Source organism: Lygodium microphyllum, chromosome 16, assembly GCF_053477565.2.
Source record: "Lygodium microphyllum isolate KBCC chromosome 16, Lygodium_microphyllum_v1.1.10, whole genome shotgun sequence".
Lineage (NCBI taxonomy): Eukaryota > Viridiplantae > Streptophyta > Polypodiopsida > Schizaeales > Lygodiaceae > Lygodium > Lygodium microphyllum.
This window is the reverse complement of record NC_141150.1, coordinates 77,708,053-77,780,141: the sequence shown is the minus strand read 5'-3', so window position 1 is coordinate 77,780,141 and position 72,089 is coordinate 77,708,053. Positions and strand designations below refer to the sequence as shown.

Below are 72,089 nucleotides of genomic sequence, written 5' to 3'. Positions count from 1 at the left end.
ATAAAGTACTTTCTTATATTCATAGATGATTATTCACATAAGGTTTGGGCTTATTCTATTAAGTAGAAATCAGATGTTTTGTCTATGTTCCAATACCTTCTTGCTACGATTGAGAACCAGTCTATATATAGACTAAAATGTGTATAGCTTGACAATGGGAGTGAGCATGTCTTTAAGACTTTTGAGGGGAGGGGTATCGAGTGTCATTTTATTGTCCCATACACTCCATCCCATAATGGTATTGCAGAGCACACGAACATGACTATTTAAGAAAGAGTTTGTAGTATACTTAGTCATGCATGCTTACCATAACTCTTTTAGGCTGAGATAGGGGGTATTAAGCATCATTTGATTGCCCCATACACCCCATCCTAGAATGGTATTGCAAAGTACATGAACATGAATTTAGGTAAGAGTCAGTAGTATGCTTAGTCAAACGGGCTTAAGGTAGTTACTACTACCGTGCATCTCATTAATAGATCCCCATGCACTACTCTTCGTGGTAGAGTTATAGAGGAGGTATGGCTTGGTAAACCTCCCTCATATGCACACTTGCAACTCTTTCAATGTGAGACTTTTTGTCATATTCCCAAAGCTAAGCACAATAAGTTGTATTCAAAGTTTTGTTAAATACATATTTCTTGGGTATGGGGATGTAGGTGAGATGGGCTATCTCTTTGGGATACGCAAGCTCAAAAGGTTATTTATAGCCATGATGTTAATTTCCACAAGGAAAAGATGCATATGAGACTAGAATATATAATTGAGGTATATAGAATCATTTTTCAAGAGGAGCCTCTTGTTACAATACAGCTAGCCCCATTGAGACAACTTGCTGCAATTGTTGATAAAATAGTGGTCTAGGATCTGTCTATTGTGCAAGATCATAATGTTGGATAGAGAGCATAGGCCATATAGGCCCCATAACTAGTTTTGAGATGCTCTACTAGAGCTTGACTTCCTCTTGATCACTATGAGCTATCTATGGATTGTGCCATGGTGATAGACTCTATTGTGCCACTTATTTATGAGGAGACTATGTGTAGAGGTGATTATCATTCTTAGGAGAGGGCTATATAGTTTGAGTTTGATTTGCTACACAAGAATTGCACATGGGACTTAGTTTCCTTTCCTGATGGAAATTATGCATTGCCATGCAAGTGGGTGTACGAGGTAAAGAGTACCCTTGGTCACCCTAAGCTAGTATATAAGCCTAGATTGGTTGCTAAGGGCTTCAAGTAGGAAAGGGAGTTGATTTTGATGAGATCTTCTCTACTATGGTTAAGATGAATATCCTACACTTGGCCTTGTCCTTAGTTACTCAGTTGCATTTGGATCTTCATCTGATGGATGTCAAGATGGATTTTCTACATAGAGATCTACACGAGGACATTTATATGTAGCAGTCTAAGGGCTTTGTGAAAAGAGGTAGGAAACACCTCTAGTGTGAAAATTGAAGAAGTGACCTAGGTGGTGCAAGTGGATAGTACAAGTGAAATGTGACCTAGGTAGTGCAAGTACAAAGTGATTTGGGTGGTGTAAGTCATGAGGTGGTGCAACTAGGTTGTGCAAGCTAAGTGATGTAAGGTAGGTAGTGCAATCTTAGTACAAGCCCTAGGTGGTGCAAGTGCAAAGTGATCTAGGTGAGTAGTGCAAGACATGGGGGTGAAGTAGTGTGAGAATGAGTGGTAGTGCGAGTGAGTGGATTAATGTGATGTATATGTGGGTAGTGAATTTTGAATGTGAGTGAATTTGGATGTGAGTGAACTTTGGATGTGAGTAACCTTTTAGTGTGTGTGAACTATGATGATGATGATCTTACAATCCAAAGGAGCTCTAAATTTAGGTGCAAAGGATCCTAATTATCAAATGGCAACAAGCAACAACCAACCAAGCAATGAAACAATGGTCATGTATTTCTTGCATTGTGTATTTTGAGTTTTAATCACTTCTCTTCCTTCAATGCACATACAACTAAGGAACTATAATAAGCGTGATGCACATTCAATCCACAATAGTATGATACAAATTGTTCATGTAAGAGAAGTTTGAGTTTTGATTTTTTTGCCTTGCCTTTTGTGTCTTGTGTTTTTTGAGTTTTGAGTTCTTGAGTTTTGCCCACTCTTCTTCCTTTAATGCTCACATTGTCAATTATCCATAATACGAAAGTTGCATCTACAATATTGATCCATAGAGGTCAAGTAAAAAGAGTCAAGTTTTGAGTTTTGTATTTTTATGTCGCTTTCGTTTTAATACACACACAACCCAACGAGCATGACAAGTATGATGTATCTTCAATCCACAAGAATTTCACATAGTTTGTTTAAGCAAGAAAATTTTGAGCTTTGAGTTTTGCATTTTGCATTTTTGTAGTGCTTTCACTTAAATACACACACAACCCAATAAGCATGATATATATTCGATCCACAAAAAATATCACATGGTTTGTTTAAGCAAGAAAAAATTGAGTTTGAGTTTTGTATTTTTGTGTTTTTACATTTTTTAAAGTTTTGTTGCATTTTTGAGTTTGAGTTTTATATTTTTTCCTATCCCAATAGTTCCTATCGCTTCAATCTTAATCCAACGAATTGGTTCCTTCCAATTTGGCCTTCCTAACCTACTCGAATAGGTTTCAGAATGCTAGTCCTAACTGTGGACCTCGTCGATCCCATCTGCACCCATGCACAAGCTCGTATTCCACCACATGATAGGAGTGTGAGAACCTCGTCGATTGCACTATCCTTAATCTTAGAAACAAAACCAAAATATTAGGCCAAACACACTAATAGTCGAGACTTTGGATGGACTTCCATTCTTTCAGAAGAGCTACAACTCACTTCAATGACAATCTCTCACATTGTCTCTCAATACTCTGCTCTAACTAACCCAATACCCTTCTCTCCAAACCAAGAAAGCAAGAACACAAGACTAGCTTTGAGGTGTAGGGAACTTACCAACTTACCTCTTCGCGTTGTGGTCCAAAAGCTTGAAGGCTCGAAGTTGGTTCCACAACCATGATCAACATGCTCCAATGTTGTTGCTTCTTCGTATCCACCACCAAGCACACCAATAAGTCGAGAGCTAGTAGAGAAGAAGAAGAATAAGAGAAAAAAGACAATGAAGAGCTTCATCTTCCCTTCGTGCCTCACTCAATACACCTCTCACTCACTCTCTCTCATTCACTCAACAATGGAGGCAAGATGATAGAATAGAAAGTTTCAATAGTTGCACTGATAGAGCTTCCACAGCATGGATGCACCAAAAGGGTCAATACAACTCAGACCTCCCACCCTTATATAGACATAAATTAGTGTTAGGGTTAGGACATATCTTTTTAAGGTTAGGGCTTGCATTCCACTTTGCATTTTAGGGTTTGTGTCCCTTTTGTGTTTTAGGGTTTCCACCACTGTGAATTAGGGTTTGCGCCCTCTTTTGGGCATCCCACCTACTTTGTGGGATCTAGGCCGATCAATCCTCATAGCATGCTTGAACCTTAGCCTAATTAGACCAAGCTACTTGTGGGTGCGACAAACATAACTATAGGTGATAAATATAATGTGCACATGAGTGAGCTTGGCTCTCCCAAAATAATATATTCATGATAATCTGGTGTCCATGAGTACAACAATAAAATATAAGTGTCCAAACTAATACAATGAAGCTCCATAAAATTATTATCCACCATCAAATAAATCCAGCACTTGTGCTTTGACCTTCTTTGACTTTAGCCTTCACAAAAAACTATTAACAATGCATAAAATGCATCAAACTTATTATATCATTCTTATGGGGCCCAATCCATATAGACTCTTCTTTAGCTTGTGGACAAGTTGTTGTTTTTCATTTTCACAAAGCCCTCTAGCTGCTAAATATACATCTCATCATAAAGGTCAACAAGTAAAAATTTTATCTTTACATCCAATTGCATAAGGTCCATACATTCTTTAGCTAGTAAGGAAAGCACAGTGCAAAGAGTAGCCCTTTTCACCAAAGATGAAAATATCTCATTAAAATCCATGCCTTTCTCTTGCTTGAAGTTTTTGGTGGATACTAAATGTGCCTTATGTTTTAGCTTAGCATCATCAGTTTGTAACCTTCAATTTGAAAACCCACTTCCATGGCGAAGCATTTTTGCCCTTTGGCAAAGGGACTAACTTCCAAGTGTGGTTTTTCATGATGGAGTCCATTTTTTATTGCATAGCTAGCTCCCACTTAAGCCTGCTGCCTCATCATGAGTCATTGGCTCTTTATAGTAAGATAGCTCTCCACGATCTGCTAACATCACATAGTGTACCTCAAGTTGAAATCTCTCGTGGGATGAGAGAAACAAGTATATCTCTGTAACACAATGTGTTGACTTTGAGTGGGAATTTCAACCTCCACTCTTCCTTCATGAAGCATTGTAGGGCTCTTAGCTTGCTACTCAATAAACATGCCTACTTCTTGCTCACTAGCAAAAGCATTAATTGAGTCCCCTCTATACACTTAGTATACTAGCATTTTCCCTTTGTGGCAATTCAATAGGTGGAAATGGATGTTGGAAACTAACCTTCTTGTTTCCACTTTCTTGAGGGCTATTTATGCATATTTTTCTCATTAAAGATCACATCATTATCTTCATAGTTTCTAGAGGTGGCAATCTATTTCAATACTCCGTCCATAGCATATAAAGATGCATTTTCTTAAGTTTGGCTCTAGCTCACTACACTTCTCTTTTGGCACATGCACGTAAGCTTTATATCTAGACACTCTTAAATGATCATCGGAAGGCTTCTTGCCTATCTAAGCCTTCTCATGAATGCCACCATCTAATGTAGTATTTGTTGACCTATTTATCAAATGTACAACTATCGGCCAGAGTGTCAACCCAAAAACCTTGAGCAAGTCTAATATTTAAAACCATAATTGGCACCCTTTCATTAATGATCCTATTCGTGTTTTGACATCCCATTTTGTGCAAGATTACTAGGTGCAATGAGCTCCATCTAATGCCATGCATTTCATAGAAAATTTTGAATTCATGAGAGATATTCTACCATTATCAGTTCTGAGACACTTTAGTCTCTTCCCAAATTGTTTTTTTGCAAGTGCCAAAATTTCTAAAAGCAAGATAATGCATCATCTTTCCTAGCCATAAGAAAAGCCTATACTTTCCTAGTCACATCATCAATGAATGTAATAAAATAAGGCATCCCTTCTAAAGACCTTTAAGCATAGGCTCACATATATCATTATGTACTAAGTTAAGTGGCTCACTCTGTTTCTATATAAGTTCCTCTTGTGGGCTAAATAAGAAAATTTATAATATATACAATGCTCACATATAAAAAATAAAAAAAATTGACAAATAAGCCAAATGAGAAAGCATTTCCATTCCTTTCTTAAACACATGACATAATCGACAATGCCATAGAGATACACTTGGCTCCTCAAATTTACTACAATTACATAATCTCTTACAATTGATACATGGAGAGGATACAAGGTTTCACATTTGGCTCCTCGAATTACAATAAGTGAGCCCTTGTGGACTTTCCATGATGATTGACTGCAAAGGTAGTGAAATACCCCAAGTCATCAAGTTGATTAGTAGAGATCAAGCTCTTTATGTTTGCCTCCCCCCTTGTCCTTTTTCTTATCTTTCTACTCTCATTTCCATTTATAATAGTGCTTCTTGGACTTGGATTTGCTACTTGACCATCGATGGTCTTGGTTTTTGCATTTATACTATGTTCTACCTCTTTCTTCCTAAGTTATCAATGTTGAACCGTTTCTGTCTTGGTTCATGGATTTCTTGCATATTCTTTAGCTAATAAAATACCCACAATATCATTGAACTTGAACTCAACATTTTGAGCTGATATAATTGATGGTGGCTATCATCCTAACGGTATTCCATGATGTAGGCAATGAACATAGTAGAAAGATCACCTTAAAGTCATATTCAAACTTTAATTTTTGTACTTATATTTGGCTCAATATTGTGTTGAACTCATTGATGTGGAAGATAATATTGGTATCCTCCTTATTTGCAACTCAAATAGTTGCTTCATTAGGTAAACTTTATTTTAGGCAATCTCCTTCTCATATGTATCACATAGGTTTTTCCAAGTAGATGTAACTAACTGAATGCAATAAATGGTGAGATCAATGAGACAATGTGAAGGTCATGATGAGCACTAAGATGCTAAGTCTAGATGTGTAGACACATTTAACCAAGAGATCCATCATCAATGTCCATACTTGTTGAGCTTGCCATCTCAAATTCATCCTCATGATTCAGACCTATGATTTACTTATAAATCTATAAGTATTCTTTCAATTTACATATTAAACAACTTTATATTGACAATAAATTAACTTCAATACAATATTAAGCTTGTAAAAACTTTCCATGTATAACAAGTCAATCTTTGTGAGTTACATATTTAAGAGATATTAATGACTTTATCAAACGGTACCGCTATTACAAAAACTTAAATTCCACGAGAGAATAACTATTAGCTTAACCCTGCATAATGCTAAATCTAAGAATACTACGATGCTTATGATCCATTCATGATCCCTTGAGGTTCGATCTAGGTGACTAAACCCACTTGCATTAGATTTGAGGTGTGTTGTAGTCCCTATGATAGCATCATCTAGGGCTTTGTGCTAGTATTTTGTTGATGATAACTTAAGTATCTATCTCTTTAGTTTGTTTACTTTTTTCTTTTCCTCAACCCATTTTACATCCCATAACCTATTCACAAGTGCCTAGTAACATTGAAAATATCGTTTTACTTTGTTTGGATTACATTCAACTTATTTTCTCTAATTTGTAAGTGTCCAATAGCAGTAACAAGCTCTATGTGAACCACTTGTGTTGGCCTCTTTACTTTTCTATTTATCATAATTGATAGCAATTATATGCAAACAATAAAGAATTTGTGAGTTTTCCAACCTTTTATGACCAATACCAATTCCATATTCTAAAGAGAATGCCAACAATCTTGGTAAGCAATAAAATATACTTTATAGTCATAAAGCCACCTACTATTGAGAACTTGCGCATAGAGAATGTATGTAGACTATGCAAATTGCATACACAAATTATGAAGTGGCAAGAGTGTGCCTATAGTGAGAATCTATAGAGAGAGAGTGTGTAGGTAAGTAGAATAGATCTAGAGAGAGTGCACATAGGAAACCTTAAAGAAATCATAGAGAGAGAGTGGAGAAACTATAGACATAACATATAGAGAGGGTACATATAAACAGAGAGGTCCACTAGAAGAGATAACATGGGGGGAGAGAGAGAGAGAGAGAGAGAGAGAGAGAGAGAGAGAGAGAGAGAGAGAGAGAGAGAGAGAGAGAGAGAGAGAGAGAGAGAGAGAGAGAGAGAGAGAGAGAGAGAGAGAGAGAGAGAGAGAGAGAGAGAGAGTGTGTGTGTGTGTGTGTGTGTGTGTAAAAAGAGTCCCTAAATTCCATTGAGAATGCATTAGAAGAGAGAAAGCATATAGAGAGAGTACATGTAAGAAAAGTGGCTGTGAAGGTGTAAGCGGTAGTGAGACAACACACAACCAAATTAAAGAAAAAGTGTCAAGCTCTTGTGTAAAAGTTATGTAGTCTAAGGATGACACTTGTGGCCAAATAAAGGACCTACTATTGAGCCCCTATAGAGTATGATAATATGCTTATCTCTAACTAAAAACTACACACATGGTCAACTCAAAAGTATGAAAACCCTATAGAGTATGATAATATGTGCATCTTTAAGAACAACACACAATCATTCACTTTAGTACTAAAAGCCTACATGCATCTTTAAGAATAGCACGCACAATTAAGTGAACAACTAAGTACTAAAGTATCCCTATAGGAGGAAAAAGGGAATGTGACACATCTCAATGATACACACAATTGAAGGTACGACCAAGTCACAAGGAGACTCACATTCCCATAAAAACTACGGCCCATCTTACAAAACTAACAATAAAAAGTCGAGACACAAGCGATATACCTATATGTTGTTATTTAATTACTTTAATATTTTAGGGGGAGGGCAAAAATAAAGCTTTTTGAGTGAGCATTTGAGTGAGCTTTTCTGAGCAACCTCCATTTTTTATTCCACATAATCTACTTATTCCACCCCTAGATATTTCCACCTCCACCACCATAGCTACCACCACCGCCATCGTTGCCACCGCCACCACGGCTACCTCCACCACCACTACCACCATCGCTCCCACCTCCACCTCCACCACCACTACCTCTACTACCACCACTACCACTACCCTCACCACCTCCACTACTGCCACCACTACCTTCACTATGTCTACCTCTCTCTCTCATCTCTCATTCTCAGTTTCTTAGTTTCTCTCTCTACTTGTATATTCTCTTTTTCTCTTTCTACCGCACCTACTCAAATAGCACTTTATCTCGTGTAAACGATTATCTCTCTCTAGTATGTAATGTGGGTACATTCAAGTGATCACCCCAGAATAGTACACCACATCCCACACCTCTCTCTCTCTCTCTCTCTCTCTAAAATTACTCAATCTCTTTACTCTCTCTCAGTTTCTCTTTGTACATGCAATTTCTCCCTCTCACTCTATATTCTCTCTCTCTTTGTGTTGTGAACACACACACACACACACACACACACACACACACATCAATCACTCTCTGTGTCTGTCTCCCTCTCTCTCACTCTCATGCATGCTATTAGTCCACATTGCATAATAATACCTCACATTGGATTACAACATGTGTTATAACAAACACTTTCCTTAAATCATAAATCTCTCTCACACACGCGCACACACGCACACACACACACACAATGTAAACAATCATGTGGCCACTCTGTATTTTTAGAACTTTAATTGCAATGGATTGATAGCTCCCTCCTCTCCTCCCTCCCTCTCTCTTCCCCCCCTCCCCCCAACCAATTCAATACAAGACAATTCATAAAAGCAATCCAAATATACATTTATATTGTATAACTTTGGCAATAATGCTTTTGCTTGACAAAGTAAAAGAGACAAGGCCACCAAAAGCTTGTGAAAATTTTGATATAAGCTAACCAAGTGAATTGTATGACAATATTTTCTTGAGAAAATAAAATGCAGTTGTGATAAGAGATAGTGTTGGCATTGCATTGTTGGTCATAATATAGGTGGTACTAGAAAAGTTATTCTACTTCCAAATATAATGTGCAAGTTTTCTTCAGTGAGTATGGATTTGTGTATAAACATGTTTACATTTGCAACCATTCCAAATGCACTTGGAGGTACACATAGTATAGGTGCTTGCATGCTAAATATGCTTTTCCTCCAGTGACACAGTCCATGAAATCTTGACAAGTACATGTTGGATCCTTTGTAATGTGCACATCATAACACTCCTGCAAGACACTTGACTTAGTTGTCTCTAGTTTGAAAAGCTCATGCTTCAAGGGCTTCACCATTGTGTGGCCCTTCATAATTGCATCTAGAGCTAATGTCGAGTCTATCCTTTTCCCTACAGCTTGTGAAATACCTCTCTAATATCTACTTGAGCCCTTGTTAGCATCCACCTCTTATGTTGCCTCTTTTGTAAAAACCCACCACTCTCCAACCTGTGGATTTCTTTTGTTGTCAAAATTTTGCCTCATGCCATTGGCCATACTTGTGGAACTTTGGGCGGTGCATGATGAATGGAAGAACAAATGTTTCATGTATGGTCCATACTATCATTACAGAATCACATGAATTGGCACCACATTCCATGTTGATTGCTAGCTTCTCCTCTTGAGTGGACCACTCCATGATGCCCCAAAATGAAGGTGTAGGCATCCCATGTATCGTTTTTTTAATTGTTTTTTTTGCATTTTCCTTGTCTACTCCCAACCATCCTTGATATTGCACATGATTGCGAGCTAGAATCCTCCTTATAGCCCAAACAGTGTCATGAAGGATTGTCTCCACCACCATTTTCTCTGAAGAATTTGGTGATACTGCGCTTGATTGGTTGGAAGGCAAAGGGCCCTCAAAGTTTAGTTTTCTTGTGCCCTTTCTTCTAGGTATGCTTTTGGTCACATACTCAGGCTTGTGCGAGGTGTTTGCTTCCTATTGGGGGTAAAGGTGCCTCTGCCTAGCTACCCATGTATTACTATACTTACAGTACCCACCACTGCACACTACATGTGGCAGGTGCTCATCACCTCACTTTATTCTTTATCCTTTTGGTTATAGTTTGAATAAAGGAAGGCTCGGTCACACATTCTGACTGTTGGAGTTCCCATTTGGTATCTCTCTCTTTCTTGCTCTTACTTTCCCACCATAGCTCTTCCAAGCAAGCTTCGATCCTTCTCACCTTTCAATTGGTATCAGAGCATGGATTCATGACTACTTGAGCTTGATTCGTGGTGTCTTCAGCTTCCTATTTATTACGTACACTCATTGGGTCTCCTTCCCCACAGCCATAGCAAACTCTCTCAAGCTCCCGTCACTCCCTGACTTCCCAAGTTGGCCCATTTGGGCACCCTCAGGGCATTCTTTCAGAGGTATTGGAGCTCTCTTTTTTGTTATTTTACTTTAGTCCATAGGTTTTGTGAAGCAGGGTAGCCATGTCCTCTTGCTTCTTGTGATGCCTACTCTCTACTGGTGACTTTGCCCTTCAAGAGGGAGCTCTTGGGGGTCCTTGATTACTCCCCCAACCTTGCCTTGATCTTATCCAGCCCTTCCACAAGCCCTAGATTGATTTGGGCTAGCTTGAAGACTTGCAAAAAAATCATTTTTTTACTTCAACCCTCCCTTGGCACTCATTAGCAGCTTGAAAGCACTTCATTTGGCACTTGGGAACACCCCCTTGATGCTTGACATTGGTGGTTATCATTGGCATTGATTTGTACATTGATTTACCTCAGTCCAGGATTGTTTTCCACAGTCCACAGGCAGCCACAAATAGTGTTACATAAGCACTTTATGTTTATGATTGGTTAGCACTGACATTGGTTGCTCGATTCGGTCCCGAATGCGCCTTGAATGCTAGGGGAATGTATGCCTATGATGTGAGATGCTTTTGGGGCTGCATTTACTCAGTCATTGATTGTTTTACATAGTCCAGAGGCAACCCAAAATAGGGCAACCTTCTCCACTTTATGCTCATGCTACATAGTCATTTGATGCGCGATTATGCTCGGTTGGTGCTTATACGTATGGGAAAGTATGCCTATGGTTTGTCTATGGTTTTGAGCTTGGATTGAGCTACTATTTTCTCGGTTTTGGACATTTATTTGCTACTGGAATATTTAGGGCTGAAGCTTATTTGCTTATGTTTGGATATGCATGTTGGATTCGGGCTATGTCTTGGATGTATACATTGATCTAGTGACTCTCGGGGATTAACATAGAGCTTGGATTTGCTCTCGAATCATTGGTTGAGCTCGAGCTCACTTCGCGCAGTATTTGGATCTTCATCTTTAATGTACTTATGGCACGTACTTTGCTTATGTCTGAATAGTCTTGACATGCTTGGCCTATGCCACTGCTACATGCCTGTTACATTGTTTGGAGTTGGATGCTACTAAGCCTTGCTTGGCGTGACATTTGACTGGCCAGAGCTTACTTTGGTTGTTTCTCAGCTTGCTAGAGTTACAGTTTGGATGTATTTGAGGTCTATGGATGCTATTAACGAATGCTACACGACCTATATGCTCATGAGGTCTTATTGATGCTTGATCTTGGATCTTCTGGCATTGGTGCTATCATATGCCCTTGTTGAGCTTCTTTACTTGATGTTTACAGCTTTTGTGCCAGTGGGAGCGTCTTGATACGCTTGACAGACATTGAGCAAATGGTTTATGCTACTTGAGTATTCGGATACTTGAGATTGGGATCTTCACTTGGATGTTGTATGGTTGATATGTGGTGGCCCTTATAGATGTACTTGGACTGATTTGGGCTTTGCACTCCTTGAGCATACACCTCTTTGTGTCAGATCTTGCCAATGTTGTATACACTTTGCCCTATTACACAAGGGTATGCCAGCTTACTGACGGATTCATTTGACATGCTTGGGTGTTTTCTCAATGTCTGTATGACTGTCACATGCTAATTTATGCCCGCTTGATGATGGTTATGCTTTGATAGTCAGTGGTTGAATTGGTGCATTCATTTTGCCTACAGTTTGCTCTCATTATACCTGGCTGTAATTTATTACAGCAAGCAGCTATGCATGGACTGATGTGGAATTTTCATGTTGAATCATTCTGATTTTATGTTCTTTTGATGGTAGTTGGTGGGCAGCATCATTAGCTATCAATTCGTGGTCATTTTGCCTTGGTTTTGGTGTATTTTGGTTGTTTACAACAAAAAACAGTAAGCAGTTTTGAACTGTTTGCACCATTTTGGACTGCAGTTTGGCATCTTCTTCTACTGATAATGCTATCTTCAACGTTACTAAGCTTGATGGTATGAATTATGCCTACTGGAAGAGCCCAGTTTGGCAGGTATCGATGCAGAAATCGCAGATAAAGCCACTAAGGATGCATGGCGAGCAGACTGAAACTATGGTCGATGACGAATGGGATGAGCTTAATGAGTTATGCAAGTCCACCCTCATCTTTTCTCTCACTGAACAGGTGCATTACAATGTGGTTGAGGAAGCACATAGTGCTTGGCAGCTTTGGGATAAGATTAAGAACCTCTATGACAAGAAAAGTCAAGCAATTCAGATGTATTGGGTGGCTGAAGCAACTTATGGACCTGCGCATGAAGGATAATATGACAATGTCTGCTTATTTGAGCCAGTTCCATGCTATTCTCAAGAACTTGAATTCGCAGGGCATTACCTTCAATGATAAAGTTACTCCGTTTTTTTTGTATGCAACTTTGTCTTGCAAGTTAAGATCACATTGTATCAACCTTGAAGGGCACGAGGAGGGGTCTGTTGTCCAACACCATCTTTAATTTCAAAGAATAGATCCACCCACCATCAGCGTCACGGAGGGACCCACCCCAACATCATCTCAAATTTCAAGGGCAGATCCATCCAACACCATCCTCAGCAAGGGCTTGTATACAAGCTCAAAAAGCCATCTGGCTACACCCACCCCACCTTCCAGCTACCACCCATCATTGCCATGGGATTGGCACTCAGCTAGGAGGGGGTAATGTTAACCTTAGCACAAGAAAAAGTGGAAAAAGTGGAAAAGTGCAAGTTGGGAGCTGAAAGAGGTGGCACAGAAGGAAATCAGGCCTGGAAGAGTCCAAAACTGTAGGCATGGCCATAAGAAGTCCAAGGTATAGCCAATTGACGTCCAAAAAGTGCTAAAAAGGAGAAGGTGCATCTTTGAATGTATAGGTGTAGCCAAAATCCTTGTAAAAGAGTGCCAAGCTCCCTCCTGTGCAAATTGTAAGTGCAGACGGGTGGTAGAAAGGAAGCTAAGAAGATAGGAGGATAATAGGAAAGAGGGCCTAGGCCACGATCATGTAAAAAAGACCGGCCATGTAAAAAAGGGGATGACTGCCCAAAAGGGATAAGGGTTTTGTATATAAACTTAAAAAGTGAATGAGAAGCTCATTCTTTGGTTTGTGGCAAAATCTCTTCTTCTTCTTCTTCTTGCCTTCTTGCTTGTGCTTGAGTGAGGGAGTGTGAGTGAGTGAGTGAGGGAGTGTGAGTGTGAGGGTGAAGGATCGGGGTAAACAAGCTCCCACCATCTCCTCTCTTCTTCTTCTTCTACTCTCCTCTCTTCTCTTGTCTCGCGCACCTATGGAGGATGGAGCTTGAAGGAGAGGGATTGAGGTTGCTCGAGCTCAGATCGCGAATCATGGAGTTACCGGTGTGCTCAATTGGGCATGGAGGTAATATCACTACACTCGTAGAGAGGGATAGTACATTGGCTATGTGAGAGGTAGCCATTAGTACTCGGCTTGAAACGCTTGAAAGAATAAGCAATTAGTGGGTAGCGTGAGCTCCCATCACACTTCTTTCACTGGCTCTGGGGCCTTATTATTGGACTTAGTGGTAGTTGTGGGAGCAATCCTTAGGCCACGTCTTCTTGTCGGTATGCTTTTAAATTTCTTTTAATAGCTAGCAGGGACAACATCAACAATTGGAATGTTAGCTTTGATTTGAAGGTATCTAAGTCTTTGACCAAGTCATACTCTTTGATAGGATCCACCGAATTCTCCAATTAGCTAGGGAATGGTACAACATCTACTTTCATATTTCCTCTTTCTTCTAGTAGCGGGAAATTTGGAACTTCTTCTATTATTGGGGGTACTTCTACATCCTCTATTTCTTGGGCATCTAGTTCTATCTCTATAAATATCTCTGTATCAATGTGTGAAACCAAATTGCTATGTACTGCACTGTTCTCTTCTATATTGTTTGGTTTCTCTTTTGGACAATTGAACTTCATCGTTTTGGTAGAGGGAATGTTCTCTTTTCTTGGCACATGTTATTGCAGCAACTTCCAATTCCACCAAGTTGGCGGTAGGTTCTTAGGTGTTCTGTTGATTATCAGTGGTGTTGGCTTTTATAGGAGCTAGACCGAGACAACCTTTTGTAGTGTGCTCTTCTCTTTTGCATCGACTGTATAAGGGCTTGTAGTCTATGGGCCTTCTAGGATTTTGACAATTTAATACCATATTATAGAGAATTTGGGAATCTCCTAAGTTCCACTTTCAAATGAGGAGTAAAGATTTGACTAAGTGACTAAATCTTAAACCTATAGTGGGACTTGGGGGGGATTACTTATATAGTATCTAGGAAAAATATCACCTGCAAGTAAGGGAATAAGATTTGACCATGTGTCCAAATATATATCACATTAGGAATTTTTAAACTTTATGAAAATTTTCAAATTCTTGAATATGTGGTTATTTGGTGAAATATGCCCCTTTTCTCCACATCTGTAACACTCCACTTCTAATCTCTGGTCATCACTAAACTGTTTTCCTTTGTAACTTTGGATAGAGAACCTCCTTGGGCCAAATTTAGGACCAAACCCTCTAGGATTTGGTTTGATATCCCGGGTTGTTATATTGGATTTCAATAAGTTGAATCTTATTTTCTCATTTTTCTTCATTCATTCATGCATCTCTTTAGAGAGCATATATTCTATGTATGGTTCTTTCTTAAAAAGCACAAACAAAAGACTCCATGAATAAGTGATTTTCGGGTACATTCAGTGGCCAAATGTCTCACCTATTGATGATAATTTTTGCACCATGTATTTGATCACATTATATCTCTTCCATCTCTCGTAGTAGTGGGTATATTGATAGTATTCACCTTCAATGTCTATAGCTATTCTATAATCACATCCATCAGCTCTTTCTTGATGCTTGCAATTCAATTGGACAAATAATCCTTCAAATTTTCTCCTCTTGGAGTACTCATCATACGGTTCTAGAAATTTTCTATAATCAAAGTATAGAATGGTTGGGTTGATCTAGAGGGTCCTCTATTTTGATTTTGATTTAGAGCTCTACTTAACACTAGTGGTTGTTAGTTTCGGTTGGTAGGGTTCCACTATTGTTATTGAGTTGCCATTTGGGGAATTGTTTGAAGCCACTGTTGTTGTGGTTGAACCATCATTTGAGGTACTACTATTTGTAACCACTTTGGATTCAATGCACTATACTATGGCACTATTTGCATCTAAGGATAGGGATAGGAAATAGTCCCTAGGATTGCCTTTGGTGGGTATACCATTCTTGGCATGAGAGAAGGTAAGACTCCTCTTCCTAAGGTCATCAATAGCCTTGCTTCAACTTCATCATATAGTCACACATTTCATTGCATCTTACAGGTTGATTGGTCTTCTCAGCACTACAAACTTACAAACTTCTTGTTGTAGGCCTCTAAGAAAAACTCTTTTTTTTATTCCTTCATCCAAGTGATGGTTGGTTCATCTCTTCAGTATGGATTCCACTCTAGAGACATATTCTTCCACCCGTTCACTTGACTTAGGTTCATGAACTCCTCTCACATCTGCTCTTTAAAACCTTCAAGATTGAATTTGGTAAGAAAGGCCACCTTTAAGTCATCCCATGTGCCAAAAAATTCTTGTTGCTTGTCTCTCATACCACGTCGTCCCATTGTGCAAAAAATGCTTGCTGCTTGTCTCTCATACCACAAGTCATCCCATGTGCCAAAGATTATTGCTTCTTGTCTCTCATACCACTAAAATGCCGCACCTTTGAAAGTGGCAAAAATATTGCCAACCAATGCTCGAGGGTTCTTGCATTGTTGGCTACACATGTTACCAATGGCATGAACTCAGCTATATGAAGATCAGGGTCTTCATTGTACTCTCCCTTAACGATTGGCAATGGGACTACATTTACTAGCCTATTCATCAATATTTCCAAGATGGATCTTGCTAGGAAGGGGACCTTCATTCACCATTGGGACTTCTTTAAAGAGTGTTACAAGGGCATCAAAGGAGGCTTCTACTACTAGCTTGTTCTCAACTTTGATTTTTTCATTCTCTCTTCTCATGTACCTTTGGATTCATTCTAATGTTTGCCTCTTAATCGCCTCATTTATCAAGGAGTTATCTTGACCCAATTTGTTTGTACTCAACAGAAGGGAATTAGAAGGGCTTTGTTTCTAGAGGACTCTTTTTCCAACATTTCATCTACTTCTTTATTCTCACAATCTTTGAATTTGGCTTTCATTCCACTGTATAGAGGAAGATATTCAATTCTAAAGGTATCAAAAATCATTCTTTTGAGGACCACCATAGTACCATTGTCTTGATATTACCAATTTCTAAGGGTTTCAATAGCATAGGTTGTGAAGAGCACTCTATCAACTAGCTTCCAGTGAGTTGCCAATTGGACAAACAGAAGGTTGTCATTGCACTAAGCAATGACCTTATGTTTGTCCAATTGGCAAAATAAACCCTATTAGAACCAGCAAACACATCACAGAATCTACCAGAACATCATATCTCAATCAAAAACTATCGTGAGCTTCTCAAACATACTCAATCCATCCCAACACATTCCAAAATACTTCCAACATATCCAAAATCAATCAATAAATCCTCAAGATCAACCATTTAGCTCACAAAAACAACAAAAATCAGCAAAAAAAAAAAAAGTCAATTTAGCCCTCAACAGTATAACTTGTAAAAGATAACAAATTTTAGTCCAATCATCATTGTAGATAAAAAAACCATTGCAATTAGAAGAATTTCCACATCTAATTATATGCTAAGTGTCTTGGGTGCTTCTCATCTTGTGTTTGTTATCAAGAATCAAACCACTCAGGGAAGAAATGTGACTAGCAAAGCAATTCACTACATGAGTGAATTCTATCTCTATTACTACTATGGGACTAATCACTTTCTCGATCTCCATTGCATATCTACTTGTGCATGTATGTTGTTCCATTTGAATCATTGACATATCTTTTCTTGAGTAGTTGATTTCTTTAAGAACCTATGTATGGGTGCCAGATACCTATAAAGGCATGACCATGACCATGACCATGACCATGACTATGGCCATGACTATCCCCTCATAATCACATTGATAGCATATCTAAAAGAAGTTGATGACCCTAATAATATTTATCAATACATGCTGCAACTTGCTTTGGAATTGAATATCATCTACTACAATTTTACCTCTACCACAACATTATGTTTAGAAACTATTGATCGATACAATATAGTAATAATTTGTTTCTTGTCATTGTAGAAAGTATACAACAAGGAGCAATGCCACTAAGTCTAATGAGAAATAAGTATTCTTAATTAAAACTTAAGATTTTGCTGGATCAGATAGCTAAGAGATCTACCTATTTCCAAGGCCACAAATTTGGGTGTAAGCAAGGAGAGGATGCAACATTGAGCAGGAAAATGGAGTAGTAGGTGGAGTGCAAGAGTGGTTGGAGAGGAGGAGTAAGTGGAGTTCTTGATAGCCATGGATGGATATTTTCTCTCATCCTATGCTTTGTTATAAAGTCCCAGAGAAAGAGAAAGAGAGAGAGATTGATTTTCTTTAGTCCTTTCTTGGTTGGGGAAGAGGATACCCCCTCCACAATTTTGAAAGATTTAGATGATTTTAAAAATGAGTATTTAAATCTCTCTCTCTCTCTCTCTCTCTCTCTCTCTCTCTCTCTCTCTCTCTCTCTCTCTCTCTCTCTCTCTCTCTCTCTCTCTCTCTCTCTCTCTCTCTCTCTCTCTCTCTCTCTCTCTCTCTCTCTCTCTCTCTCTCATTCATTGTTAAGAGAGAAATATTAAAGAGAGTGGAAAAAACATTTTGATTGAAAGTTTAAACATCAATCTCTCTTTTTTTCCATGATTGATTTTTCTTTCTCTTTGTAATTGATTTTTTTCTCTCCATAATGAGATAGTACATTCTAATGTGTGGTGTTCTAAAAGACTACAACTATGAGTGGTTGCAAGTATTGTGTCTCCTTCACTAATGATCATACTAATAAAAAAGTAAGGGTTTATTTTATGCATGAGAAAAGTGAGGTGCTCACTCACTTTAAAAGCTTTAAAGCTTTGTTTGAGAAGGAGACAAGGTTGCATGTTAAAGACCATTGTTGCTTCTAATTAATAACAATAAGATGAAAATAATAATAATTAATTTAAAATGCCAAGGATTTACAAGTAAAAAGTGTAGTCAAAGAAAAAATTTGTTAGATATGATGGAAGGAAATAGGAGGGGAAATTTTGTAATTTGAAAGCTTTTTCAAATGATACCTTTAGCCACATTTGATGAGTAATTTATGTGCTATTTTAAACATGTGGGATCACTTTTTCATAACCTTGAAAATAGCTAAGTTGTCTTTCCTAATGGTTTTGTATACATCACTAGTTGGAAATTTTCTTTCTTTTTCATCGGTGCCCTGTTTTGGTTGTTCCACATGTGGTTAATCATTATAGCTCTTACTAAAATTTTTAGGGACTCTTCATCCAATCTTCATCACTCTTTGAACAATGCAATCCTCATCTTCACGATATGGCCATAGCATCTTTGCATCCCAAAACAAACGCTTCATTTTTTCTCTCTATGTAGCATATAATATGAAATTTGTATTTACGTTCATCAGCCTTCTTACCCTATCTTTAGTGGGAAGTTTCTTGGTGACTATTTCCTAACAAATAAGTTCAATTATCAACTTGGAATGGCCTACCAAGCCCTCATAAGTCTCCTCTCCATGAATCTACACTTGATGTGAGTTAGTAGTCCCTCTACTTGTTGTATATTTGCAATGGAATTTCCATACTCTATTTTTGAAGGTCCTGCCTTTTTCTCATCTTCATTGCAAGTTTTCCTTTATGGTTCTCAAGGCATTGCTACACTCTTGTAGGCCCAATCTTGCTTGAAGGAAGCCATGACTCTTCATATCTCTACAATATTCCCTCCATCCAACTCCTTTTTCAACTCCCAAGCTAATCTTGGTTGTGATTTCCTCCAAGGTGCAAATTTCCTCTCTTTCTTCATTCCAAATATCCCTCCACAGTAGCAAGCCTTTTCCTCCACCGTAGCTATGGAATCTTGTTAATGTGTGGGACTTCACCTCAAAGGCTTCAAGGAAGGTCCACACATATTGGAGTATCACTCCATCCCCTTTCTAGATTTCTCATCCTTTTAGACCAAATCCTTTATGACCTCTTTCCATCTCTTCACTAAACTCCTAACTCTCTCATAGCCTTTAATAACCATTCTTATGGTTGAGGCTAGGAACTTATCTTCCACCTGGCATGGTTGTTGGCTTTAGGATGTCAATACCATTCCTAATATTCTCAATAAGGTTATTTAGGAACTAATCATCTCATATGAGACAAAATGGTAGGAGAGGTTGATATATGGCCTTGTGGACCTATTACTTTCAAAAATAATCATGGAATCTTTCCTTCTAAGTCGGTATATGAACTTGAGACTATGATAATGATGGAATATCTTTCTCCTACCCTTAAGATTGCTATTTCTACCCAATTATCCAAATATAAGTCTCTAGGACATTGCATGCAAAATCTGACTCTCGTGGAAGAAGAGTGAGAGCACACTTAGTGGATTGTCTATGTGATCCAAAGGTGTTGAAAAGAGTAGCTTGACTATCATTCCAAGTTTCAAATCTTTAAGAAAGAGATCTTGCTCTAGTATGTAACACTAAGGTGAGGTAGTTTTCCATGAAAATTTGAATGCCGATGAATGGATCCATTCTAGATCATGAATGCCAATGCCTTTTGGCTTGGCACATTAACTATGAATTCAACTATTCGATGCAAATCACACCAATCATGAGATTTAGACAAAGGTGCTCTCATTGGTTCCTCAAGTGACATACAACATTAAGGTGTGCATTATTTATTTACTATTGATTTGGTGTGCATGCATTAGCGTTAACATATGCACATCACCCATCATGCTTTGTATTCTTACCAAGCTTCAAATCTTTAAGAAAGAGATCTTGTTCTAGTATTTAACACTAAGGTGAGGTAGTTTTCCACAAAAATTAGAAAGCTGATGAATGTATCTAGATCATGAATGCTAATGCCTTTTGGCTTGGCACATTAGCTATGAATTCAACTATTCAATGCAAATCACACCAATCATGAGATTTAGACAAAGGTGGTCTCATTGGTTCCTCATGTGACATACAACATTAAGGTGTGCATTATTTATTTATTATTGATTTGGTGCACATGAATTAGCATTAGCATATACACATCACCCATCATGCTTTGTATTCTTACAATATTTGAAGTTTAAGATACACATCACCCATCATGCTTTGTGTTCTTATCATATTTGAAGTAAACTTTCTTTCGTTTCTCACACTCTTCACATGGGTTGTGTTGCTTGTCTCTTTGTTTGCTTCTTCCAACCTTGTTGCCTTACCCTCTCCACCCTTTCAAGTTCTCTTGCCATAACAACTATGACATCTATGTTTGAGTTGCATGGCATTAAAAAGAAGCTAAAGGGAAACATCATGCAAATGATGTCTAAATTGAGGGAGTTTTTGTAAACCACCTATCAAGCATTGTAGGAGCAGCCCCTATCAAGAGGTAGATTATGGTGGAAACTCTAGTAGTTTTTGGCCTTGATAAATAAGGTGATAGATAGTGAGACTACTATCATGCTAGCCCAACCATTTTTAGTCCATGAATTGCACCATGGACCTATTTCTCCAACTATAATGTGTACCATGGACCTATTTTACTTTTGGGTCCTTTTAGAAGTGGCAAAAACCTTAGTTCTCCTCATTTACTTCATTCATGACCAACTAGGGCCTTTGGACTCCATTTTGCAAGAAAGGCTACAAAAGCAAGTAGATATCTAGGGTTTAAGGATGCTATTAATAAACTATAAATCTATGGCATCTCCTTTGTATACTTCTACGAAAATTCAAAGTGGAGTAACCATCTTTCAAAAAGTTTTCATTCATTTTAATAAGAATTTCAATCCTAATTTAGATCTTTTCGAAATTTAACCACTTTGGAGAATATGAGCCACTATAATAGTCCATACTAGGGTTTTGGAGACACATCTCTATATATTTGAAGTCCTATTATGTAAGGGTAGTTTTTTCCATTACTATTGAGAAAGTGGACAAAAGAACAAATAGAAGATAAGAGGTATGCGCTTTCAATATGTATTTTATCAAGGCATGTGATAGGCTCAACTAGGATTTCATTTTGCCAATCATGCATAAACTAAAATTTGGTGTGACCTTTTGCAAATTGGGGAAACCATCATTTGGTGATGTTTCTACAATTTCTTTATCAATTGATGTTTTTCTCAAGGTCTCAATTTGGTGAGGTCAATTAGATAAGGGTGTTCTTTGTCCCCACTTCTTTTTTTACTGTAGTGGACAAAACCATTACTAGGAAATATAAACTCTTAAAGTGAGGTGTATTGCCATACAAGGGGATCTAATTTCTTCATGAGAACTCTTTAACAATACAAAGTATTGTACATGAAACTTTGAATGAAGCTAAGTAGAAATCAATGCAAACTTTGATATAAGTCTATGATGAACTTGCTACGATCTCAAGTTTCATGGTATTTGAAACTAAATAGAAAATAGAAACTCTACTATTAAGGTGGATGATGTGCTTTAGTAGATGGGTGATCTAGCTTTTAAGATTAGCCTAAATGGAGAAGGAACATGATTTTGAAAGAGGAACTATATAGCTAAAGAAGATGAAGACCAAGCTAGCAGAGAAACTTACACAATGATAGTTTGATTGGATGAAAGAGAAGAATAAAATAGGCTTGAAACTCCAATCCCTCTTGTAGATTCAATGTACTACTTCAAAGAGTGCTAATGAATAAGATTCCAACCAAGAGTAGGCTTAGAAAACAAAAGGAATTATCTTCAATGCATAATGTAGCAAGAAGGAAGAAGCTTTATCCTATGAGTACAAGACTAGAAGACTATACGACAAGTTTAAGCTAATTTATAAGAGCTTTGTAGGGATTGTAGCATGATTAGAGCTGTTGATTTGACAATAATTGAAATTTTTATATTTTAAAAATCCAAGCTCTTTTGGGGTGAGACTACGAATGCCTACTGCAAATGTTTCAATACAATTATTAGGATGTTTAGTGAAGATGAAGGAAAATGATATATCTAAAGAAGAGCCCTTCATACATTGAACAAGTTATCCTAGTAGCTTAAGCCAAGTTCTTTGATTGAAAAATTTCCTCACCTATTGTTGGGGGATGGACACATTCATTCATTAATCTTGACAAGTTTTGACAACAACTACACCTAATATTTTAACCAATCATTTTTATCTTCCTTGAATTATTGCTTCGGTATGGTTACCGCAACATGTTTTAATTATCTTTATCAACATAAAACTACTATATCAAAACACTATTTACGAAAAACAAGGGGCATGCAAAAAGGTAATGGGTTCATTTTGATGGCCAACAATCTAGTGGGAAATAAGTTATAAAGCCCCATGGTAACAAGTTCTATGTTTGGTTTTGTCATAAAGGCAAGACATGGGCACCTCAAAGCTATTAAAGTTAACAAAAATCTATATTAAAACAATTGTGTGGCAATTTTTTTAATGTTAGGAAGGTTTGGATATCTACTTTCTTGGCTTTTTCCAAGTTTTTACTTAAATTTTTGCATTATTTAATATTTATTTGATAGGATGGCTGCATTCACTCTCTTGAAACTATTTGTGAGATCATCAACGACATTACTCTGAGGCAAGTTTTCATTACTACCTACAATTACATGTAATGAGGCCTTATTTATTTAATGCTCTTAATTGAGAGGACTTATTTTCTGTTCTTGTTCACCTCCTTTTTCTTGTGACGTTTTCTCTAAATTGGCTTCTTGTTGTTAATCATAAGAAGCTTTTGACATTTTGTCATTTAGGAAACGAGCTCTTTTCCCTTAATTTTTCACCTTACTTTTCAACCCCATGGACTTCTACTTAGGAGGCACCACATACCTAGCTAGGTGGGCTCACCAATCCCCTGCCCCCAACTGCACCTAGCTAGGTATGTGTTGAGTCCTGATAGAAGCTCATGATGTTGTTGTGGTCCATAATCTGGGAATAATAGTGGGAATTTTTCCAAAACATCTTGTGAATAGGAATTATAGTGGGAACTTGTCTTAAAACTTCCTGGGAATTTTGACATTACTTCTTACACTCTAGTGGCAGTGCATTTTGGAAGAATCATAGCTCATATCCACTTGACTTTTGTATTGTCTCTTGTTTTATTGGAATGATCTAACCCTTGACAAAAACTCTTTCCCCATATATAAATGTGGAGGCAGCATTCTCAAGGATGTTAGATCATTGGAGCAAAGAGAAGGATAAGGAAATGGAAGACTCTGGAAGTCTTTGTTTCCTGCCTCAATGATACAACACTTTTCATAAGGCCTCCCAAGCTCCAATCCTTCCTTCCTTGATGTAACAAAGGATTAATCATGCCGACTTACTGCATGTTCAACTGTAGCATCGATACGATGGGCGCCACATGTGTGCTTGTGCAACTTTTAACAGATCATGGGGCTTAGGTAAATTGGTTGCAACTCCTGTAAACAGACACAGTACCACATGAGATAGAGAGAGATTTTTTTTAAACTTCAGCTGAAAGATGGAAGAATCTTGACCTTGGAAGTTCTTACCAAGCTTGTATGCCATGTTGGCAACAGCCTTAGCAACATGGGCTGAAGTCTCTCGGATTCTATTTAGTGGGGGGTAAACAAGACCCAGCTCTCTATCTGTGTCAGTAACTTGAGATGCTAGAGCTTCCGCTGCAACAGAAACACTATGCAATATTTAGTTATTGAAGAGCAGTTGAGTGCAAACGTACATGCATTTGTACATGCTTGTGTGTGTGTGTGTGTGTGTTGGTAAAAAAAATGTTTTGTAGTTAGGCGATGTACTGCCGGATTGTCCTCGAGTTGAGGACAATCAATAAAATTTCAGCAGTGGTAAAATCATCCAATAGAGAAGTTTGCTCATCACCAAACTGGCACCTAGCATGAAGGGATTGTTCCAAACAAGATAGACACATGTATATACACATACACATAGCGGTAGGGATCTGCAACTTCTGTAAAAACCTTGATAATACACATCAACATGTAGATAGGTAGATAAGCTAGTTGGGACTTGTGTCTTTGTAAAAACCTTAATACACTTTGCAACATTCATTAAGTACTTACCTGCTGCTAGGAACATTTCATCTCTGACTCGTGTTGCACCGGCTATAATGCAACCCAGCCCAAGACCAGGGAATATGAATGCACTATTTCCCTGATAACATCATCACCGATATGAGAAAGGTTGCAAAGCTCAGTGTTCATACCATACAAAAGAGGGAAATAACTCAGAACACCTGTCCAGCATAAAACGTTCTGCCATTGACTGCTACTGGAAGACTGTGACTTGCACCAGCAAAAATGCAGTGTCCCTGTAATTCCATCCGCATACCCACTAACAACTTATATCAGCACACAGGAACTGCACACTGGGAAGGGATATGTTGAGAATGTATACCTCTGTCCAAGTATATGCTTGTTCTGCTGTGCATTCAGGTGTTGTAGGGTGCGAAAGAGCAAAAATAATTGATGTCTACAACAAAGAACCCTGATTGTCAGTCCATTCTGCTGTTTAGCAGTCATCTTTCTTGGTCACTTGCACATGGGTGCAGGAACCATATACCAACAGGTCAGCTCAGAGACACACATCAAATGAAACCCAAAATAAGATATGAGGAGGTGGTGAATCTTACTGTCAATCAACTGCCTGTTAAAGTAGGAGACTACCTTATTAAAACTTGTCATTGCTTGACACACATCCTTCGTGAAGCAGTTTGCCATCCCTGAAAAGCCTAGAAGAGCAGAAGGACGGACAGCCTACAAGACAAAGATCCATACATCATGGTCTATTATATGTTCAACATCTCTACAACCAGTACCAGAAGATAAGAGTCCACACTTTAACTGAGCTGATCAAGTCACGCTGCTCAGGGAAATCTTTGGCAAAAGGTAGTTTATGGCTTTCCAAAGCCTCCATACGTGATTTGACAACAAGACCCTGGTGAACACCTTACATTGAGTTATTATTGACACAAAAAAGCATCAACATCACAAAATGTGACATAAATGAATCAAAAGAACTTATTTCTGAGCTCATAAAGTAAATAACTTCATTGAAGCAGGCATCAGCCATTCAACCACTATTTTTCTATACAGCACAGTTTGGCACTTGTACTAAGGTATTTTGCAGTCTACACCTAACTTTGGTTTATTAGATCTGTCATTACATGTTAACATAAAAGCTGCTTCATTATACAATTGTACCACATCATCTGTGTGCCGCAATTGTAAGTTTTATTGGCAGCAATTGCACTCAGGTTGACTTTGGACTCCCAGTTGACATGTTGATTATTTGCTCTTAACCTTTGTCAACCTCAAGTACAGGGACTTGTTTCCATCTTGTTTTGTCCTACGCTTGAAGTCATGTTACAGTGAACAGATTGGACCTTTTCCCTGCCTCTCAAGACTCAGCTCTATTTAAGCTCTTCACATTACTTCATCTTCTCAACTGTTGAACAGGCTTTTATAAAAGGTTTCCAAAACACCTTAAACCTAATCAACTTTTTCAGGCCAAGTGAAATTTAAATCAAATCACAAGACTCCTGAATTGTGAAACTAACCTTACATACAGAATAGGTTTAACCACGCATAATCAGAGCAGCAACTCTCTAGTTTGACACAGTTCTCAGAACCAATGCAATAGAGGCAACAGTTTACAAAAGAAACGTAGCAGCAAAAATGCATCACTCTATTGAATTTCAAAGGTCAAGGCAAAGACCAGTTCATGGGCAGCAAATTGCTCCCAATTCGATTGTTTGGCAACTAGTAATGGTCAAAGAGCAGCAGCTAAGGCTGCTGAAGACCAAAACCACAGCCAATTGTGGATGAATCACGAATGGAGCTAACCCTGAATATCAGAACCATTCAGATATTCAACTAGGCTCAAAGCTGGGGTAAACATCATTCCTCCATGTGGAAAATTAGCATGTACGCTGCTTGAAAGCAAATGACCATGAAAAGACAAAATCCATCTCGTATTGCACAAGCTGAGAAGATGTGGAAAGCCAGATAATAGTTCTTTTCCGTCTCTAGTCTGATGTGGGAAGTCACAGAATGTTGGCTGAATCATGGTTGGAAATAACCCCAGTGATAGGAATCCATTCAGATGTTTCTTAAAGCTCAAATCTGGTGTAAATATCATTAATCCAGGTTGAAAATTGACATACAGGATGCTTTGAAAGCTATATCTGGGAGGCCAGGGAAGCAAGTTATTACCTCTATCTAGTCAGTGTAGCTCACAAAGTTCTAACACAAATCCCTCATCCAAACAATTGAGGGATAACATCAAGAATTTGTTTGACAGTAAGGACACACTAAGCATTCTTAACCTGGAGCTGCATTGCATAAAGGACATTCTGGCAGTTCAGCAAATGAGAAAACTTTCTAGAGGAGATAGATTCACAAAAAATGAAACATGATAATCAGGAATCAGCTTTGCCTGTACCAAGGTTGGCTGTGGCAACAAGGCTGCCTGTGATGCTGTGAGCAAGAGAAGTTCCCACTATAGATGCATTTACTTCTGTGTGGTGAGAATAACTTGAGGTTGAGGAAGCCAAAGGTGAATCAAGGCTTCAATAGACCTTGAGCTCAACTATGCAAAAGTTTCATATGCTGATGTGAAATGATGCAGCAACATATTTAGAACTCAAGATCTGTATACGGTTGAAGTCTCCTTATTAAGCAGACTGAGTCAGAGTCCTATGTCATGGAGCAGCTTGACTTAGAATGAGCATCGACCAAGACAAAGCAACGAAAAACGAGGTCAGAGGGGAACATTCAATCTGGAACATGAAACAACAAGTGCTAAAGGCTGGATGACAGTTGAATGACATTGATAATGAGATTCAATTTCTTATGGACACCGTCTCCACTTCTAAAGTCACATTTGAACATGCTCCTATATTTGCTATACTGGGCAAACATGAAGCAAGTAATCTCCTTTTTGCACAAATGTCATCATATCCAATGTTGGGACCATGGCAAGAGGGGATAGAGCAAGAACACAAGCAATGGAAGAGCACTGAAGGAGCAAGATGGCACTCACACCTCTCCTATCAAAGATAATGTAGTAAAAAAGATAAGTACAGAACCTTAAAAGTGAACAAGAGCAGGGTGTCAGTGTGTACAGGTGCAAAGGAAGAAACCTCAGAGGGATACAAAAATCTTAGAAGTCCTGAGTGTGTTCACATTGCTACCATAATATAACTACAAATTTCCCCTAGAAGTGATGATCTAAACAAGAACAAAGATATGATAGATCAATTGAGGAAGGGCAATAAGTTTAAGGCTCTATGAAAGGTTTAAAGTTTCTGACAAGAGACTAATATCTGCCAAATTGTCCCATGTAGGCAATTAGACCAAGCTGATCTAACCTGCTAAGAGTTGCTCTTGCACATACAAAAAGTGTAATTCAATGTGCTTTGTGTGAGCATGGAAGCTGAAGTCTTCACACTTGCCAAAGCACTCTAACTATTGCTGTAGATAGTGGTGGGAGACTATTAATCACATGCAAGTCCTTTTTGACTCATCAATGGTTGCTCTCTCTTCAAGCACTCCCTCATAGAAGCAACCTCTGTAGAAAGCCTCCCCTAAGAGAGGTGTTTTCTCTATCACATGGTATGGCCTAACTCTGTCCTCAAATACATGTTTTTTAGGGTTACCCTAGTTCTCAAAACAGGGTAGACCACCACTTAGCTTATTTTTGACATTGATTTCTCCCTCACTTTCAAAAATAGAGTTTGGAATTCTCGCAATCATACTGTATTTGGAGATCAGTTGCTTGACACTTGTCACTCTTCCCCCAGGATCACAACAGCAATCTTTGATTTACTGTTTCGCTCTATATAAGATGAACAAACAATAATATTTTCATTTTTCTCAGTGCAAATTTAACCTCAAAGCCTCTTCCAAACTTTTTGTATCTCTACTGCGCTGAAAAAATATAGTGAATGATGAGCTGCCAGATCCTCCAGAAGGAAGACGGATAATCTCTAGTCTCCATTCTAAGGCTCTTCACCTGGCTCTACTCTAATCTAGGTCTATGATTCCCAAATTGGTGTCAAGAAATGACTGCTGTGAAAGTAAACAAGAGAGACAGCAGGTTTTGTGGGGAGAAACATAGTGTGTACCGCAAACATTAAGAGAAGAGAAACTCAGAAACCACAGACACAGATGATGAAGCACTAAATCATGCTAAGCGAACCAAGCTGATACAACGGAGCTGAAGCTCAAAAGATAACTGCATTGTCCTGTCTGATCAGGCAGCAGCACCTGATGGGAACCTGCACAATCAAGGGAGTGAAATGCAGTCCTCTGGGCAGTGGGATGTCAAAGTAATCTGAAGATGAAGGGCAGCTCTCGAGGGAACGAAACGAGTCTTCAAGTGTCATCAGAGTAGAGAAAGAAGATCACTAGCTACGAATGTACACTCCAAAAGATGAGGATCAACAAGACAGCCAACTAGATGAGGAAATCCAACCCTTGATGAAGCAAAAACTGCAAAAACACAGATATTTGAGGGAATAGGTGCCTCCCGGATCCATCGCCAATACCAAGGAGGTGTCAAACTGTGAAACATAGCCTTAGAGGCTGATGCCAGGTGGAGAGCACTATCGCTATGTAGAGAGGTGATCTGGCAGCAAAAACACAAGCTTGCTGACGCCAAATGGAGATGATGGTCACTAGGTGAAGGAAGAGAATCTCTAGCCAAAAATGTAAGTAAAATCTGATACCAGATGGTGGAGATGGTCACCAAGTAGAGGAAGAGAATCTGCATTCCAAAACACAACATGGAAGGTGAAGGAGACAAGACACCTGGTGTAGGGAGAGATGAAGACCATGAACTGCAATATTCTCTGGGTGGGGTGTGAGCAGCACTGGAGAGGAAGAGAGTGACAGAACGTCGGAAGGAATGAATGTGGGATAGATTAATGAATGGAGTCAATGCTATATATATATAGGCATAGAACATAGTCTCTCGGGTGGTGCCCCGACTCTCTTGGGAGGTGCCAAGAAAGCCTTTTTGGGGCTGTAAATGGAAACTAAAAATAGAAATGAAGGAGAGAAATGGTACTGAATGATATGGTTTCTCAACACCCCCTCTCGAGCCCAAAAAGAAGCACAAAAGAGAAGTGAGAGAGAGAAGGTGTCAATCTTGAAATCCCAATATTCCACATGTATGATAACCTGTAGTGAAGAAGAATAGACATGATGAATTGATAGGACCCAAAACTCAACCATGGGAGAGAAGCCACAAGCTTCATTACTCCATACTGGAAGGTATATGCAAACCTAGCCACCAGGTCATGGCTGAAACATCCGAAATCCTGAATTGGGAGGAACCTACAGAGCCTCGGTAGCATTGGGAAGTAAGGGAAAGGGGAATTAATTGGTGAGATGGCATGGGGATATCAACCACCCCGAGAAGGTAAAGGATTCGTAAAGAACCACAGGCGGAGTAGGGACCCCTTCTACAACTGGAGAAATGAGGTCCCTCTCTGAAAATGAAATATGAGTCTCCCTCTGAATCCCCCGTGGAATCCCTCTTAGAGAGAAACACGGAATCAAGAAACTCATATCACAACCTCCAAAACATCAAAAGGCGAAGGAAATACCACTGGCAATGCAAAAGAAAGTATCTCGGGCTCCAAAGGAACAAAAGCTAGGCAACTCCCAAAGGTGGCCTCTCAAGCCTGAGTAGAGGAGGGAGAGGATGGAGGGGTATCACACAAAATCTCCTTGATGCCCGTGTCGCAATCACTATCCATGGAGCAATGCAAGGGAGGTGATGAAATAGATAACTCCTGTGGAGCCATGGGTGTGTTGGGTATCTCACACGCCTTACTTACGCCTACGCTCATATGGGAGTGTGCGGGTGATCACTAGGACACTGGGGCACTTTTTACTCTTGGTAGGAGAGGTTTTTTCCCCCAGATTATGTGTACTATTTTGTATGTGCTTGTGGTGCACACTTACGGGCACTTACTGTGTTCGGGTGTGAACAGCCCCTTATAACCCTAAGGTATAAGGGTTATCATTTGTACTTTCAGCTAACACTCTATTCAGTACTATTGCATTGGGTATCGTGCTCAACTCTGTCTCTCACTCTCACACTGTCTACTGCACTTCAGCTGCACCTCGATCCTCTCCCATCTGACATTTGGTATCAGAGCTCAGCTCAGAGCAGTCTTCAGTCTGCAGTCTGCAGCCCCCGCCAGTTCTGCCCCAGCCGCCTGTTCCTGCCCAGTCCTGCCTGCGCCTGTCAGTCCGTCAGCGCGCAGCACCAGACGACTCCTCTGCCCAGCGTGCAGCTCCAACAATCAGCGCGCAGCACCGCCCTGCCCAGCGCGCCACCTGTACCTGCGTGCTGCCACCTCTGCCCAGCGAGTCCTCTGCCCTGTGTCTGCCCAGCATGCCCCTTCGCCTGTCAGTCTGCCTGCGCAGCCTCCCTGCGCTGAGCTAGCCTGTGCCGTCAGCTCCAGCTGCCAGCGCGCCACCTGTCTCCACCAGCCAGTCCTGGGTGCCGCCTCCTCTGCCCAGCGCGCGCCCAGTCCTGCCTGCGCGTGTCACTGGACCTGCACGCCTGTACCTGTGCGTCAGTCCGACTGTACCCAGCAGTCATTACCTCGGGAATCGTGCCCGTCGTCAACACGCAGAGGTAACATTCTGCACTTTTCTTTTACACAGGAGTTCCTGCAACAGGTTCAGGTTCAGCATTGGGAAACGTGCTGAACAGCAGGTTCAGTTTTCAGCATTGGGAAACGTGCTGTGTCTGTCTGTGACACATTGAATGCACATTTTGGGGCTTTTGTAACAGACATTTGTGACAGAAATTTTGGGCAGAAAATTTTGGGGCTTTTGATGTTTTAGTGCTGCTGAGCACTAATTGCACCTTGGAAAGCGTGCATCAGTGACAGTTTTTGTGACAGAGTACCCTTTGCACATTAATTGCAGACTTGTGTTTGCTGCAATTTCTGGAAATTTGCAGATTTCCAGCCCGTACTGCATTGACATTGCTCAATTGCCTTTTGGGAAATAATGGCAAATCAGGGAGGAGATGTATTCACCTATGTGTCCAAGGAAGACCGATTGGATGGGAACAATTATTCCCTTTGGTCTTTCATGATGAAGAATGTATTAGTGGCAAAAAATTTGTGGGATTATGTCAGTGGAGAGGAAGCACGACCGGGAGTTGTGGCTCCCGCTACTCCTCCTCCAGGAGGACGTGCAAGAGGGCAACCTCAGCCCCCTCCACCTCAGCCCGCTCAGCCACTTCCCCCAAGAACTGCAGCTCAGAAAACTTGGGATACACGGGATGCACAGGCTATGTCGCTGATTGCATTGGCAGTTCAGCGTTCTATCATTCCTCATATTCGTTCAGCAGCTTCTTCACAAGAAGCTTGGTTGATATTGGAGCAGATGTTTGCAGGAAAGAATGAGACTCGCATCTCTTTCTTGAAGAAAGAGCTAGAGACTCTAAAGATGAATGAGGGTGATTCTATGCAGGATCATCTCAACAAAATTCAGGACTTGCGGGAGCAACTCATGAATGTGGATGAATACTACTCAGATGCGCAGCTGATTTCTACGACATTGAATTCACTGCCTCCCTCTTACTTGGCTTTTCATACTGCCTTGAACCTCACTATGAGGATTTCGAAAGAGCCCATCACTTTCATTCAGCTTGTCAGTTTGCTTCTAGAGGAGGAACAAACTAGACGGAACAGTGGTGTGGATGGTATAGCCTCTGAGCAGGCTTTTATGTCAAGGCAGAAGGGTAAAAACAGCCAAGGGAAAAATGCTTCGCAGAGTTCTGGTAGTAGTAACACTTCACAGACAAGTCAGAAACAGGGGGGCACGCAAGCCAAGAAAGGAAAATGCCATTACTGCAAGAAGCCTGGCCACTACATCACTGAGTGCAGGAAGCGCATCGCCAAAGAGAAGAAGAAGGAGTCAGGGATGTCTGTTTCTGCAGCTCCTTCCACTGCTAGTGAGTCCGCGTCCTTTGTTGCAGACAGGGACTATTGTTTTTACACTTGCAGTTATGATGTCTCTTGGGCTGATAGAGCATTTAGCTCTACAGAAGATGCTGACACTTGGTTCTTTGACAGTGGTGCTTCACGGCATATCACATCTCGTAGAGATTTGTTTGCTTCTCTTGGTGCACCTCCCGTTGGGAAGTCTGTTCAGTGTGCTAATAATGCATCATACCCTGTTCGTGGTATTGGGGAGATTCAGCTTACAGCCATTGATGGCTCTATTCTCCGCCTACAGGATGCTTTGTATGTGCCTGGCATTAAGAAGAATCTGCTTTCCATTTCTTCTATGGCACGTTGTGGTTTGCAGGTCACCTTTGATGATGACCGTTGCATGGTCCGTGACAAGGAACACATGACATTGGTCTTGACAGGTTCTCTGTGTCATGGGTTATATGAGTTGGATGCTCTTTCGGTAGATCAGTCTGCATATTTGACATCCACTCTTACTCCTGCTATGTTAGAGGCAGAGTTATGGCATGCTCGTTTGGGGCATGTAAACTATGGCAGCTTGATGCTATTACAGCGTACTCAGATGTTGGATGGATTACAACCAATCACTATCTCTCAATCACTATTACAAAGTGCCCGGAGGTCAAAGTCAACAATCTTCAATAGTATGAGCATTTTTGCCACAATAGAAGCACCCAATGACTTGTCCATTAGGAGAAACCATGGTATTGTTGTGTCAACCTAGAAAAGGGAGTGTAAGAGGGAGAGGAAGAGAAGGGTATCTCCCAATGATGCAGTGGAAATAAGGGGAAAATTACAAGATGATGCCAAACCTGCAACTTGTCTTTGCCTTCTTTGATGCAAAGGATCTTTGTGGCTCTTTGAGCACCCCTAGCTCTAATACCATGTCAAGAAAACATATAAGCTTTGATACCATGTTAAGAAATGGTTGTTGTGAAAGCAAATTAGAGAGAGAGTAGAGTTTGCGGGGAGAAACACAAAGTGTGTACGGCAAACACTAAGAGAGAAGAGAAACTCGAAAACCATAGAAGAAGAATATGATGAAGCACTAAATCATGCCGAGCGAGCTGCACAGTGAAGCCAAAGCTCAAAAGATGACTACATTGTTCGGTTTGATCAGGCAGCAACACCTAAAGGGAACCTACACAATGAAGGGAGTAAAATGCAGTCCTCTGGGCAATGGGATGTCAAAGTAATCTAAACATGAAGGACAACTATCGAGGGAGTGAAACACATTCCTCAAATGCAATCAGAGTCACGGAAGAAGATCACTAGCTACGAATGCATGCTTCAAAAGATGAGGATCAATGCAATGGCTTGCTAGATGAGGAAATCCAACCCTTGATGAAGCGGAAACTGTAAAAACACTCATATCTGAGGTAGCAAGTGCCTGCTAGAGCCACCACTGATGACATGGAGGTGTCAACTCAAATCCAAAGGTAGCTTGGGACTTCATTATTCAGCCCAAATCCAAAGATGCCAAAGCCACCACTGATGCCACCTCTAGATCTGGGCTGAATAATGAAGTCACAAGCTACCTTTGTCCAAGATATACTTCCATCTCCACTTGATCAAATAAAATACTACATGATGCATTCTATCTGCCCAACACATAAGCTAGAGAAAGCCCAACAGGAAGTGATATGATATACTGCATGCTAGCAAGTAGGACCTAATTAGCCATCACCACACTCCTTGCTAATGGAAGTCTCATTATGTTGCAACATAGGAGTCAAAAACGCAAAATTCAAGGATTTGTATCAATTAATGAGACCTCCTAAGTTATGCAAATGGCCACCCTTGCCCCATTCTGCATTTGATAGAGATTACCAAGTGCATCCCAAAACTATTTCATTACTATAAATGAGCGACGGTGAGGTGCTCTTTTTACAGGTGCAGCCATTAAAACCGGAGCGTGTGCTTCCTTGACATCTCATTTGTATTGCTTTGTGTGGACAATAGCTCTGGCACGACTGGAAGTATAGTTGTATAGTACCAAAACATATCACATCCTCCATTGCACCTAGCTCTACAGCCTAAACAAAACGCATTGGTGGAGAATCAGTCCACATTCATGGTGCGAGGTGTTCATGCCGATCTTGGAGTCGAGTTTCACTCTTCTAAGTTTGACAAAGTTTGTAGACAGCATGGCATTCGTACAAAGTTTGCCAATAAAGGTACACCTAAGAATGGTGTGGTGGAGTGTCATGCTAGAGATGGCTAGGTTTATGTTTGAGCACAAAGGGCTTCCACATACCCTTTGTGCTAAGGCTATTTCCACTGATGTACACATCCGCAACCAGTCCGCAATACTTGTCATGCCTAGGAAGACTCTTTATGAGGTTAAATTTTGGGCGTAAGCCCTCAATTGCTCATTTTCGAGTCTTTGGATGTGATGCCTTTACATGTATGCCAAAGGATAAGAGATGGAAGGAATGCAAAGTCCAAGTGGCATAGTATCATTGTTTATCACCAACACACCAAGGGCTATCGTCTCTTACATCCTAACTCACAAAAGGTGGTGGTGAGTTAAGCTGTAGTCTTCCATGAGGATTCTTTCTTTCCTCTCTTGTCCTTACCTCAAGGTGTGCATCATCCAATGGCTGATCTTCATCCTCTTCATTGGATTCCCTTCCCCCACTAGCCCCTTATGCGTCTCCCTTTGCTTCCAAGTTACATCGCCTTCTCCCTAGTTTCCTGGCTAATTCTCCTTCTCCACCCAGTCCCTTAACGCCTCCTTCATCAGAAATACCTCTCTCCCTCTCCTCTTGTCTCAAAGGGGAGCTAGTGAGACTTCACCACCTTATTCACAGGATTAGGACCAGTCCTAATCCTTCACAATTCAAGGTAGGTCATAAAACTTACACAAGGTTAAAGAATTACTTCTTTTTCCAATCCCACCATTGGACCTTGGAGGTCAGCCCATCTTCAGCGATGTCAACAAAATCACATGTTCACTTTGTGTGAACTATGCCGTTATGACCAAGATTATGGAGGATAGGGAGCCTAGCACCATTCATGAGACTGTCACATGAGACTTGGCATCATGTTATGCATAAGGAACTTGATTCCATTGAGCAGAACCCTACATGCCAGTTGGTTTCACATCCTCCTAGGAGAAGGATAATTTGTGTTCATTGGGTCTACAAGAACAAGTAATTGACTGCTGGGTCCTTGGACAAGCGTAAGGCAAGACTTGTTGCCAAGGGTTTTGACCAAAATCTTGGCTTGGATTATGTCAGGATGTTTGCTCTGTCCACTCTAACGTCTACATTCAGATGGGTCCTCTCACTTGCAGCCCATCACCATTGGCCAGTGTATCAGATAGACATCAAATCAGCCTTCCTTGAATGCACCTTAGAGGAGGATATCTATGTAGATCAGTCCCCCAGTTTTAGCGTGAAAGGCAGGGACGATTATGTCTACCATCTGCAGAAGGCTCTCTATGGCCTTAAGCAGGCACCTAGGGCTTGGTATCAGCAGATTGACCAATTCTTTCTTCATCATGGCTTCAGAAGATTAGATCACAACCCAATCTCCACTTTTGGTTGGAGGCCAAACAATGTGTTCACATCATTTTATACATTGATGATTTAATTTCGATAGGTACCCATCTAGAGATTGAGTAGATGCAGCAGAAACTAAACACATAGTTCAATATGATAGAACTCGATCTTGAGGTATATCAGCTACCTCAGGGCATCTTTAGCTCACAGGATCATTTTATCTCCAAAATGTGATGCTTACTACATTTGGGATGGCTCCTTGCAAGACCATTTCACGCTGCATAGACCACAACTCCAAACTCTCCTTTGAGGGCGATACAAAGTTGGTAGTGGCATCCCACTGCAAGTCTGATGGGGTCCTTGATATGGCTCATTCATACCCAACTGCTCTTATGTGGTGGTGCTTCTTTCTTCATTCATGAAGAATTGTCTTCTTTCCGATGGTCTTTTTGCAAAGCAAAGACCCTTTGGATAGGTAAAACAGGATTCCCATAGCACACACTCCCACTGCAATAATCACACTCAGTAATGTCACAAATTAGTTGCATGGTAGCTTGCAATAGTTACACAGGTCCTCTTTGTGCCATAATCTTTTGGTTTGTTCATGCTTGATACCAACTCTCGGAAGATTCAGATGCTTTTGATCTACTTAAAAAATGAAGAATTAGGTTGAAAGAGTCTCGCACTAACATAGATATCAAGGTATTCAAGGAATACAAATACAAAGTTAACAGAACATGATTAAGAATTTCATAAAAGATACATTGTCAGATTCACTTCCACAATTATATCTAACAACAGATCTCAAACCTACAGAATATGAGTAGAAGGTGGTGAAAACAGAGAACACAAAAATTGTATTGCAAAAAAATGATATGACAGGGTCAATAATTTTGAGAAAAGCAAACAAAACTCTCTCCAAATTGAGAAACAAAATTTGAACTGCCTTCACATAAATTCTGTACCTTTGAATCAACAAGCCATATGTGTTCTCGCGCCTCTTGGATCGAAATATTTGCCTGTAAGATTTGAATTTGAAATTGAATTATTTCAGAAAAAATGGGAACAAAACTAGAATCAAAGGAAAAGGAACAAAGAAAATCATAGGCAGCATCAAAAGTACACAGAAAATCAATCATGCTTAGTGTCAAAAATATCACTGGCAGATCTCTATATGGAAGACAATAGGGTCAAAAAGAAGACACTGCATATAGAACCATATCCATGAAAGAATAGAAATGAACAAGAAAAAGACTAATTACAATAGTGAAAGTTTAGGGTTTCTGAAGTGCTTATTACTTGATTTTTCTTTCTTGGGAGAAAATAAAATATAATAGCAGTAAGTCAAAACCTAGTACATCATTTGAGATTTGCTAATTCACAAGGATTTGACGATGCAACCTGATCCATCCTAGTGTTCCTTTTCCAGTCATTTATCTGTTTACAGACATCTATTCCTTTATCCAACCTGTTTTGAGAACAAGGATTTGGTTGCATCCAGACTCAGGCTTGACCATGGACTGCTCGCCTGAATTAAGCCATACACATATTGGATGGGCACTATACTATGGGGCAGCTCAAAGTGAAATGCATTCTTAGTAGTAAGTGACGTGAAAACCTGCAGCATATACAAGCCTGGGATGTATTCAATAACCTAGATAGAACAAGTGGAAACACAATAAATGAATGGAACTGGTTGGCACGCAAAAGTTTCAACCAGACACTCTCCACAAACATTAGAATCATTTGACTTCAAGATATCAACCAATCCTAGGCTTAGAAAAATGGAAGGCCTCATAAGATAGATCCCAACTTAGGCTTGAAATCACCAGTTTAACATGGTTTGTACGTCATTAGCTAGGTTTATAGAAGGACTGGATGACGACAGCCCAAATACTTAGGTAAATATACTGAGGACCTGATATTGAGACTCTCACACGTGGGGACAGCGTCAGAGTGAAGCAATGTGGAAGCGAATGACCAAGACAAAGAGTGAACAGAGAGAGAAGAGAGAGAGAGAGAAAGAGACAGTGAAACACAGAAAATCTGCAGTGAATAATGCTGTATAAGGATGCAGAAATATACATGGGTGCAGAGAGAATGTCTGCGTATGTCTCCACCTCCAAGATCTTAGTCTCCATCAGCCCCGAGGGTAGTCTCCATGGTCTACAGTCTGAAATCTGTGAGAACAACTGTGAAAGACTGCTGAAATCAGGGCCAATAAATAGGCCAGCAGGAAATCATAAAAAAGACCAGGTCGGCTGCATTAAATGCAGCCAATTGACAACAGTGTTGTCCAACCAGATTGTCTGACCTGCTGCAACCTGTAAACTACTCCTGTCCAACCTGCCACATGTCATCTACACCGACTGCTCCTGCTACTCCTGCATATCCAAGGAATGACCAGTTGTCCAGCTCTAACACCCCCTCTCAGATCCTAGACATGGCAAAAGGCTAAAGGATCTAGAGTGCTGTCAGAGTGAAGCCTGAGGAAGCGCCTTGGTAAACAAATCTGCAAGATTGTCCTCGGTCTTGAAATAGACCAGGGAAATGGTCTCATCCAGAATCTTCTCTCAAATGAAATGGTATTGGATCTCAATATGCTTCGTCTAAGCATGAAACACAAGATTCTTGGCCAAGGCAATGCAACTCTCATTATCGCACTGAAGAACAGTAGGACCTATTTGTGGGCAGCCAAGCTCCTCCAGGAGCCTACGAAGCCACACTATCTCACATGTAGTAGAAGACGCCACCTGATGCTCCACCTCAGTTGAAGATAGGGCAACTGTGGGTTACTTCTTGTTGCTCCATGAAATAGCACCAGCACCCAAGGTAAAGCAATAACCTGTTGTGAACCTCCGATGATCCACATCACTAGCCCAATCTGAATCACTCCATCCTATAAGTACCAAGTCTATAGCACCCATACGAGCAGGATAATAGATCCCAAGATCAAGAGTTCCTCATAGGAACCGCAAAATCCCTTGAGCAGCTTGCCAATGCACCATCTTGGGTTCACTCATGAACCCGACCAACACACCTACAGCATAACATAAGTCAACACGAGTATTAAGAAGCCAAATGAAGCTCCAGCCATATCTCTCACGCCACTGTCAAATGCTCAATATGAGAGAGAACAACTGTAGTACATGAGAGAAATAAAAACAAGCGAACGCCAGCATTGAGTTTATCCCAATGTGCCTGAGCCTTTGCCAACTCCACCTTATCATTGGAAGAGAGTCTAGACTCATCTCACGAAAAAGGACAATCAATAGCCTCCGTAACAAGCTCCGCCAAATCATAGGACTCCAAAATGGCAAGCATCATGACCCGCCACATGCGGTAATTCTCACCATCGAGCTTTTGATCTAATGGAAGAGCCAGTAAGACAGGCACCTTCCGGTCCATGATTGCCTGAAACTCTGACATCTTGTTACGAAACTCTGATTTTTTAGTCGCTCTATTGTAGGTAGACACAAGAGCTTATCAATTCACCTCCCAGCCATGCTAAGGAAGATGCAAAAAGAAGCGCGTGTTGAATCCCGCCAGTCGTCAATTTCTCATGAGTTATACTAATTTATAACTCACTTACCTTAGGCCTCATTCCCACTTACTTGCTAAGCTCCCCGAACCCCGTACAGGTGCCCAAGGCCCTCGGACGGTCATCTCTCGTGCTGTTTCCCTATAAGTTACATTCATTAATGTAACATTTCCTCCCCTTTAAGAATCGGTTTCATCCTCGAAAACGATACTTCGAAGGTCTAACTGTAAATTGAAAAACATTTTTCTTAAAGTGCTTACTCGCTCCCATGTTGAGCTTTCTTCTTAACAATCTCTCTATTTTACCAAACATTCTTGATAAATAGTATGCCTTGTTTGTCTATTACGAAAATTTAAAATTCTTTCTGGTTCATGTGGAATAGATTGGTCACTAAATGGCTCCTCAATCTTATCATTTAAGACTAGATTATCCATATCACCCAGCTTCTTTCTTAGCTTGCTTACATGGAAAACTAGATGTGTTTTACTACCATCAGGTAGTTGGAGCTTGTAAGCATGTTCCCCCACCCTCTTAAGTATTGTGAAAGGACCATAATACCTGGGTGAAAGCTTTGGACATCGTCCCATTTTCATGGTTTCAAGTTGTCCAGGCACTTTAAGATAGACCAATTCCCCTTCTTCAAAGGAGATGTCTCTTCGGTGAGGATTTGCATAAGCTCTAGCTCGGTCTTGAGCTTTCTTAATATTTTCTTAAGCAAATTTTAACATACTATTCATATCCTCCAAAAACTCTTTTGCTGCCTAAACATTTTCCTTATGCAATCCTACTACATAAGGAGCTCTGGGCTGAAACCCATACATTAGCATAAATGGACTATATCCAGTGGAAGAGTGTTTGGCACTATTATATGCAAACTCTACTATCGGTAAATACTCTTTCCAATTAGTTTACCTTTTACTTACATATGCACTCAACATATCTTCAAGGATTTGGTTAACCCTTTCAATTTGCCCATCAGTTTGCGAGTGCTCCGCCGTACTCATGCTAAGTTTAGTATCCAACTTCCTAAATACAGCACGCCAAAATCAACTATTAAATTTTCTATCCCGATCAAAAACTATATTTACCGGAAGGCCATACAATCGGTATATGTTCTCTATGAACAATCTAGTCAATTCTGGTGTTTTGACATTAGTTGAGGTTGGAATAAACCTAGCCATTTTGGTTAACTTATCCACAACCACCCACACAAAGTCGTGCCCCCTCTGTGTCTTGGATAACCTGACAATAAAGTCCATGGAGATACTCTCCCATTTTCCCGAAGGAATCTCTAATGGGTAGAGAAGTCCTCCCATTTTCAATCTTTCAACTTTATTAACCTGGCCCTTATTACATTTGACCACATAGTCAAGGACGTCCTTATTCATTCCAGGCCAATAGAATTGCCTTTTAATAAGACTATAAGTCTTATTAACTTCTGGATGCCCCACACTAGGGGTATCATGACACTCAAAGAGTATCCGGCGCCTTATTTCTTCATCTTTCGGGACACATATCCTACCCTTGTAGAGTAAATAACCATTATCAATGGTAAAATTCTTCCACTTGAATCCCGTTTGAGCAACCCTTGATGCTCCATTTCCTTGTTGAACATCCTCAAATGTTCCTTCCTCAGCGGAGACCCTTCCATTTGGATCCCTATTATCAATTGCCTCCCATATCTTGGAATATGTCGGATCAATCTGGCATTTCCCTTTTAAGGATTCAAGCAAATCGGAGGAGAATAGAGTAAAACTCAATTCATTTATGATGGGCATTTTGCTAAGCGCATCAGCCACTATATTGTACTTTCCTTTTCTATACCTTATCTCATAATCGAACTCTTGGAGGAGTTCCGTCCATCTGGCTTTACGCCCTCGTAGATCCGGTTGGTCATTAAGCCATTTAATGCTTTTATGATCCGACAAGATCAAAAGTTTGGCACCGTACAAATAGTGCCTCCATTTCTTCATTGCATGTACTATTGCATACAACTCCCTCTCATACACGGAATAATTCCGTTTTGCACGGTCTAATTTCTTGCTTTCAAAAGCAACTGGCCGGCCCTCTTGTAATAAGACCGCGCCTACTGCCCTGTCATTGGCATCAGCTTTAACCACGAATGGTTTATTGGAATCCACAATCAATAGTACTGGAGCTGTAGCAATAGCTACCTTAAGTTTTTCAAAACTTTCATTTGGTCTCTTCCCCAATTAAAGCTCTTCCCTTTCCCTTTAAGTTAGTCCGTCATTTGAACAATTATCTTGGCATAATCTTGAATGAATCTACAATAAAATCCACATAAACCTAGGAAGATCTGCAGCTCTTCCAAGTTCCTTGGAGATGGCCATTCAATAATTTCCCTTACTTTTTCTGGATCCATCTTGATTCCCTCTTTCAAGATAATATGCTCCAATATTTGATCTCATGTGCGAAGAATTCACATTTAGTTTTCTTCGCATAAAGGGAATGAATGGGTTCTTAACAATTGGAATACTAACCGTAAGTGTTCCAAATGTTCTTCTCTTGATTTGCTAAATATCAAGATATCATAGAAGAAGACTACTACAAAGCATCCTAGATAGGGCCGTAACACACTATTCATCAGCTTCATAAATGTAGCTGGTGTATTTGTGAGGCCAAAAGGTATCACCAAAAAGTCATAATCCCCATATCTAGTACGAAATGCCGTCTTAGGAACATCTTGGGCCTTAATTCTTACTTGGTGATAGCCTAATCTTAAGTCAATCTTTATGAAGAATTTTGCCCCTTGTAATTAATCAAAAAGATCTTCCATTCTAGGCATAGGAAATTTATTCTTCACCGTTATCTTATTAAGTGCCCTATAATCAACACAAAGTTGCATAGAGCCATCTTTTTTCTTCACCAATAAAATTGGGGAAGCCCAAGGTAAATTGTTGGGTTGTATAAACCCCTTATCAAGGTAATCCTTGGTTTGTCTTTCGACTTCTTGGTGTTGTGTTTCACTTAGCCTATAAGGTGGTTTAGAGACATGGCGTGTATCCCTATCTGTGTCAATTGGGTGATTTACATCACCCCTATCTGGTGGAAGACCGGTAGGTAAGTCAAATGGAAACACATCTTTAAATTTATCTAACAAACCACTTAATTCATTATTTACATTCAACTCACAAGCATAAGAAAATTGCTACTTTATATTACAAGTAAAAGTGTCCTGTACAGGGAGGGACCATAGCATGTATACCTCACAAGCTTCCTTCTTCATCAACTTCTGTATTTCAAGGAAACACATCAAAGGGTTATCAAATACTTCATGTTCACCTTGAATCACAAAAGTCTTACCATCGTCCCAATTTCATGATTTCAAGTTGTCCAAGCACTATAAGATAGACCAATTCCCCTTCTTCAAAGAAGATGTCTCTTCAGTGAGGATCTGCATAAGCTCTAGCTTGGTCTTGAGCTTTCTTAATATTTTCTTGAGCAAATTTTAACATACTATTCATATCCTCCAAAAAATCTTTTGCTGCCTAAACCTTTTCCTTAATGAGGAGCTCTGGGCCGAAATCCATACATTAGCATAAATGGACTATATCTAGTGGAAGAGTGTTTGGCACTATTATATGCAAACTCTGCTATCGATAAATACTCTTCTCAATTGGTTTGCCTTTTACTTATATATGCTCTCAACATATCTTCAAGGATTTGGTTAACCCTTTCAATTTTCCCATCAGTTTGCGGGTGCTCCGCCGTGCTCATGCTAAGTTTAGTATCCAACTTCCTAAATACATCACGTCAAAATCGACTATCAAATTTTATATCCCGATCAGAAACTATATTTGCCGGAAGGCCATACAATCGGTATATGTTCTCTATGAACAATCTAGCCAATTCTGGTATTTTAACATTAGTTGAAGTTGGAATAAACCTAGCCATTTTGGTTAACCTATCCACAACCACCCACACAAAGTTGTGTCCCTTCTGTGTCCTGGGTAACCCGACAATAAAGTCCATGGAGATACTCTCCCATTTTCCCGAAGGAATCTCTAATGGGTGGAGATGTCCTCCCATTTTCATTCTTTCAGCTTTATTAACCTGGCACTTATTACATTTTCTCGAAGGAATCTCTAATGGGTGGAGAAGTCCTCCCATTTTCAATCTTTCAGCTTTATTAACCTAGCACTTATGATATTTGACCACATAATCAAGGACGTCCGTATTCATTCCAGGCCAATAGAACTACCTTTTAATAAGAATATAAGTCTTATTAACTCCTGGATCTCCCACACTAGGGATATCATGACACTCAAAGAGTATCCGGCGCCTTATTTCTTCATCTTTTGGGACACATACCCTACCCTTGTAGAGTAAATAACCATTATCAATGGTAAAATTCTTCCACTTGAATCCCGTTTGAGCAACCCCTAATGCTCCATTTCCTTGTTGAACATCCTCAGATGTTCCTTCCTCAGTGAAGGCCCTTCCATTTGGATCCACATTATCAATTGCCTCCCATATCTTGGAATATGTCGGATCAATCTGGCATTTTCCTTTTAAGGATTCAAGCAAATCGGAGGAGAATAGAGTAAAACTCAATTCATTTATGATGGGCATTTTGCTAAGCGCATCAGCCACTATATTGTACTTTCCTTTTCTATACCTTATCTCATAGTCGAACTCTTGGAGGAATTTGGCCCATCTAGCTTTACGCCCTTGTAGATCCAATTGGTCATTAAGCCATTTAATGCTTTTATGATCCGACAAGATCAAAAGTTTGGCACCGTACAAATAGTGCCTCCATTTCTTCATTGCATATACTATTGCATACAGCTCCCTCTCATACACGGAATAATTCCGTTTTGCACGGTCTAATTTCTTGCTTTCAAAAGCAACCGACCGGCCCTCTTGTAATAAGACCACGCCTACTGCCCTGTCTTTGGCATCAGCTTTAACCACGAATGGTTTATTGGGATCCACAATTAATAGTACTGGAGCTGTAGCAATTAGCTACCTTAAGTTTTTCAAACTTTCATTTTGGTCTCTTCCCCAATTAAAGCTCTTCCCTTTCCCTTTAAGTTGGTCCGTCATTGGAACAACTATCTTGGCATAATCTTGAATGAATATACGATAAAATCCACATAAACCTAGGAAGATCTGCAGCTCTTCCAGGTTCCTTGGAGATGGCCATTCAATAATTGCCCTTATTTTTTCTGGATCCATCTTGATTCCCTCTTTCGAGATAATATGCTCCAAATATTTGACCTCATGTGCGAAGAATTCACATTTAGTTTTCTTCGCATAAAGGGAATGAATGGGTTCTTAACAATTGGAATACTAACCGTAAGTGTTCCAAATGTTCTTCTCTTGATTTGCTAAAGATCAAGATATCATACAAGAAGACTACTACAAAGCGTCCTAGATAGGGCCGTAACACACTACTCATCAGCTTCATAAATGTAGTTGGTGCATTTGTGAGGCCAAAAGATATCACCAAAAAGTCATAATCCCTATATCTAGTACGAAATGCCGTCTTAGGAACATCTTGGGCCTTAAATCTTACTTGGTGATAGCCTAATCTTAAATCAATCTTTGTAAAGAATTTTGCCCCTTGTAATTGATAAAAAGATCTTCTATTCTAGGCATAGGAAATTTATTCTTCATCGTTATCTTATTAAGTGCTCTATAATCAACACAAAGTTGCATAGAGCCATCTTTTTTCTTCGCCAATAAAATTGGGCAAGCCCAAAGTAAATTGTTGGGTTGTATAAACCCCTTATCAAGGTAATCCTTGGTTTGTTTTTCGACTTCTTGGTGTTGTGTTTCACTTAGCTTGAAAGGTGGTTTAGAGACACAGCGTGTATCCCTATCTATGTCAATTGGATGATTTACATCACCCCTATCTGGTAGAAGGCCAGTAGGTAAGTCAGATGGAAACAAATCTTTAAATTCATCTAACAAACCACTTAATTCATTATTTACATTCAACTCACAAGCATAAGAAAATTGTTGCTTTATATTACAAGTAAAAGTGTCCTATACAGGGAGGGACCATAACATGTATACCTCACAAGCTTCCTTCTTCATCAACTTCTGTATTTCAAGGAAACATATCAAAGGGTTATCAAATACTTCATGTTCACCTTGAATCACAAAAGTCTTACCATCCCTTTCAAATTACAGTGTATTATGATGATAACTACGCTTTAAGGATGGTTCCAATCCCCATAGCCACTCCCTCCCTAGAGCAATATCGGCCCTTTTCATATTCATAATTTGAAAATCGAGCTTATTTATATCCTTGGATATCGATTTCCAAATTGGATACCATTGTATTCCATATTTTGTTATCTTGACCTCGCATCATACGAACAATATATTGATGCTCACTCTTTTGTTGGGGAAGTTTCAACTTTTTGACAAGTGCATAACTTATGAAATTGTGGGTGGCAGAGTCATCAATCATGACTCTAACCCTCTTCCCACCTATCGATCCATGCACTCTAAGTAAATCATGTGGCCCAAAGGTAGGTTGCCACATGGAAGTTGACATACAACACCTATGTTGTACATCCTTGTGCAAGACCTCCAAAGATTTATACCTTTCATGCCCCTTTAATTCCAAGGTCTGTACTATATGGATTCGTTTCTCTTTTCCCTTAACCTTGTCATTATCCTTTCCTTTATCTTCCCCCTTATTTCTTTGAGGGCAATTCCAAGCAGCATGGTTAGGAGATAGGCAATTGAAACACAGCCTTTCTTTTTTGGCCCTATCAAAGTCATCTTAACTTAGCTTCGGTCGTACGTTTTGTCTCTTTTCGAAGGGTTATTTCTTACCCTTAAGAAATGGCATTTTCCTTTTGGATTTGCCTGCAAATTTTGAGGCCTCAAATTCCTTAGTCTTGGGCTTTGTGTCGGTGGGACTAGTGAGTGCACCTGAACGCGTATTATCTTCATTAATTAATGCAAATTTAATTGCCTCTTCAAGCGTCTTAGGTGAACTCCTTTTCACTTCCTTTTTACAGGCCTTATCAAGTCTCCTTATAAATCCTTTTGTCTTTTGAAATTTATCTGTTCATTCCAATTTGGGGATTATCTCACGATACTCCTCGAGATATGTTAGCAAAGGTCTTCCCTTTTGTCTGACAAAATCCCAATCTTCCCATTTTCTTTCCATTTTATTCTCAGGAAGGAATTCTTTCAAAAAGACCGATTCAAATTGCCCAAGTTTCAAGTATTTTATTTACCTCCTTTAAAGTTCTCCACCATTTATATGCCTTTTGCCCCAAGGTTAAACTGGCCTCCAGCGCTTGAAGATGTGGTGGAGCATTCTTTAATTTGTGCAAATCCTCCCATTTTTGGAGGAAATTAAAGATAGTATCTTTGTTTCTATCTTTTTCCTCCCCATGAAACTGAGCGGGTTTCATGTCTTTTAACATTGGGCTATCCCTCAACTTTTGGGGGGGTTCCCTTGGGTCTTGCATAGTCACATCTACATCTTTCGATGAAGATGGAATATCTGAGGCCTCTGCTTTACCTTTATCCCTTTCGGCCCTTTCTAACAATAAGGCTAATTGGGATTTTATTTCAGTGAGTGCTTGAGTTAGCAACTCCATTTGAACCCCCTATGCTTGCACACGAGCAGTTAAATCATCAAATTGCTCTCGTGTAGCAAAAAATTCTTCCCAGTGTTCTTCTTGCATTTCAATTTCATGGGGATCCACCATAGGGTGAACTAGAACATTCCGTTGCCCCTTCTCTCTCTTTCCCCTCCATCTATACACTCGAATTGAAAAGAAAATATAAGAAATTTGCAGACAAAGGTGGGGCACTTCCTTGTATTGCGTCCCCCTAATTCCTTGGCAAGGGGCAAAGACGGGTACGCTGAATTTCAGATTTCAGCATGCAGCACGCTGGAAATTCTTGAAATTCCCTACTGAAATTGCCTGAGGGAGTGTCAACTTGTTGACCGGTGCGGTGTCCAGGACTATAGGAATCTTCCACGGCAAGCTGGTTGAAAAATTCTTCCGCCTAGACAAAATCGACTAGTAGTTTCCTACTCTTCTCGCATCCAACAGATGTCATTCGAGTGTATAGCTCAGATGGTAGAGCGCTCGCTTAGCATGCAAAAGGTACAGGGATCGATACCCTGCATCTCCACCCATTTGAGCTGTGCCTTTTCAGCAAGTTGCAACTTCTGAGGGCTCGCTTTTTGGGCGCATGCTGTCGGGAATCCTGTTGCGGCTTCTCCCAATCATGCGTTGGTGGAGCATCGGAAAAGCTGCTGAGAGCTGTGACCAACCGCCTCTACGTCTACATTGGCAGTAGCCTAAACTCTCCTCTCATTCAACGAACGACTCTGATACCAGTGTTGCGGAACTCTCATTTTCCAGTCGCCCCGGTATACCTCCCAGCCATGCTAAGGAAGATGCAGGAGGAAGCGCGTGTCGGATCCCACCAATTGTCAATTTCTCATGAGTTATACTAATTTATAACTCACTTACCTTAGGCCTCATTCCCACTTACTTCCTAAGCCCCCCGAACCCCGTACAAGCGCCCAAGGCCCTCAGCGGTCATCTCTCGTGATGTTTCCCCATAAGTTACATTCATTAATGTAACACATCTTCACCTACATGATCGCTTGAAACTCTATCTCGGCCTCAGAAGACATATTCACCTACAATGCCTACACAAAACACAAAAAGCAGCCCCCTCTAACTGTGAGAATACAGCCTACTAGGAATCTTGTCCACTCGTCCCACTCCTCCACCACCCGACGAAGGCAATGAAAAGGTAAAATCTGCAATTGAAGGCCCAAAACGCAACCTTCTTCCTTCTCTAATAGCAAAAACCAGTAGAAACTTCAGTAAATCTTCTCCTTTCTCACACACCCGCGCTCGCCTCAACCTTGTTCTAATGTGCAGCCCTCTTGCTCACACTTGAACGCTGAAAACGCAGCCTTGTGTCCCACTGAAATCTCCTCTTCAAATGGGTCTAGGTCAATCCTTAATGCTCTGATACCATGTCAGAGTGAAGCAATGCGGAAGCGAATGACCAAGACAAAGAGTGAACAGAGAGAGAAAAGAGAGAGAGAGAGAGAGAGAGAGAGAAAGAGAAAGTAAAACACAGAAAAACTACAGCGAATAATGTTGTGCACTGAAATCTCCTCTTCAAATGGGTCTACCCTAGGCCAGTCCTTAACGCTCTAATACCATGTCAGAGTGAAGCAATGTGGAAGCAAATGACCAAGACAAAGAGTGAACAAAGAGAGAAACAGCCAGTGAAACACACAAAATCTGCAGTGAATAGTGCTGTGTGAGGATGCAAAATATACACCGGTGCAAAGAGAATCTCTAAGTATGTCTCCATCTCAAAGATCTAAATCTCCGTCAGCCCCGAGGACAGTCTCCATGGTCTGCAGTCTGAAATCTGTGAGAACAACTGTGAAAGACTGCTGGACTCAGGGCCAATAAATAGGCCAGCAGGAAATCATAAAAAAGACCAGGTCAGCTGCACCGATGCAGCCGACTAACAGCAGTGCTGTCCAACCTGCTGCCACGTGTAGCCTGCTTCTGTCCGACCTGCCATGCGTCATCTGCACCAACTGCTCCTGCCTGTCCAGGGAATGACCAGCTGTCCAGCTCTAACAGACAGATATTCAGATTTTGGCCATCAGAAGAATATGTCAAGAGTAGAAACCCAGAGTAATGAAGATCTAAACAGATGTGGAGCATCCTTGACTGAGAATTAGAGAGAATGTGCTAAGGACGATTTGTGCATCACCATGCCCTTTGTATAGAAGGTCACGCCCTTCAAATTAGCTCATATTTTATTCCCTTGATTTAAGTAAAGTTAACATCAACATTGACATGTGACTATCTGGTGACACCTTTTTTGGGTGTTTACTTTTTAATCAGTTTGAGACTTGCAATCACCAAAATTTGCCTCCCAATACACAATAGAGCTTTTCATTTGTCAAAGGTGAAGGCACATCTTTCCTACAAGAAGTGAGAAACATAGATGTATTATTCCACTTCCTTGAGTCTTTATGGGATAAAACAAAATTCAGGAAATACAGTAGAATAGACATTTCGAAGTTCACAATCAGATTCTTCTACAAAGTTCTCAATTAAATACCATGAAACCTTTCCTAAAGTTTCATTCAGAGAAATTACACACCTCTTTGCTGATATATGTAGCCAGTAACTCAGCTATACCAGTAGCAGTCTGCACAAAACAAATATATAAATTCAGAAAAGCATGTTTAAAGCCATATATATAGTATCATGAATTATACTATCTGACTGACAAAGTTCGCAACTTCCTATGCATGTGGCTTGTTCGAACTTGAAAATGTCCAGATGTGTGGATTTTCAACTAGATTCTGTGTCAAAAAAGTGTAATAATGTAGCCAAAGAGAACGATATGATCATACCATGGGAAGTATGCATTAGGTATCACAGAAAAAGCAGGGTGTGCATACACAAAAATTTGGAAGAATCTGGAATGTTATAGGAGGTAGAGGAAGAGACAAAATTGTGCAGTCAAAGAAAAGCCAAGCTAAAATCAAGGAAATCCCACCAACCACAGAAGCTGAAATGATGATGGTTTCTGTCTGTTCAGTTCTTGAAGAGTGTTGTATTTTTCATCCAACTGCATAACTCACTCCCCTCAGACGAATTTTTACATAGTCAAATGATGACTCAGAAAAACAGAAAAGTGAGATTTATCAAATGCAAAGAATCAGTGTCTGCCCTCCTGCTGAAGTCAACCCAAGAATATATATATATATATATATATATATATATATATATATATATATATATATATATATATATAGCTATTATTTTTGGACCATAAACACAGATCTGGACTGTTAGAATGGAAACAATGGCCAAAAGATCTGTATATTATCTATATTATCTCTTGAGAACACTGCTTACGTAAGAGGCATTACCGACAAGTGAAAGTTGCTGTCCAGGCTCTATTTTCTTTCCAGGTAACATTTTAATGGTTTACTCACCACAGCTTAGCCACAAACGTTTTCATAGTTGAATGAATACCTAGGATCCAGGAAGTCAAGACATAACCTTTGAATTTCTAAATTTCTCTAATAGTCATCTTGCCAATCTTTTTAACTCCTAGTGATAGTGATGCATCATACTGAACTGTTCCCCCCTCGAGCTGTTGAAGTCAGCCTACTGAAATTTTTCAGAGACACTGACATTGATAAATACCTAGCCTCACGCTTCATGCAGGTATCAAATATGACAGCTAACCACTGCTTTCCTCATTAAGAGAAGAGAGGTTATAAATGCCTACCTCACCAGCTCCTCTGAACAGAAAGGTATGATCAGATACTCGGCCACCTGTCAAGGGCAAAGAAGCAATGATGCCTGCTAAAGCAACAGCTCCAACTGCCTAAGAAAAAACAAACAATCACTAGCCATTAGTAGCTAATGTTAATCATTTGTTGACCACCAATTGTACAAAATTGCCACATCCAACCTGAATATCTCCATTGAAAACAAGGTGAGTACCCCTATACTGGAGAAGCAAGCGAAATGCATTTTTATTTGCGAAGTCCTCAAACTGAACATACAGAAAACAAATAACATCAAATCATAAGGACCAAGCACTCTGTGCTCAAAAAGAACACAGCATAAAATAAATTAAAGCTGGAATCCTGTACATAAGACAACTTACACATCTACTAAAATCGGTTAGTGTAAGAAGAAAGTCACCTGAACAAGAACCTTGTCACCATAACGGGTCTTCACAGCATCCATGAATTCATCAATGAGTTCATTGTATAGCTAGATTAAAAACATAACATGATAAGTCATAAGAATTTGCTTCAACAGGGGCATGACTGCAAAGACATTTGTTATGTTACCTCCTCTTCAACTCGCCGTTGGCAAATTCCAGGATAGAATGGATCTTTGAGGAGGCCTTCATTGTTTGTTCCTACATCTATCATAACTGGCAAGCACTGAAGTATTGAAGTATAGTGAATCAAGCTGATTGGAATTCTAAAACATGGCTGAACGAAAACAATTATCTGCTGAACAGTACACTATACCTCATGAGGAGGGACACCGCCACAAGCAGTATAAAGAGTTATTTTTCCAACTGGAATGCCCATACCCTGTAGGACACAGGTGAGAGAAGCATCCAGATATATCCAACAGCTCCCACAGTGCAAATCTGCACACTAACCTGAACACCAAGGTCACCTAATCCCAAGACACGCTCTCCATCAGTCACAACAATCACACGGAGCTGCCGCTCAGGCCAATTTTTCAAAAGCTCCATGACATTCCCTCTGCCTCTGATGCTTATGAACAGGCCTCTGGGCCTTCGAAACAGAAGTCCATATTTTTGGCAAACAATTCCCACTGTTGGTGTGTAAACTATTGGGAGAAGCTCTTCAATATGGTCTAGGAGGACTCTGAAAAATAGTTTTTCATTCCGCTCCTGAAAAGCAATAGGAAAGCTAACTCATAAAAGAATCCTCTCTGGAGCATTTTTACCTATTACATAAAGTATGTCTAGTTGTTTGGAATGAAGAAAGACACTAGCAACTTAAATCAGGACACCTGCCCATATGACAGAGATTCCGGTAAGTTATCATATATGGATTGCAGCCTTCCCAATGGATTCTCTGGTAGAAGTCCTAACCTGCAAAGCCATCAAAAATATGTATTTCTGCAAATCTGTCTCTGTTCCCCTCACATTGGACATTACACGTTCCACCTGCATTTTCCCAGCCACATTTTTTCAATGACAGATATACAGCCTCATAACAAAAGACCATGGAACAAAAACCAACCAACTCCAACTTTCAAAAATTCATCAACAAATACTGAAAGTGTGAATTATGTCATCACAAATAATATTCCACAACCATTGATGTCGTTACCCACAGAACTAACATGCAAAGGTGCATGTGAAGATATGAAATGCAAGTCCCATAATGCTAAATGTACTACCCCACCAGACAGATTTCTGTAAATAGGCCAACATGAAGGATGACAGCAGTCAAGATCAAGGCACATACGAGCAAACAAATGTTATCATTGGCGCCATGGCATACAGTTTTTTATCAAACCAGTCACTTATTACGTGAGTATACAAAGCTAATCATCCTTAAGGCAGAGGACAAACAGTCTGCAGAAAAACTCAAAACAATAAGAAAACACATACAGATGCTGTTGGTCAAGGTCACAACTCACCCTGCCAATAGCAATCAGAAAGGGATTTCTGCAGAGATATTCAAATGAAGGTAAAAAGCATCAAAAATTGTGCATGAGAAACAGTCCTGGAGGACATTTACTTTCCAAGAGTACACACAACTTGAATAGACAAGAATGTTTCACTTGTAAATCTTTTGACTCTTCAAACACTTCACATTTTGATGAACAGCTTTAGGCCTGTTCAGCATTGCAGAATCTTTTGACTCTTCAAGTACTTCAAGCTTTGATGATCGGTTTTACGCCTTCTTGATTCACCTATGCAGAATCACCACAAGCATCAGCACAGTTGAAGTACTCTAAAATAGCTGCAAGGAACATCAAAGATCGAGAATAGTTAACGAAGTTCTGCCTCAGGAATCTGGCTCTGAGTCATATAGGCTATAGTTGGTCCAATTATGAGAGAGATGGGGCAAAACCAAAGCATGAAAGGAATCAACTTGCAATAATGTGAACTGTATGAGGAGTAATCATTCTGATGGCCAATACCCAAAGAACAGGAAAAACCACCTGATAGCTCTCCATATGAAGACTAATTCCTTAAGTTCAAAATAATCTTCCAAAGTTGGCCAAATGATCTTCCCATCACTTCTGACATCTTGCCAATCCCTGAACTTCATTAACATAATCAGCAAACTAATCAGCAGGAAAAAGTAAATGATAAAATACTGCTGCTAACAGTATATCAATGGAGATGCCTAGGTATCCTTGGTAGTCGCCATCCCAAATTTTCAGACAATCTAGTCTGTATATCAGCTTCAGGGTGGGAGTAAAATTTTTATCTTCCTAAATCATTACACTCATCATGTTCCTCCATTGTTCTAGTATGAACGCTCCCTTATCCACAGGCACTTTTTACCTTCTAGCTGGAGAAGGGCTTTTTCCCTGTGTGAACACAACTTTAGGTGTGATACTATATTACCTTAGGGATTGTACTTTCCAGCAGTAGCAGGTACAGCTGGTGATGAGCAGGGCAGGTGGCAGCATGCAGGCAGAGGTAGAGCATCAGGTGGTCCAGCTGGATTAACAGCAGAAGTTGGGCCGGTACACCTGATGAGAAACAGGGCAGATTGTGGGCAGGTTCAGAGCTGCTGGTGGACTGAGCAGCTGAAGGGGCTGAGCTGGTGGAGCAACTCGCAGAGATGGCTGAATTGAGATGGCAGGTGGCTGAAGCATGTCAGAGTGCAGTGGTGCGGAAGCGTATGACCAAGACTGAGAGACAGAGTGAACATGGAGAGAGAGAGAGAGAGAGAGAGAGAAGATAATGCAGATCTGCAATATGAAGAATGCTGAATAAGGAATACAGATATGTACACAGGTGCAGTTCATATGTCTGCGTATCTCCACCTTGATGATGTCACCCTGCTGTACATCTTGAAGTCTGCAGCAGTTAGCACGATCTCTGCCCCAAACTGAGCCTGAAATCTGCGATCAGAATATAACTAAAAGTGTGCTGGAAATCTGCTATATATAGCAGAAAATAGGGGCCAGCCAAAATAGCAGTCGGCCTGTCAAATCTGGCTGACCTATGCCAGATTTGGCAGACTACAGGAAAACTGTCCGACTGTTGACACGTGGCAACCTGCTGACATGGCTGACTGCTGATGTGGCAGCCTGCTGACATGGCCAACTGCTGACTGCTGATGTGGCATCCTATAATAAATGCAACGACTGTACTGCAGCACACAAACTCTGACAAACTGCTCTCAAATGCATGGACACATCCATGTCTAGGGGATGACTATATCTCTAACACCCCTGAGCAAATCAGCTGGGTTTTCCTCTGCCTTGCAGTAAACCACATCAATAGTCTCATTCAAAAGCTTCTCCCGAATGAAATGGTACTGGATCTCAATGTGCTTCATCCTAGCATCAAATACTGGGTTCCAAGGTAAGGCAATGCAACTTGCATTGCGCAATGAAGTGTAGCCAGCAGCAGCCAAGCTCCTCCAACAACCTCCGAACCACAACTGTCTCACATGTGGTAGAAGACACCACTCGATACTCTACCTCAGCCGAAGATAAGGCAACCATGGGTTGCTTCTTACCGCTCCACAAAACAACACTTGCACCCAAGGTAAAGCAATAGTTTGTGGTCCACATCTCCAACCCATCTAAATCGCCCCAACTTATAGTCAAGGTGCGACCAGTACACCTACGACCAATTCGAATGGAAGAGGAAGCATAATGCAAAATGTGCCCATGCTGCCGGCTCCTCTTAATGTTGCTATGCCGATGGCTAGCCAAATGGCTCCACCAAATAATGGAAGCCAAATGACAAACCCTAATGTCATGCCAACTAATCAATGGTCGGCCTGTTGAGAAACCACTTCTTCACTTCACATACTTCATTAAGGGTTTCGCACTGACGTCCCCAAAAAGAGCTAGTCTCCACATTTTGGCCACTTTTTCAATGGGAGCTCGCACATTGGTGCGCCACCCTAGACAACTTATGCCTATAAATAGGCAATCACTTCATTCGTTCTTTACTAACCATCACTTTCTCTTCAGTCATTCTTCACCATCTTCGATCACCACCACTTCCCTTCTCTCACCAGCCCCTTCCACTGCCCTCGCACCCCTTCAAGAGAACATTGCGGTTTGTGGCTCGTAGATGCCTTCACCCTTCCTCTTCTACTTCAGGCACCTTGTTCCATCATTAGGCCTTGCATTTGGGGCATCTTCCACCTAGCACACCATCATCTACTTGGTGTCACCACCCTTTTCCATCAAGCTCCACCTTCACCTGCGTTTTTCAATGTGGAGATCTTCTCTTTGCCTCATGTCATCATCTCCAGCTTGACGTTAGCATCCTGGCCTTTGGCAATAGTCTACATCATTGAGCATCAGAGATTTCATCATTCCTCTATCATAGGGGCTCTTGGGCCTTGCGTTTTTGCAGCATGGATCCTCCTCCATCACCTGGCATCACTTGTCTATCACAGGGGCTGTTGGGACCTATGTTTTTGTAGCCTAGCTCCTCCTCCATCACCTGGCATCACTTGTCTATCACACGGGCTGCTAGGACCTACGTTTTTGCAGCCTGGCTTCTCCTCCATCACCTCGCATCACTTGTTTGTCACAGATGTTGGGACCTGCGTTATTACAGCCCGGCTCGTCTTCCATCATTCAACGGCATCACTATCCACCTAACGTTAACATTTGGGCTGCTCTCCCCGCGTTTGACAGCTCCAACACTCAGGGATTTGCATTTTGCTGCCAAGTTCTCTCGCTGGCATTAGAGGACTGCCGTTCACTCCATCAACATTTGGCGATCATCTTCCACATCTCCGACGGCATCAAAGGACTACAGTTCGCTCCCTTGACAGCTATTCTTCACCTTCGAGTGATTACTTCGATAGCCCACTCCCTAGAGGACTGCATTTCGGTCCCTCCATTGTGTAGATTTCCCACGAGTACTGCCACTTGATTCAAACAGGATAGTGCAAATATCTTTTGAGCTTTGGCTCCGCTATATTAGCTTTTCTTCTCATAGCATGATTCAATTAGGATTGTTAAGTACAAAAGGTATGCTCTTGGAATTGCATACTCATCTTGGAAGTTGGGAGAGAAAGAAAGTGAGAGAGACTTGAAATTATGATAATAAACATAAGGTTTAGGAGTTAAAAGATATTGTGTAGTTTAATCTTCATAGGCCAAAAATAGCTTGTTTTTTGGTACAAATGGGTATGGATACGTACCGTATGGTACGGTACCAATCGTACGGAACGAACTAGTCCATACATACTACGAATGCAACTATGGATTCAGTGCATCATCACCGTGTTTTTCTTGTGTTTCTAAGTTTCTCTTCTCTCTTAGTGTTTGCCGTACACACTCTGTGTTACTCCTTGCAAAACCTATTCTCTCCACACTATCCCTTATTTTAACATGGTATCAGAGCATACCTATATTTTTGACATGGTATCAAAGCATACCTGTTATTTTTTACAAGGCCCTCAAACATCAGGCCTTTTCTATCCTAAAGGCACTACTCTTTGCTTACATGCATTTACAAACAGTGATTGGGCTGGTCGTTTTGACACAAGGGTGTCCAGCAGTGGCAATTGTTTCATGTTTGGTGATTCATGCATTTCTTGGTTGAGCAAGAAGCAGTCTATAGTGGCCACATCTAGTTGTGAAGCTATATACAAGGCAACATTTACAGCTACATTGGAATGTGTATGGCTCAAACACCTTTGGTTGATCTAAGTGCATGGCTCATATATGTTTTGGTCAATCTTATTGTGGGACAGCAGTCACCAACTCCTATCTACACTAACAGTTAGAGTGCCATGGCAGTTGCGAGGAATCTAGCTTTTCATGCTCGCACTAAGCACATTGAGGTGCATTATCATTATGTCAAAGAGGGGCTCTGTGCATGGGGGATTGACTTGGTTTATGTCCTTACACACAACAACTTAGCAAATGTATTTACAAAAAGCTCTCTCTAGAGAGAAGTTACAAGCCTTTCGCAAGGCTCTTGGCTTGATATTGTTTGGGGATTGATCTACATATTCCCTGTATACGTTCACATCTTTCACTCGAGGGGGGTTTGTTACAATTATCGCGTTCCTCCTAAGTTCAAGTGTGAACACTCCCTTATCTCACGGGCACTTTTAACCTTCTAGCTAGAGAAGAGTTTTTTCCCTATGTGCACACCCATCAGTGGGTGTGGTACTTAGTACCTTAGGAACTATACTTTCATTCATTCTCACATAGTAGATGTGACCTTCTAGCACTCCTCTCTTACTGCTCACTTGTTCACTATGAGTGTGTGCAAGTGTACGTGTGTTGCTAAACCATTCTATGTTAGGGCATTTCTTTATAGTACCTATAGGTTTTGGCATTTGTCTTCAATGAACCTCCCTTCCTTGTATACTCACCCTTTGCATTGCATGATCATCATCTTTGCAAAATGGCACTTGGGCAAGTGAATAATTTCCCCACGGGGAACGCTATCCAAGTAGCACCTTGTTGCATGCACATTCTCATCATGTAGCATTCAACCATGCATCTCATAGTGTAGAGCACCCCTAAGCAGATCCTAAGTGGTCTCCCTCTGTGGCTCTATTACCTACATGTGCATTCTCATCAAGTAGCATTCATCTATGCATCTCATTGTGCAGAGCACCCATAAGTGGATCCTTAGCTATCTCCATCACCAGTTCTATCACCACCACACTAGCATACTTTTTCGCCCCTTTACCTCATCACTAAAACCCTAGATAGGTGGTTGGGCTAGACTACTCTTCTATGATGTTGGATCTAACTTTCCCTTTATTTTACCCCATGGGCACAGTTACTCCCACAAACAAAAAGAAAAGATTCAAAGTGGTTTCATCGCCTTTGCAAGTCCTCGTAGGCCACTAGGTAGCTGATGAGCACCCTTTGTTGGATGCCTTGGCCTCACTAGGGTGACCCTTTTTGCTCCCAAGATAAGGTAACCATGGCCTCTGTAATCTCAGTAGGTCCTTGGAGCTAGCATGCACCCTTGGCCCAATGTCTCGCTGCTTTGGGATGGAATGCCTCAGGGTATTATGGGGTGAGTTATGCTTGCAATCCCTTTTTGGTTCGAATTTTGGGCTTGACAAGGCGTATTAAGCGTAGGATTGAGTCTCCTATAAATAACAAAAAAACGCATAAGACCGCTATCCAATTCTCCTGAATGGGAGTCTTCATGAAAGAAGACAACAATGCCACAACAAAAGCCAGATGAGGGAGCCAACAAGACACCTATAATGGGTGGCATCTGTAAGGGGAGCTCTAGCTGCCAAAAGCTTGGACTCTGGGTCCATGGGGCAAGAAATAGGCTGACAGTCGGCCATACCAAACTCCAAGAGAACCTTGAAAATGTACTTGTGCTACGAAATAGATGAGTGCCCTTCCCACAATGTGGATACTTGGGCTTCTTCTCCTTCTCATCCTTCTTGTTCCCCTACTTCTTGTCCTTGGCCTACACCTTCTTCTTCCCTCCACCTATACCCACAGCAAATACCTTGATGAAGCCGAAACCTAGCCCCAACAACGTGATAAGGCTGGTGTAGAAGACATCGAACCAAGGAGATGGCAGCGAAGTCAAAAGGATCATAGCCATGTCTTCAAAGGTTATCATCCGACCAAGAGAGGCAAGCTCACCTCTCATGTCCTCCATCTTCATAATGTACTCCTTCATAGAAGAGGAATCATCAAGGCTGAGCATCCACGACTTTTTCTCAAGGGAAATCTTGTGGGCAAATGTCTTGTGTTGATATAAAGACGCAAGCTTCTTCCACACTTCCACCACAGTCGTCAGCATGCGAACATGCACAATGACAAAATCCTCCAAACTCATAAAGAGAAAGGATAGGGCTTGAGAGTTGAGCCAATCCCACAAGGCTACTCGGTCCATAGAAGTCCCATCTCCAGAGTATGCACTCCACCTTGCACGACCATGACAAATAGTTCAAGCCATCAAGTTTGTATTCTTTGGGTAATGAAGGTAAGATAGGCACCTGCATCGAGGGTATCATGGACGGCATCTTCACTTTGGACAGAGCCTTCTATAATAAATGACTAGAAGGGCAACAAGTGCGAACAAAGGACTCCACTCGCCAACTATAATCATGTCTCCACTCAAAGGAGTGTCTAGAAAGAAGGTCCTCCTCTAAGTCATCAAAGCTCATGAATTGGTAAGACATCTCCAATCCTGCAATCACCTAGAAAGCTATGTTTTGATGAAGATAGCGTGGGAGACAGAAGGAAGTCAACTACACAGACTATAGATGTGTCATCTATTAGGGAAAAGATGTAGCCTACCACTAGAAGGAGGTCGCTTGCACCAGGAAGCTATCACCTATGCCAGAAAGCAATCACCTACTACAACCGCTGAGAATTTGCATTTTCAGCAAAACACAGGAAATAGGGACCGCCTAATACCTAGATGTTGTCGATGGGTCCTGGATGCTGTCGATGGGTGTCACCAAGCCTCCTGGAGAAGTCACCTAGCTGCCAAGAAGGTCAAACACGCATTAGACCACCTGTACAGGCCATGAATGCAACAAAAGCAGGCTGAAAATCTGCGTTTAATAAATCTGGGCTGCTCTTTTGCAATGAAAACCTGCTCTTCTGCAAGAAATCACCAAATTGTATCCTCACTTAGGCGATGATACCATGTGAGAGTATGCAACAGAAGAGAAACATGAACATAGAGAGAAGCAAAGAAAGAGGGGGGAGAGAGAGAAAGAGAGAGGAAGCAGAAAATGAAGGAAGAATACTACACTGATTGAAGAAGAATGCTAATACAATGGGGATGGACTGATCAGTCCCTACACGCAACCCAAAGCATCAATGAGGGCACTAGATTAGGCTGATGACAATAGTAGCACCAACCAAGGAGTGTGACTATCAGAGTGTGCACCTGCAAATAGAAGACTGAAGATTGAAGAGTGTGTGTGTCCAAGTGGGGAATGTGGCTATAAATAACCAAAAGACCAAAAATTTTGGCCGACCTACACCTGTAGGGGCCATAAATGCTGGTCACTCTTCGAAAAATGCTAGAAAAAATACAAGAGTCCCCAAAAAAATCCCAAATGACAATGACAATGTTCGGTAGGTGTAAGCAAATATGGAAAGTAGAAACTAGCCTAGGAATGCACACATGAAGCCGACAACTAAAGAAAATGCACCTAAACTACCAAAGCTCCTATGTCTCTGTTAGACTCTGACAAGAGCTCACAACCAACAGATAATAGACTGACATGAGTAGCATAGGCACGCTAACATTGTCTACTCCGGTTGTTTCTCTATAGTCAAACAACCTCTCCTTCAGTTGGCACCTTCACTACTGCTGCTTCAGGCTGCTGCATTTAATGCTACAGCAGGCTGCCCTGCTGTCCAGCACCCTAGACAGTTTCAAGCCTGCATTTGGCTGCTGCACAGGCCATCCAGCATCCAACTACCCTCTAGCAGTTGTCGCCTAGTTACATACTACAACATGAGACAGGGTGAGAACTCTTTCAGGCAGTACATTGGTGTGCTTACCAGTTCTAGCCATTGAGACTGTTGCATTTTGGTTTCCAGCCTGCTAAGATTCCATTTTCAGCATCGTCTCAGCTTTGACTAGTGGATACAACCCTCAAGATCCACCTCCGGTGGACATCACCCTCCAACTACTCCCTCAAACCACTCCGATGAGAGTCATCAGCCGTTCGATGGCTCTGCCTTTGACCATCCTGTACACTCTTTCCTTCTTTTACACACAGTCATTCATTCACATCAAAGTTATCTTTCTTATTTGTTTGTATTTTTGTATCTTTGTTTGAGTTATTGTGTTTTAGTTGTGTTCATACATTCTGTGTTTTCTCCACGCAAACCCTAGTGTATCTTCACACCCTTTCCCCTTTGTGTGGGACTGCTTGTACTTTTGCTTTCCAATTTCCATTGTGGCTGTCCTTGGGCATGAGATTCTTGCTCTTGAATAGGGAGAGAAGCTGTTACATTCTTGCTACCTCCTTGCTATGATGACAGTTGTTATACTTGCGTTGTGTTGCACAGCAGTGACTAGTGGATTCAATTCCACTACTCTCATTTGTTCTTCGTGCTTTATGTGTTTTGTTCTTCATGTCTCTGCTCATCGAATTTGTGTTCTACTATTATGTTTTGTCATTCTAGCATGGTACAAATATTTTAGGTTTGCTAGATCTTTGAGGCACTAAGTTTACTTTGCCTATCCATGCTAACTTGGCTTTTTTGTGGTCTTTTAGGTTACTTTGACTCACATGCTTTTGACTTTGTTGCACTCCATCCCCATGCATTTCATGTTATAGCTATTCTATAGTCCGTTCATGGGTGCTTTACACTCTATAGACTATTTCTCTTCTCTAACACTTGTTCACATGCATTTGAGTGCTATCTTGTTTGAATTCCACTTTTTCATCACTCCAATCTCTAGCAACAGATCTTCACTTAAGGTAACCTCATTCCTTTTGGGATCCCATTCCACTGCCTGTTTACTCAGGGCTCCTCATTCTCATCTAGATTCTCAGTTGAAGGGACATAACTATGTTCATTGATAGTTGGTGATGAAGTCTTGGTACATTGCCAAGGACTTGTGGAAGGTGACCCATGGCTAGGAGGCAAAGCCCTCTTGTTCCACAAAGGCCTATGTGAAGTTATCTTCCACTCAAGTTGATCTTTATATGGAGACCATTTTGGATCAGGAGCAGCAAAATGCAAGAAAGTTTTCTACCTTGGTCCATGAAGTGGGGCCTGAAATTTCTACAATCGTCTCTACTTGCGAGACGGCTGCAAAGATCTAGGACAAGCTACAAGATGTGTATACCAAGGATGCACTTGCCACATTTTTTTCTCAAAGCAAAGGCTTTGAAGCAAATGGAAGCAAACTCATGAATCTCCTGATTCTGGAGGCATTGAACCACAATCCATTTACCTGTGGATTAATGTAAGCCAATTGTGGATGTGATTGGTGTTGTACCATCTCCACGTAAAGTCATTATGAGCTGTTTGTGCTTGCAATTCATGTTGTACGGTTTAAACACAGAGTCATTACAAGCTACTTGCGGTTGTATTTCCCCTTGTACTAGTGTGACACTCCCAACAATTTGAGGTTTCACACAAAGCAAGTTGGAGATTTACAATGATTGTGAGGAATGTGTTCCGTCTCTTTCCCTTCTTGACCAGATATTGATATTCTTATAAGACACAAGCAGAAAAATGTTTGCTTCACCTTATCCTCATGTACGTATATATTAGATACATTCACTGTAGGTAGGGACAGACAATTCATACATGCACTGTTGGGAGACGGCTCTCTTGGTAGGATACTTGTGTGAGGTGGTGTACCAGCACTTGAGGATATTCTATAGTGAATGTGCCCAAATTTATGACAGCTTGAAGATTATCCAGGAATACTCGGGATGTGTAATACTTCTTACTTTTCTAAACATCAACAATTTATTGAATACTCACATACATGCATACACAAACACAAGTCATATAGTAGCTTTGAGCTTGTAAATATACTAAGCTTACTATTGACAAATAGAAGTTTATAAGACCTGCAATTCTTGGCTCATGAATGCTGGTGGAAGCAAACCATGTAAATGATTTCTATCGCGTTCAGATTTGGTGAATGCCATTCCCTTGTTGTATTTTGGATTCCGTAAAAGGTCAATGCCACTGTGAACAGAAAATAAACACAATTGAAACTGCATGTCAATTTAGATAAATATCCAAATTTGGCAAATATATCATGATCAGAAACTTTGAAACCACTGCATGAATTATTCTTTTTTAACATAAATCCAATCAAGTACACAAAACTCCAGGTATTGCTTTACATACTGAAAAGCGATTTTATTGTACTAACCTCTGTACCTAAAAGGGCTGATAGACTCCATCAGAAGGCCTACTCAAGGAAACACAAACTCTTGTAGGTTTTTATGGAGGTGCTAGCAACAATCTCAAAAAGCAAGGAGGGGGGAAAAAGTATTACTCTAGACCAATGGGCATTCAGGTGTGTGTATTATCTCAGGTGTGTGAGTTTGAATGATTAAGTCAACCTTATACTTATTGCTGTAATATTTGGCCTACTGTGAAAAGTATTCAAGAGTTTTGCTATTATAAATAATTATCGGTCCTCAGTTGCCAATCATAAGGTCAGTCTCCAGTCTTTCACACGACATCAACATTTTGCCTTCTTCCAATGCTCTTACATCTATTGGCCTTAGTGTTTCACATTTCAGCATGTGTTCCTTTGCAGGTTTGCATTCCCTGCCACGTGGGCAACAGGTCATAATTGGATCAAAAGCCAGTTCTCAGCAGATCAGTGCCGCCCCTAGTGCTTCCCCTCCCCTTCCGGAATCAAGGCAGCCCATGCATCAACCTCAGCAGTTTTCCTGCTCTTCAAACAATAGGCCCATATTTCAGCTTCCAAAGGTGGCACAGACCACAAGGCTGTTGTGTTTTTTGCAGCACCACCAGTTCACATTCAGAAAACCCTTCTCAGCCCCTGAACAGATGCATTTTTGGTTGTCTACAGCTTGTCCAGCTCAGCTCTGGTCCCCAGAGTTTCCATATTTGTATTTTGCATCAGATACATAATTCTCATTACCAAAACTGTACAGAACAGTTGTTGGCATCAGCCATTAGTCCTACCCTTTCTCAGTTTCAGCCATTCTTCCTTCAATTCCTTGTCAAACCATTCAGTATTTGCCTCAATGTTAGCATGCTTTAGCATGTGCTCGATGAAGTCCTTTTGAAAATTCATGGACCTTGCCATACAGTATCAGTTGAATAAGATTCCATTGCTTCTTCAACAGGGATTCAACCCAGTCAGCAAGGGCATCAACCTCCTACGGCCAAATGATAATCATTGATTTTGAGATAATAGATTTGCAACGCCATGGAGTAATAACTAACAACCATGAGGAATGACCCAACAAAAAGCCATCGACCTCATACTACTGGGCTAGCTAGATGGGGGGGCAGTGGTGGGGTGGTACAGATTTTGTCCCTCATAGGCCCTCTGTAGATATCAATACTTCTACCTCTATCCCCCCTCCCCATTTCCCTCATTGCTCCTATTGCATCGGCATCCGTAGGTTCTAACTTCACCATTTCTTTAAAAGAAGTAGCCTCTCCCTTTTAGAGGTGATTTTCTTGGGGGAGCAGAGAACTCCCACATTTCTCCAACTATTTAGGCTTTTCTTATTGATGTAAACAAAGAAATGCATCGTTTTGATATATAGTTCACGCCTTATTGTACATCCACTGTGCCAAAAATCTAAAATTGGTCAGAAAAACCTGATAACTTCCTGTCTCTTTGCCTCTTTAATTGTCTTCTCAACATCTGTATGCAGTCAAGGGGGCAATCAGTATATGGAGCTGATCAGTGCACGAAATCATTGCGTGATCCAATCATTTGAATTGGAAGCTACTGATTCAGAAGACTGAGAGCTGTGAGCCATGTCATTCCGAGATCAAGAGCCTTACAGAGTCCACTCTGAAAAATCAATTCTGTTGGTGGAACATGATATAAACCAAGTAGGGTCTTTTTCCAACAAACTCAGTACTAGCATAGATAGAGTGTATCTCATGGTACGGAATGAAAATTGCATGAAGAGACTTCTACCACAATAGCTACAGATGGAGCTATTTCAACAGGCAAGAAGCACAAAAATGGGCTGGGAAGCTATGAAAGGAGATTGGCCTAACCTCTGGACTGTGCGCACCCAGGGAGTGCCGGACTCCTGGACGTCCTCTGAGAGCGATGGAGAGGGGTCACGATGATAAGCAGCTACGGCCGTTTGCGGCTGCGGTGAGAATCCCCTCCATAATCCGACTATGCCATCTGCGAGGCATTCGTCACGGCGCCCCCTCCTCCTCCTCCTCCAGCCCCCCAACCTCAATGATTGCCACATGATTGATCACTCCAAACGACTGAAATGAAAGAGGATTCGCGCGGATGGCAGCTCAGGTTGCATGCGAGAGAGAGAGAGAGAGAGAGAGAGAAGCTGTTTCTTACTTTCATCCCTGCAATGATTCGCCCTGCAATGGAGCTGTGCAGCATGGTTTGGATGAGGTTGGTAAAGATTTCATATTGTTTTAGAAGCTCTCTTTTATTTATTTTATATTGCTATAGACCTTTAAGCTTTAGGATACCATGAAAACCCCCATCTATACTATCAGTTAAGGAGAGGTGGGGGCGGGTGCCACGCTTCAAGCACCCATCCCCCCGCAAAAATCGCGCCCACCTCGGCGCGGGGCGAGTCTAGGCGCGGAACGCCTAGTATGGGTGACACAAAGGACTACTAGTCCATCCATGGGATTTGAACTCTGACTCGAATACACCTACACAATGTTGGCCTAAACCAACAAGCCCTTCAAGTTGTTTGCTACCACCTCTTTTTTAATCCTTTTTCAACAAGGCACATATGTACATGTTTACAACATATAATCTTGGTTACGAAGGTTCTTTATTAGCAATGCTCGATAGTGCATGTGCTTCTAGAGGAGTACAATGGCATGGTGAATCGCCATTCAATTCACACATTGTTCACCATGTACTCTAGAAGTAATTAAAGGAAACTATGCTGGTTCTTAAAAAAGACTAGCTTGGTGGGTTACGATTCATCATTTTCCACTTCACACATTTCCTCTCTAGCCCAACCATCCAATCATTTTTTAATGCTTGCAAAAAAAAGTTTGCTCTTCTCTCCACGTTTCTTAAAAGGCAAAAGCTCCAGATGAAGAGATTAGCCTATTGGCATGACAAACTCAACAATGGCATTGCATTTTACATAAAACAAGCATCCTACATCCCATTGGTATAGAATACATAAATACTTAAAAAATGGAATTAGTATCACCTCACACTGATCTATACTATCTATATTGCATTATAATTGACAAATCTACCAAACTTAATATTGATCCTATGTGATAAGCACACAATGTTCCCAAATCTCTTTTTCCCTTTCATTATATTTAAATTAACAAATCTACCAAACCTAACATTGATCCTATGTGGTATCGACACAATGTTCACTAACCTCTTTTTCCTTTTCTCAAATTATAACATATTATTTATCTCTTGAAAATATAATCATGTTGCATTCAAAGCTCCTCCCCCCCCCTCTCTCCCTAGTCGGGTGCATGAAGTACACACACACACACACACACTCTCTCTCTCTCTCTCTCTCTCTCTCTCTCTCTCTCTCTCTCTCTCTCTCTCTCTCTCTCTCTCTCTCTCTCTCTCTCTCTCTCTCTCTCTCTCTCTCTCTCTCTCTCTCTCTCTCTCTCTCTCTCTCTCTCTCTCTCTCTCTCTCTCTCTCTCTCTCTCTCTCTCTCTCTCTCTCTCTCTCTCTCTCTCTCTAATACATGTAGTGTGCATTGAAGGCTAGCCATGGGATCTTCAAATGCTTACTAATAAGCATATTTGTGAAACAAATGGCTTCTTCAAATGACCTTTGTTAAATTGTGCATTGGTCATATTGCTTTTCTTGCACTTAGCCTCAGGTTGCTTGTATGGTAATGCTTTAATTGAGACATTCAGCTTCTCATGATTCTGATTCAATCACGTTTCACATATACTTTTTTTTGTATTAATCTTGTCATATGTCCTTAAAGGGTGTGTCATCTTAACACCTTTTGAAAAATATAATAGTTATAAAATAATAAATTTGAAGCATTAAAAAGTGTGGATCATCACCTCTTAACTTTATATGATTTTGCATTTCATTGCACGTGTATCATGTGTACAATGTCATCTCTATGTTTCAGTGTGAATCATTAGAAGGTAAGATTCTTTTGGGTCAAAAAACATATCTTTTAATGGTGGGGATTGTGTATTGTTCTTACGGCACTTGATATTACTCCATGTTTTGTTAAGCTCCATGCATTTGAAAACATTTTGTAGCAAGTAGGCATATATCTAATGTGTTCTAGGGTTATGGAGGACATATTTGAGTAACATCTAATGTTTTATAAGGTCAATAACAATGAAAAATAAGTAAATTATTTTGCTCGCATTAAAATCATTGCTTTGTAATTTTAACATCCATAAATAGAGGTGCACAAATAGTACTATAATGCACAGAGAGAGAGAGAGAGAGAGAGAGAGAGGGGGGGGGGAGGGGGGGACTCTTCACATGCTCATCATCTCACAAATGAATGCATTTTTGCATGTAGATTGACAATATTCTTGACATTTCACACATTAGATACAAAGCACCTTGCACTTTGCATATGAAGCATGCAATTTCTCCTTTTATGAGCAAAGGGAAGCAGTCATGTGGCTCACAAAAGCACAAAGTGAATGAAGCAAAGCCTCATGAGCTTTGCAATTTTGCAAACCATGCAATACGCATTGCCAGATAGACTAGCTAGTACTCACAATGCATGAATGCATGCACTCCATATTAAACCATATACTTAGAAGCAAATTTATCTATGCCCTTAGCCTTGTTTATCATTACTCTCCTTCTATTTATTAAGACAACATATTCTCCTTGTCCTGCACATATTGTTCTTCTCACCAAGTTACAAAACTTTATTATTCTTATCTTCTTCAGAGCAACCATATCCAACCATTTCCCTTTGAACTTAGCCCAAGGATTTTCATGCCATTTGCATTTGCTTTGATGATAGAAGATTTAGTAGCACATAAGACTTTAGAACATTTTTAGCCTCAAGTTTCCACTTGCCAACCAGTTTATGATTAGGCCAATTCCTAACATAATGTGATGAACCTTTACGTAGGTAGCAAGCATTAAGGAAGGATGCAAATCACACCTCAATGAGACGATTTCAATACCAACTCTAGTACAATAATAACTTTAGATGTTAAATCCCAGTTAATGCATGCCTCTTCTTTAAACAAGTAGCTCCTTGCTTGATATCTGGATCATAGAGAACAACTTTCATATTCTTGTATAAGTACTCAAGTATTCACAATATGTACAAGTGTGCAGTGGAGCATTACCTCATTTTTTCTAAGAAGAGCTCCCAAGACTACTTTGATTCCCGAAATCAAGGGCCACTTTTTCTCTCTCAAGTTTTTACTTTAAATAGAAAATGAAAGTTTAAGCAAAATAAGCGATCTAAAATAAATCATCTTTAAGCCAAACTAATTCATATTTGGACTTTATAAAACTAGGTCTAAGTTTTTTGATGGCGATTCACAATGCCATTGCACCATGCAATATAATGTCATCTATCAGTTCACACATTGTTCACCACGTCCTCTGGAAGTAATTGAAGGGAATTATGCTAGGTTGTTTTACCAATGCTTGATAAGGCATATGCTTCTGTAATAGTACAATGGCATGGTGAATTGCCAATCAAAAATTTCATCGTGGTTTTGTAGTGTTTAAAGATTAATTAACTCAGCTTAATGATGATTTATTTTAGCTTGAGATGGCTTTTTTTACATGGGCTTTCTTTTTCTTTTTACATAAAAACTTGAGAGAGAAAAAGTTGGGCCTTGCTTTTGGAAATCAAAGTAGTCTTGGGAGCTCTTCTTAAAAACAACGATGTAATGTCCCACTATGCATTTATTCATATTGTGAACACATGTATACCCTTATAAGAATATCAATGCCATTCTCTATGTTTCTAATAGCAAGAAAGGAGTGACTTGTTTAGAGAAGAGGCATGCATTATTTGGGATTGAACTAAATAAGTAATTATTGTACTAGAACTAGATGATGATAATGGTACTGAAATCATCTCACTAAGGTTGTCACTTGCATCCTTCCCTAATGCTTCCTACCTATGTAAAGGTTCACAACATTATGTTCAAGATTGGCTTTTTAATCATAGATTGGTTCACAACACTATGTTAGGGATTGGGCTAAATTGAGGCTAAAAAGTGTTTTAAAGCCTTACCTGCTACTAAATCTTCTATCATCAAAGCAAATGCGACTCGCATGGAAATCATTGGGCTAAGTCTAAAGAGAAATGATTGGATATGGTTGTTCCTAAAGAAGATGAGAGTAATAAAGTGTTACAAGTTGATGAGAAGAACAATATATGTGCAAGATAAGGAGAACATGTTGTCTTAAATAAAAGTGGATTATGCGGCAAACTTCCAAGTACATGTAACATGACTGGCATTTTGCAAAAATGGGATGTAGGATGTTTGTTCTGGATAAGATACAGTGCCATTTTTGACAAGGTACCATCTTCAAAGCAATGGATATGATGAGTCAAGACTCATCAAAGTAGCAAAGCTTAGCCAAGGTAGTATACTTAATAATAATTAGCCCTGAAGGTATGACTACCTAGTCGTACCGGTAGTCGTACCTTGAGGGATCTTCTTAGGAGCTAAGAAGGCTTTCTAGTCAATGCTTATGCATGTACTTGGCATGCAATACCTTGATGGTTGTCCATCAAGTGCTTAATGGGAGTTTGAATATCAAGGACAGCAAGGTCCCAAAGGTCCTTATGCATATCCAAGGTGGAATGCAAGGTATAGTGCCAAGTCGCATTGTATAGGCCTCTCAAAAGTAGAGAAACTTGAAGAAAAGGACATTGTGACCTGAGGAAAGTTGAAAATTAGTATCTTAAGCTCTTAGATCATCAAAGTGATGTTAGATGACGAAATGACATGCAAAAACAATCTAATGGCCTAGAAAGCAATATTTGTAGCTAGATGGAGCAATTGGGGTCACAAGATGTTGAGCATGAGAGGCAGAAATCAATTCAAATCAACCTAGGAATACCTTTAGTGTACTATAGGATGTCTATAGGATGTTTCTTGGGCAACACAAACAACATATCCTACTCGATGTAGTTGATGCCTATTATGCATGTCTAGTCCACAAGGTGGAACATAACAATAAAATATTATATAGATAGCTTCTAGGTTCCAAAAGGGGCTTGAAAAGAATATGGGCTATTACTCTCTACATTCACTCTTTTGGGTATGGATAGGGGCTTTAATACAAGCATATGGGCAAAAAAAGTAGATAAGCATTGTTTATGTTAACTCTAGCAATAAGGCTATGCAATTTTCAGCGCAATGCTTTGAGCACTTGGACCACAAGCAGATATTCCCCTATACCCCACTCAATTGCATTTTGAGTAATACCCCTTGTCGAGGATACCAAAGGTGCCAAGGAAATCAAGTAGAAATTCAAAGTAGCAATGATCCTATACAATGTTAAAGGGTCTATGGTGCAAAGGGTTACAAGTAGAGAATGTGAAAGTTGTCTACTAATTCAAAGATAAGATGAACATGCATCATAAAGGGATTTGGCCCTAAATACCTTGAGGATACAATTTTTTTGGATTTGCATAAGATTTAAATGCCCTTAAGCTTCCTACTTCTCAAAAATGGCTTTAGATCATCCCTATGTGTGATAGAATCCATGCAAATAGTGAGAACATAAAGGGAAGTGAGAAGTGTGATTAAATTAATGAGTGGAAAGATTGCCGATATTCATTCAAGTGGAACATAATAAGGGGTTGAGTTCATACAATGCAAGTGAGTGAAGAAAACTTCCAGTAGGAGAATGCAAGAAAGAGCAAGACATTGGAAATTCTCTATGACCAAGAAACAAATATCACGAAAAGCCAATGAATGAAAAAAAAAAACTCCCAATAGAAGAATGCAAGGAAGTGGAAGGCATTGGAAATAAACCATGATTTTCTTTACAATATGTGAAAAGCAACGAAATGGTTGGAATGACTACCATAGCTTTAGACTAGATTGTGGTCATTTTTTACACTTTTATTAAGCAAATGGAAATGAAAATGAATCTTGTCAACTCTGATTTCAAGCCTTCCTAAACTATCTCTATGTGTGGCCCAAATTGGATGCCCATCTTAAGGGAGAGTAGTGAATCATGCAATCTCTTTTAAGCTATAACAACCTACTATTCCCAAAAATAGGAAAGAATACAAGTGCTATTGTTTTGGTCCCAAAAGCACAATCAAAACATTGGTGTCCACAAGTGCTCAATAAAATAGGGCCAAGTTGGATGTTTATTATTTCAAGTGTCTATAGCTTTAGCTACATCTTACATAGGGATCTCATATTTTAGCTTTGAATTGACCATGATCTTCCTATTGAACCCCATAAATGCAAGAAAGTCAATAAGAAGGCTCAAGAGGTGGTTATAATAGGCTCATTACATTCTATCTCTCTCATTGAAGTATATTTTAGTAAGAGGAGCTCCAATGGCTTTGCGGATCAAGTGTAGCTCCCTTGATAACCTTCAAGCTACCTTTTCTATTCTCTTGCTACCTCAAGAACCCATGATGGAATCAAAAGAAGTAGAACCAATGCTTCATCCCAACCATTTATTTACAAGCAAAAATGTAGCCACATGGCATGGTGCAGATTGCAAGAGCCACATCACTTCACACCCATTAGTGACCCAGAGATATGTCACTCATATGTAGAGGACTATATGATGTACTGCACTAGCCACCAATTCCCCACCCCACAAAGCCCCGCCCTACCACATCCACTTTTTAGACATGATATGTTGAGGAGAGGGATCAAGTGTCTATAGCATGGACGTTCGAAGGATCACATAGGCATATAGGGTGAGCACTTCATTTATGTAATTGACATTTTGGCTTTTGTCCTTGCTTTTATGTTTAATAGGACTCTAGTAGAGGGTTTCCTAGATGAGTGGACAATGCATACCATTGTGCCCATCCACAAGTCTAGAGAACACCTAGATCTAGGTAACTACAGAACCATAATGGTGGCCCA

The 72,089-nt window shown here is 40.3% G+C and overlaps 1 protein-coding gene across 3 annotated transcripts; it reads right to left on the bottom strand.

The window, feature by feature from the left end:
• Positions 1–23,321: 23,321 nt before the first annotated feature.
• Positions 23,322–65,456, bottom strand: LOC148023009 (NADP-dependent malic enzyme 1-like). 3 transcript variants are annotated; one of them, XM_087695991.1, is made up of 19 exons: positions 65,388–65,456; positions 65,078–65,302; positions 62,920–63,040; positions 52,290–52,364; positions 51,828–52,085; positions 51,691–51,756; positions 51,505–51,600; positions 51,353–51,424; positions 51,117–51,200; positions 50,931–51,029; positions 49,788–49,835; positions 37,057–37,110; positions 25,418–25,516; positions 25,246–25,335; positions 24,977–25,051; positions 24,816–24,890; positions 24,643–24,733; positions 24,100–24,228; positions 23,322–24,006 (listed from the first exon to the last, which is right to left on the bottom strand). In XM_087695991.1, the coding sequence occupies exons 2-19, from the start codon at positions 65,281–65,283 to the stop codon at positions 23,918–23,920; spliced, it is 1,827 nt and encodes a 608-aa protein (XP_087552117.1). In that variant the 5' UTR covers positions 65,284–65,302; positions 65,388–65,456; the 3' UTR covers positions 23,322–23,917. The 3 variants fall into 3 exon arrangements, 2 of the variants coding, with proteins under 2 accessions (XP_087552117.1, XP_087552116.1); XM_087695990.1 differs by having other exon boundaries at positions 65,078–65,439; XR_015693596.1 differs by lacking the exon at positions 23,322–24,006 and having other exon boundaries at positions 24,181–24,228; positions 24,816–24,913; positions 65,078–65,442.
• Positions 65,457–72,089: the final 6,633 nt, after the last annotated feature.

Bases quoted from the DNA above. Each gene is read 5' to 3' on its own strand.
- LOC148023009 (XM_087695991.1), bottom strand. From the start codon at position 65,283: ATGTGGCAATCATTGAGGTTGGGGGGCTGGAGGAGGAGGAGGAGGGGG. The intron at 37,111-49,787 runs GTGTGTAATTTC...CAAATCTTACAG, and splicing joins CTACATATATCAGCAAAGAG to GCAAATATTTCGATCCAAGA. The intron at 24,007-24,099 runs GTAAGAACTTCC...GTCTGTTTACAG, and splicing joins CAACATGGCATACAAGCTTG to GAGTTGCAACCAATTTACCT.